At 47.9% G+C, this 60948-nt stretch overlaps 1 protein-coding gene and 3 pseudogenes across 1 annotated transcript; all 4 read right to left on the minus strand.

Annotated features, from left to right (window-relative positions):
• Positions 1-5082: 5082 nt before the first annotated feature.
• LOC140912571 (olfactory receptor 5G9-like) lies at positions 5083-5630 on the minus strand (annotated as a pseudogene).
• Positions 5631-14198: 8568 nt separating this feature from the next.
• Positions 14199-15131, minus strand: LOC140912563 (olfactory receptor 5AP2-like; annotated as a pseudogene).
• A 5899-nt stretch (positions 15132-21030) lies between these two features.
• LOC144930696 (olfactory receptor 5J3-like) lies at positions 21031-21969 on the minus strand. The gene has a single exon (XM_078853476.1). The coding sequence runs from the start codon at positions 21967-21969 to the stop codon at positions 21031-21033; it is 939 nt and encodes a 312-aa protein (XP_078709602.1).
• Positions 21970-44074: 22105 nt separating this feature from the next.
• LOC140912547 (olfactory receptor 5G9-like) lies at positions 44075-44622 on the minus strand (annotated as a pseudogene).
• Between the last annotated feature and the right edge of the window lie 16326 nt (positions 44623-60948).

Genomic DNA, 60948 nt, shown 5'->3' on the forward strand with positions numbered 1-60948 from the left:
ATTGGGACACCAATAGAACTAAGGCCTCTGCTCTTAGACCAACTGCAGCAGGGCAGAGGGACCCCGATGGAAAGAAGGCCCCTGTTTTGGGCCCCCCACTTACCGGCCAAGGGACCCTACAGAAAGAAGCCTCCTCCTCTGAGACTGACCCCAGCTTAGATGATGACTCACACTCATCTCCCTAATTCAGGGAGAGAGGAAGGGGGTGAACATGCCAAGGAAATTGGCTGCTTTACCTCAGAGCCTGGCTCTGTCCCTCAGTCCAGGGAAATCAGCCCCCCCAGGGGGCTGCCAGCTGGTGAGGGGACAGGAACAGAGCTGTTGAGACACATGGAGGGAAGGAGCCATCATGAGGGCAGGGGACGGACACAAAGCTTGTAGGATGTCACCAGTTCGGTAGCGAGGGTCAGATCCTGATGTCAGTGGGTGTGGGAGGTTCTCAATATTAGACGCTACCATTAACAGACACCCACTCCCAGAGCACAGTGACCGTAAGGGTCACATGATTACTGTGATGAATGAGACAAATCCCCCTTCAGGTACTAAACCACCTGGTGGGGACCCTGCGAGTCCACTGGGCCATGGATTCCACGAGGACCCCGGCCAGTGTTCACCCAGCAAAGGGAACAGAAGGAAACAGGCACTAAAGCCGGATGCCAAACCTCCCCAATGGGTCTGTCTTTCTCCCCCAGGGCTGAACATCAGAGAGGAGAGCGAACTGTGGTGTCGGGATGGGCTCCAAGACACCGAGTGCCTGGCCTACAGGAACATGGCCAGGGTCGGGGAGGTAAGGACTCTCTGCCGGTGCATTTCAGTATCTCAGGTGTGGAGCTGTCTCCCCCTGCAGTGAGTGTGTTCTCTAGGGGGAGGGATAGCTCAGTGGTTTGAGCATTGCTGGCTAAACCTAGGGTTCTAAGTTCAATCCTTGAGGGAGCCATTTAGGGACCTGGGGCAAAAATTCATTGGATGATTTAATCGGTGATTGGTCCTGCTTTGAGTAGGGGGTTGGACGAGATCAACTCCAGAGGTCCCTTCCAACCCTGATATTCTTGGATACTTATTTCCAGCAGAGAGTGTTCAGCTGCAAGAGGCTGAGGACCCTGGGTTGGGTTGGAGCCTTGCTAATGGTCCAAACTTGTGTGTGTTGCATGGATCCATGGTTACGTAGCATAAAAGGGATCCCCTTGGGGGGTTGAGTTAACAGAGGATTCTATCTACAGGGATCTGGCTCTGCTCACTGTCTCCCTGGTTGACACCCTGGTGTCTGAGAGGGGAGCCCCTGGGTCAGTGAGTTGGGAAGCTCACACCAGCAAGTGCTGGAGCAGGTCCTTGTTGGATTCCCTGCACCTCTGGAAGCACAGGCAGGGTGTGGAGTTTGCCAGGCACCATAGTGAGTCAGGGAGCAGAACCTGACCTGCACCTGCCCTGGGCGTCAGGTGAGGGACACTGATCTCCTTTTCTGGGCTGAATCACGGCACCTGTCAAGGTTCCTTCCCCACTCTGAACTCTCGGGTACAGATGTGGGGACCTGCATGAAAACCTCCTTAGCTTACTTTAACCAGCTTAGGTTAAAATTTCCCCAAGGTACAAAGTATTTTACCCTTTACCCCTGGACTTCCACTGCCACCACCAAACTTTATCTGGGTCCTGAAAAAACATAGTTTGGACACATCTTTCCCCCCAAAATCCTCCCAACAAATGCACCCCACTTCCTGGGGAAGGTTTGGTAAAAATCCTCACCAGTTTGCATAGGTGACCACAGACCCAAACCCTTGGATCTCAGAACAATGAAAAAGCATTCAGTTTTCGTACAAGAAGACTTTTAATAGAAGTAAAAAGGAATCACCTCTGTAAAATCAGGATGGTAGGTACCTTACAGGGTAATTAGGTTCAAAACATAGAGAATCCCTCTAGGCAAAACCTTAAGTTACAAAAAAGACACACAAACAAAAATAGGCATTCTATTCAGCACAGTTCTTTTCTCAGCCATTTAAAGAAATCATAATCTAACACATACCTAGCTAGATTACTTACTACATTCTAAGACTCCATTCCTGTTCTGTCCCCAGCAAACACATCACACAGACAGACACAGACCCTTTGCTTTTCTCCCTCCTCCCAGCTTTTGAAAGTATCTTGTCTCCTCATTGGTCCTTTTGGTCAGGTGCCAGCGAGGTTATCTTTAGCTTCTGAACCCTTTACAAGTGAGAGGATTTCTCCTCTGGCCAGGAGGGATTTTAAAGGGCTTTACCCTTCCCTTTATATTTATTACAGCACCGTATGTGATGCTCGTGGGATTGTTGGTGAGGAGCAGGAGTGGAAGCAGATCAAAAAGGCCCCTTACATCTAGCGGGTGAGCCACAGGAGATAGCGCTGCTGGGAGCAGTAGGGGACCTTTGTTGTCATTGTGAGCTGGGATCCAGAGCGCACAGACACGTTCCCAGCCTGCCATGGCACTTGTGGTGAATCCTGCTCCAGAAAGAGCTATTCCTCAGTGCCTGCAACCTCTTCCTGAAGGGGGGGTTCCATGGTCCATGGGACCCCAAAGGTTGGCTGCCCCAGGTCTCTTATCCACCCTGTGAGATACTAGAGGGATTTGGAGCCTGGTTCTGGGCAATTGACAGGGGCTCTGGTGCTGTTGGTTTTAGGTCTTTGGAGAGATCTTCATGGAAGGCCAGAAAAGATCTTTCCTCCAGGCGATGCTTCTGGCCATCCATGACCCCCAGCTCTGTGTTATCCAGACTGGGCTGGTGCTGACAGATTCCATTCAGGGGGAAGGTGGCCATCTGATAGAGAATGAGGTAACCAAAGAAGGATCAATTGGGGAGGGACCCCCAGGGCCTTTCACCTCCAGGCCCTAGTATCATGTTATCCCAGCCACCACCTGCTCTGAGAGAACTGGAGGAGTCAGTCAGCAGAGGCTGCTGAAGTGCCCCATTCCCCTCAGCTACTGTCCAAGGCATCATCTTAACAACAGGGGTGGGGCCCTTGGGAAAGGTGTCCTCTCACCCCACAGCACTACTGCCCAGAGCCTTCCAGCCCCTCAGCTGGATGGGGAGAGGGAGGCTGAGGGGATTCTGGGGAGCGGAGTTTAATCCCCGACTGGTTTGGAAGGTAGAACAGCTCTCCCGGTGGGGCTGAGAGGAAGGGGACAGGAGTTCATTCCACAACGGTGGGAGAGGGGTTGGAGGTCACCTAGGGAGGAGACAAGATTTCATCTTGGGCGTCGGGTTAGGGAATCTGTCCCTGAGAAGTGGGGAAGGTTGGGGTGGAAATTTTGCTGGTTCCCTTTGCCGTTAATGCCCTTTGTTGCCATGCATGTCAGAATCTCTGACTGATTCTTGTTCCCTTGCAGCAGGAGGAGGTTACAGCGATGATAATGGCCCACCTCTTCTATATCCAGTGCTTGCGTCAGGTTCCCAAATCACTGCAGGGGCTGTGCTGAGTGGGACAGCCTTGAAGGGCCCCCCCTTCCCACGTCCAGAAGCTCCCACTCCCTGCCGCAGGTACTGCTATTTTTCACTGGGCCTGGGGGAGAACAGCTGGGAGGAGTGGGCATAAACCCCACAGCACTGAGAGAAACCCAGGCCGAGCACCTCGCTCTTGTCACCATGTCCCATCCAGATCCCTGGAGCTGGGGCCAGGCCAGATACGGTCCCTCTCCCATGCCCAGAGGCCAGTTTCAGAAGCATCAAGCTATCAGGGCCGTGGGGCTGGCCCAGAAATGAGAGCATCCTCACGGCCAGGGGTTATCCTCAGTAACCATTGCAGTCTGGGAGGGGTGGCCTGATGTGGAGCCCCTCCCCTCTTATCACTGCTCAGACCTCCCCACGGCCCATATCACCCCGTTGCAGTGAATGTCTGACTATCCCCCACCTGAGGCCCAAGCCACTCACCTGGTATCTGAACCCTTCCCATCCACAAAGGAAACTGCCCCCTAACACCTTGGGGCAAGGTAGGATTCTCCCCATCTGGCAGGTGGGGTGTGAGACACAGAGGAAGGGCTGAGATCCTGGTCACACACTCCTGGGGGTAGATCTGGGAACTGGACTGGGTCCCAGGCTAGTCCCTTTCCCTGAGGGGCAACTTCAGGTTCTGCCCTTTATTCTCCCCTCCTGCTGGGGGAGTCTCTGAGTGTGAAATGAACAGGAAGGTTTATGGGGTCCTAGCACAATGCCTGGGTGGTAGCTCCCCTTGGCTTGGATCCTAGGGTGAGAGACATCTTTGTCATCTTGCTCTCCTTCTTCTATTCCTAGAAAGAGAGACCCCCCGCAATGAGGGGACTCTAGGGATCCAGCTGGGCAGGGCCTAGGAGAACCTGTAAGTCATCCTGGTTCCCGCCTGCATGCACCACCCTGTCGTGCTCTGCCCTCTGGTTCTTCACTGTTGACTCTGGCTTGACCTTTGGCTCTGGTCTCTGATTATAACTTTGGCGTGACCCTTCTTAGCTCCAGATGTTGGCTACCCATCCTGGTTCCATATACTCCTTGCCCTTCTCTAGCCCCGCTCCAGGCCCTCCACCAACCCACTCCAGCATTGCCTTCTCCTCCTGATCTTCCTCAAGCACTCGGACTTTGGCTACCCGGCTTTGACCCTCGGCCTGTATCTGGACTCTGGCTTGCATTGACTTGGCTGATCTTTGCTCTCTGACTATCCGGCTATGACCTTTGGCAGGGATTTAGACTCTGGCTCTCCTTCTGCTTTTTTGATGGACTCTGATCTTGGTTTGGACCTGGACCTTGATTCTAGCACCACTATCAGCCTAGGCGCAATCCTGCACCTCACTGCAACCTGTGCTCTAACCTCTGGGCCTAATTATCGGATGCAGCACATGACATTAGGTGGTGCAACTTTTTGGAGAAAAGCAGGCTCTCTGCAAGTAAGTGGCCCGAATGCAACAGGGACACACCACACCAGGTGTGAACAATGACCTCACTGCATGAGCCTAGCCTGATGATATCCCTGCTGGAGTTGTGCAATGGAAATGACTGAAAAAGTCAGGGGTTACTTGAACCAGCTTCCACCCCTGGACTTACTCCACCTTCTTGACTCGGACACCCAGCATCCTGATCAATACCCAGATTACATGGATACCTTTGAAAGAAATGGGGACTCGTTGCCTCTGCTCGAGGACAGACTGAATATAAATAGAGTTTGCACAATTGAATTCACAGAGCCACAGACATATGTGCCAACCACCAGCAGGACACAGTGTCTCTTGGACATAATGGTTCTGTAGAGCAGTGGATTACAGATAGCTTTGAAGCAGTCATACGCAATCACAGCCAGGAGGCAACTTTCACTGGTCACAAAGAAACAGACAAAGAATAGTTGTGCCGCACACTCAATGAAAGGAATGGTTCTCGTCTCTGCTACCAAGGTCATGAGCAGCCTGGGAGCTATGGCTGTGGAATATCCAATATCTACAATGGACATCTGGCTTAGGAAAATGTACATGGGGGTATGAGGTCGGGTTTCAACCATGATTAAGCTATCATCCCAAGATTCCCCATCAGGCTGACCACATATATCACTAGGAACAACATAAAGAGGGGGTCTGTAGATCTGGATGAACATCTGAATCCTACAAAAATCAACTCTGTCACCGTGGTGTGATTTCTCTCTGCCATTTCTTCCAGAAACTCTCTCCTCTGCTGGTGAAAAATAAAAATAAGGATTACAATTAATCAGGGGCCAATAAAGTACTGAGTACAGATCCCTCATAATCCCTGTGATTATACACCGTTTCATAAGAACAAACATAATACAACAAAGGACACTCCTAGGGAATGTTCTCTTTGTATTACCCACATGCTTTCCATTAGAGATAGGATATGTTCTAGCTACAGAAATATTGTATACTCTGTGTTAAGATGCATGAAACCATCCAGTGGGTCAAATCTTCTATAAAATAAGAGATATATAGATTGGGAGTGTGTAGTTTAGAAGGGAGGCAAATAATCTCCTATCAATGTATCATGACATGAATGACATAACATGAATGTCTCTACAGGTACATATTAGACCTGCAACATCTTTCTGCTGGGGATTCCCAACGTTAGACACAGATCCTTTGTAGGACTTTTGCTTTGAGTTTCAGTGGTGCCAAGTGCCATCAACTCCCACTGACATTGATGGGAGCCAGAAGAGAAAACCAGTGTAAATGAAAATGTTCTACACCATTTGTTATTGTCTATACATTTACAAGAGATGATTTACCTCCTTTCCAAACTAATCTGATTAAACAACAGAGAGGGTGGGCAGGAGAGACATGGATGGCAAAGCCCTGTGCCCTAAGGGACATTTCTGGCATGGGAACAATTCAGATTTGGACAGTCTCTCGTATTGTGGCGGAATCTCTGCACATATTTAATTGAATGCAAAACAATGCACAGTGTGCTGTGTTTCTGTAAGGAGACAGTGCACCAGCTCCAGGGGGAAGTGTGTGCATAACCCATAATACATTCCCCAAGACACACTATTTCACAGGAGCAGTCAGAGTTGTTACAAGGAATCTACACATGCTCCCTTTTTGGCTCCAGTTTATTTGCAAATTTAGATTTCCCACCTATGCCGCCTCATACCATGGTGACACAATTGATTTTTCTGGGATTCATGGACCACCCAGAGCTGCAGGTCCCACTCTTCATGTTATTCCTACTGAGCTATGTTATCACAGTGGTAGGGAATCTTGGGATGACTGTTTTAATCAGGATTGACTCCATCTTCACACCCCTATGTACTTCTCCCTCAGTAATCTGTCCATTGTAGATGTTGGTTATTCCTCTGTCATTGCACGTAAGGTGCTCATGACTTCTGTAGCAGAGAATAATAGAATCATTTCATTCCCTGAGTGAGCTGTGCAATTTTTCTTTGTCTGTGCCTTTGTGACCAATGAATGATGCCTCCTGGACACCATGGCCTCTCACCGATTCACAGTCATCTGTAACCCCTTGCTCTAGAGGGTCATCATGTCCAGGAAACTCTGTGTGCTGATAGTCGTTGTGTCTTTGTGAATTCAAGGGCCTGAACAATTTGTATATTCAGCTTGTCTTTCTCTCACCCCAGGGTCAGCAATCATTTCTTCTCTGACATCCCTCCCCATCCTTAAGCTGTCCTGCTCTGACATACACAATGCAATGATGTTATTCATTTCCCCTTGTCAACTATATTTGTCAAGATTACTATACTAGTTGTTCTAGATTGTCTCTTATATGTACAGCCTCGTCGCCATCTGGGGTACGATGTTGGCTGCGTGTGTGTTCATTCAGTGTGCTGTCCCAGCTCTGTGGAGATAGCAGACCTCAATGAAACAGCCCAAGAAATCCACAGACTCAATTTTCAGTGAAGGCACCTGGCCAGGTTTACTGTCAATAGAGCACAGTAATAGCATCTGGATGGATAGTCAGACCTGTATGCTTGTGTCAATGGACGCAACTCAGTCACTGGTGGGACTCTCCACTGCTCGCTAGGCTGGCCAAAGACACTCCCTCTGAGATACATCTTTTTACACAAATACAAACAAGTGACATATTGCCCCTGACGTATCAGAATGACACCCTCTGACGTATTAGGGTGCCACCCATTGATGGATCCAAGGGCTGCCCATTACCTTGTACATGTTGGTTTGATTAAAACATCTCTATCCATCATGCTGTCATCCTGACCTTATCCTTAGGATGGGACAGCGTGCTCCTGTTATCTCTGGGGCATGTGTTTGGTATTGAGGTGTTCTGGTACCGCCTTTCTGGAATGTGCTGGCGCATATATACTTGTGCCTAGCTCTACTTAAGCACGTGTGATTCTGCAATATCAGCCCTGTTCTTGCCAGATTCTGTGAACGGGGCCTGCCTCTTGCTCACAGCTTGGCTTTGCTTTAGATCTGCAAAGTTTTGGTTACTTTAGCTCAGGCTTTAGGCCTCACACCAGGACTCTGAAACATGGCCTTATGTTTCAGGCTGTCTTCTTAACATACCATCCTGAAGATCCACTGAAACCTTTCTGTACTTTTGCCTCTCACCTGACAGCTGTCACTACCTTCTACAGTACTCTGATTTTATGTATTTACGACCCAGTTCTGGCTACACCTTGGACCAAGACAACGTCATCTCTGTGTTCCCTATGCTGAACCCTCTGATCTACAGCCTAAGAAACATGGAGTGAAGGACGCCTTTAGAAGGATGATATACAGGAAGATATTTTCTCAATAAATGTAGTTACTGATTTTTTAAAAAAATCAATAAACAGCTGTGAGAGAGGTGGCAAGTTCTCTGCGTCACCATCCTGATTTTTCGGGTTGCACTATTTCTTTGAATTGCACAAAAATAATTGTGCATAATGCAGGCTCGTTAATATTGGCAATCCCAAGAGCAACATAGGACAGGAAGTGACCCCCCGAGGTCATTGAGTCCAGTCTACTGCTGTTGCAGGCAGCAATATGATATAATCACATTCATAAACTTATTCAGCTCCACTTTAAATTGTTGTATAACTCCACTAATTCTAGTGGGAGGCTGTTCCTGAACCTCCCTCCTCTGATGGTTAGAAACTTTCTTCCACTTTCCAGACTAACTTTAGTCATAGACATTTTATACCCATAAATAATAAACAGGCCAGGGCTAGCTGACCCTGGTTTCAATCCACTGACCACTGGGTTATTATGGGAGTAGCACACTTCCAGCATTCTACTTAGAGGGTGTCTGCAGTTTGTTGTACTCAGTAAGGCTAGACCTCAAGAGATTCTGTTTGTAAATCACAGGCCTCTTATTCTTGATTTAAAGGTGAATTGCAGTTACCATTAGTGCTTTGGGTTGGATGCCCTCTGTAGATTAAAACTCAGGTAAAAGGATGCTGAAATCATACAAATACCTGAGCTGTTCTGAAATTGCATCTCACTAGAGGATGCTGTTAAATATACAGGTCCATCCCTTTTATATTCTCTTTTGTTAGACTGTGCTCAACTCCTGGTGTGCTAAGATCACACAATCTCAATTCTAGCACTACTGTGACAGAATTGTAAGGAGGCCAGGACTGCAGAGAACAGTACATGTCAATCCTGTGGGATCAGAGAGAGAACTCAGGGCCTGGTACGTGGAAAATATTTCCATCAAACTCATAGATCATGTAAAGTTCACTCTGATCCCAGTGCAGACTCAGATATGGACCTATACAAAGTCAGGGAGGGTTAGAATCATAGAATCATAGAATATCAGGGTTGCAAGGGACCAAAGAAGGTCATCTAGTCCAACCCCCTGCTCAAAGCAGGACCAATTCCCAGTTAAATCATCCCAGCCAGGGCTTGGTCAAGCCTGACCTTAAAAACCTCTAAGGAAGGAGATTCTACCACCTCCCTAGGTAACGCATTCCAGAGTTTCACCACCCTCTTAATGAAAAAGTTTTTCCTAATATCCAATCTAAACCTCCCCCACTGCAACTTGAGACATTACTCCTCGTTCTGTCATCTGCTACCATTGAGAACAGTCTAGAGCCATCCTCTTTGGAACCCCCTTTTAGGTAGTTGAAAGCAGCTATCAAATCCCCCCTCATTCTTCTCTTCTGCAGGCTAAACAATCCCAGCTCCCTCAGCCTCTCCTCATAAGTCATGTGTTCCAGACCCCTAATCATTTTTGTTGCCCTTCGCTGGACTCTCTCCAATTTATCCACATTCTTCTTGTAGTGTGGGGCCCAAAACTGGACACAGTACTCCAAATGAGGTCTCACCAATGTCGATTAGAGTTTGTTGTTGCGTTACTTAGGGAGGTGGTAGAATCTCCTTCCTTAGAGGTTTTTAAGATCAGGCTTGACAAAGCCCTGGCTGGGATGATTTAACTGGGAATTGGTCCTGCTTTGAGCATGGGGTTGGACTAGATGACCTTCTGGGGTCCCTTCCAACCCTGATATTCTGTGATTCTATGATTCTATGATTAAACAACGTCAGAATAACCACTGCATGGGCCTCTGACAAAATGCCAAGATGGAAACAGACCATCACCTAATATACCACTATTTTCATTCTCCAATGACCTAATGTTCGGGGAAGATTATAACACATCTGCCTACTATGAGCTTCTTCCGCTTTCCTTAGAAGAATCTGGTATAAGCTACAGTCATAGACAGGCTATTGGACTAGATACACCTTGTGTCTGATCCTGTCTGGCAATCCCCATGTTTCTATGAGACCGAGGGGAACTGGTAGCTTCTACAGGTTAGCTCAGTCATGGAACAAGAGTCTATCCCAGAACTTCCCCAAACTCTGCAGGGGTATGGTTAGGATTAAGGTCAATGTCGGGAAGCTATGAACATCAGACAATTCACACTTGCCCCTGTGGGTGGATAATGTGATGTGAATCTGTAACACCGACAGGCCCCAGTCTTCGGCGGGCGGGATGGAATATGGGACCTCTGCAGCTTAGTACATGAGTCTCTACCACATGAGCTAAAAGCCACATGGCTCTTGACTAAGGATGTAGGGTAGACTCATTAAACTCTCTCTGAGTGGTCTCAGTGCCATCAGATGGGACAGAGCACCACACCCAGGTGGTGTGTGGGTTACATATCTACACCAGGTTACAAGTTAAGGAGATGATCTGCCAACTGGATAGAACAAGCCAGACTGCTGCCCCAATAAGGGACTTTTGCCCATAAGTCATTTATGTGCCTTGGAAAATCCTATGGTCATAAGGGCCAGATCTTCTTCTTGTATAAATGTGTGTAGCCCCACTGACGTCAATGGAATGACACCAATTTTGACTAGTTATGGTTCTGGCCCAATGCGTTCAGTAGCGCTCCACCTATTTACTTTGGGGTCTCACGCATTAGCACCAATGGAGCTAATGCTGATTTTCACCTGCTGGGGATCTGGCCCCATTGATTGCACTGTAGTGACGCTAGCTTACACCAACTGGAGCTGGAGCGCCATTGATTTCAGTCTGTATCTGTGAGTTTTTTGTTGAGGTTGGTGGATTTCCACCCAGTTTAGCCATATGGAATTGATTTCAATGGGGCAAAGATGATTTACACCCACTGGCGATATAGCCACATTAATTTAAGTGGCACTCCATCAAGTTACATTACATTAGTTGGGCTTTCTGCCTCTTTGGCATCAATGTGGTGATGCTGATTTACACTAGCTTAGAATCTGGCCAAGTGTATTTCACTTCACCATCAGTTTCAATACTGATTTGTATTAATGTTGCATTGACATAAAACACTCTGAGGATTGCACTGTTTCTTCCAGATTAAATAAGAGATTCTGCTTATTTCCCTAACATAGTTTCGTGGCTTTTTAATGGCAGATTTTTATGCCCTTACCCACACTTTTTCAGCAGGTGGAAGTCCATGAGACCACTCTCACAGTAAGGGGCTATTCAGTGTAAGGACAACAGAATCGAGCCTATAGTTTCGAGATGCCCTAACATGTTGTTATGAATGGGATAAAGCCCCTTCTTGTCTGTCTTGTGCACATTACAATTTTTAGTTTATTTGTAACCTAAGCTGATCTTGCTTTACTTGCACTGAGTATAACTTGATCTCATTGGGGCTCCTGCTATGAGTAAGTGCAAGTCAATGTGAGCAAGGATCATAAACTCACGCCCGCAGTGACCTGGTTTGATTTGTCATGGCTTTGGACACAATGGGCCAAATATAGCCCTGGCATAAAAGAATGATGCCAGAGATGAATTTGGCCCGACAGTGAAGATATTGAAAGGGGAAAAAAAGGGAAAGAGTAGATGCTATTGTCCAGCACTGGTTATGCCAGTAATGTTTATATTGACATAATTCTCCAAAGTTTGGAGAACTATGTAGATGGCTTCCATTATTATGGATTATAATAAGCTGATGTGGGCCTCATTAAAAGATTGTTTTTTGAGCAATTCTGTCATTATCTAATTAGGCATGAAAACCTATTGGGAATGGTTAGGAAAACAATATAAGACTCATGATACAGAAATAATGTCAATATTAACACTTGCGCTGCCAGAGTAATGAAGATGTAAACCTATTTGTAGTGTAACTGAAGTTAAGACAATTTGCCAAGACAATTTGTACAGTGGCACCTTCTCCCAGAGAAAAGCTGTGTATAAAAAAAATAGCTGCCCCTTCTCATTCAAATCAATCTGAAAAAACTATACCAGCCCCTTGTCATTCATTAAGGACCAGAGCCATTGACCATTGGGCTCAATGGAGTCTCTCCAGTGCACATTAGTTCAGCACCATAGGTCTCAGTCCTGGACATTGTTATGGGAGTGCTTCAATTTACTTCTTTATCTTCTCTCCAACCTATGAAAGAGTTTCTCTGGTGATCATGAAATTATGTCAAAGATCTGCTTTGTTTGGCTTTCTTTGGACTTTGTAAACCCTGAGACAGATTCATCCCAGAAGTAACTCCACTGACTTGCGAGTATGATGTGGGGACAGATAAAGGATACATGTAGTCCAATCAATTTATAAAGATGTACGATTGTGATGTACCAGTACCCGTTATGAAGTACTAGTGAGATGGGGCTATCAATATTCATAGCACTAGCAAGCTTGCTCACACACTGACATTTGTATATTCATCTGCTCTGGTTAGTCCAGGGAAGTTTTCTCTGAATCATCAATCACTTAAATCCACTTCTTGTGCTCCTAGGAATACTACTTATGATTTTTCCATATATGTGCAAAATGGAATGAAGCTATACTGCCATAACTAAAAAGACATCAGAGTTACTCTATTGATTAACGTCATGATGCTCTTAAACTGGCAATATGTGTGTGGGCCAAACTCATTTGGCTGCCAATGCTATTTTCCTTTCAACACTTTAATACCGGTCCAGGATTGGAAACCCCATAGTGCAATCAACAACTGCCCGTGAGCAAATGCACATTTTCAATGAGCAGTTAGACATCCAGTTCCCTGGACAACTCCCTGGAATGGGAGTTTGGTGCCTTTTGAATATCCCCACTTAAACTCCTGCAGACTGAGCCAAATATTGACTGAAGTCAATCGGAGTCTTTTCATTGGCTTCAATGAGCTTTGGATCTGTTCCTGGCTGGGGGTGGTTGAAAATTTTCCATCTAAACTTTCTGTTGATGAGGGCAGGAGGCAGGAGGGGGAAGCAGTGGTTGCCTGGTAGGGGTATCTGGCCATCCGCAGTGGCTGATCATGAGGTCACCTGACAGAGAGTAAGATGGTTATAAAAGGGCAAAAGCTGCTCAATTTGGGCTCTACCTGGCCATGTTTGACCAGCTCAAACTGAGAGGAGCTGCGTGTAGGAGCTCGATGAGGAGGGAGAGGAGCAGTCTTTCTGAACATAGATGTATACACAAGGGGACTCTCAAGAAAAGGATGAGCTAGTGAGGCCCATTGAAGTTAGGATGTGGGTCCTTTTCTAAATGAACTTGTGCTTTACTGGTGAAGTGTTCGCTCTGCCGTGTTAGATTCCTGTTCAGAGTGTCTCTCTCTGTGTGTTATATTCTTTACACATGCTGTGTGGCCCTATGGGAGAGTTCAGCTGTAATCTAGAAGGCTCACACTGTTTGGTGGCATTGTAGGACAAGGGTTGTTTAAGCTATGGCAGAGTCCGAAAAGTCATCCCTGAGCCCAGGGACTAGGCAGCTAGATAGCAGGTTCTAGCTCTCCAGAAAGGGCGCTAGGCAGAGGGCCTGCACCCTATTGTGTGCCTAGGAACCCCAAGACTGCAGCAGTGACTGGCTCCATTCAATCTCTGGCACCTTAAAACAACTGGGGATCCAAGATGGGATTCCCCTCAACACAAGTCGGTGCATATTCAGCAAAGGGAGTCAGAGGGGAACTGTGACAAATGCTCCCTTACAATAGTGCACAGACTCTCCCCGAGTTATGAAAATCCGAGATTACGGAAAAAGTTCCGTAAACTAGAAATAGGAGTTTCTTAGGGTTTTTTTTTTTTGCGCGTAATGGTCGGAGATACGTTTCCGACTTATGCAAAACTCGAGGTACACGAGGCATTCTGGAACGGAATGCTTGCATAAGTCGGGGAGCGTCTGTATTCTTTGCAGCCTCGCAGTCATTCCTGAACATGGGAAACTGAATTTCCAAGATTAACAGTCTTGGATTCCTTTTTTTTTTTCGAACAAGCCACAGAATACAGTTAAAACAAAGAAATCAGAGCTATGACACAGAGAATTCACTATTAATTCATCACTTGTTTATTGATAAGCACAAATCCCAATAATTATATTAACTGAGAACAAACCTTCCTGTTTATCATCCTTCTAAAGGGGTCCTTCATCTCCTTGTTCCTCAAGCTGTAGATCAGGGGATTCAGCATGATAATTATGAGTATATAAAACACAGAGATGATCTTGTCTGGGTCTGTGGTGTAGTCGGAACTGGGTTGTAAATACATGAAGATCACAGTCCCGTAGAAAATTGTTACGGCCATCAGGTGGGAGGCACAGGTGGAGAAGGTTTTGCGTCTGCCCTTGGCAGAGTGGATCTTCAAGATGGCAATGAGGATGTACATGTAGGAGAATAATACAATGAGAATCGTAGTCATGACCAGTATAGTGGACAAGGTGAAATACACTGTGTTAGCGTTGTGGGTGTCGGAGCAGGACAGCTTAAGGATTGGGGGGATGTCACAGAAGAAATGGTGGATGACATTGGAGTCATAGAAGGACAGGGTAAATTATAAATGGAGTCTGAAGAACCGCGTTCACAAAGCCACATATGTAGGAAACAACCGCTAGTAACACACACAGTCTCGTTGACATGATGAGGCTCTAGAGCAAGGGGCTACCGAGGGCTAGGAAGTGATCAGATGCCATTACTGCCACCAGGCAAAGCTTCCTTGGTCAGAAAGTTACAGACAAAGGAAACCTGTGCTGTGCATGCGGCGAGAGAAATGGGTTTGCCCTGAACCCCAAAAGTCATCAGCAACCGAGGCATTACCGACGTCGGCAAGAGACAAACTGCTGAGGAAATAGTACCTGGAGGTGTGGAGTCCAGAGTTGAACCTGATCAAGACTATCATCCCTAGATTCCCCACCAGGGTGATAACATAGATCATTGGGAACAACATAAAGAGGGGGACCTGAAGCTCCGGAAGATCCATGAACCCCTGGAAAAGGAAGTCTGTAACCACGGTGTGATTTCCCTCCGCCATTTCTTCCACCCATGATCTCCTCCTTTACAGGGGAAAAGTGAAACGTACAATTAAACAGGAGCCAAGAAAGGACCAAGAGCGGATCCTTCACACGCATTCTGACTCCCCTCGGCCTGAGCCGCTGCAATGTACTTGTCATTCCCTATGCTCCCTAGCTGCAAGTTGGACATGGGCCCAGGCTCCCTCCTACCTGGAGCAACTCAGGCTGCCTGGTCCAATTAACTCCTCCTTGTACTAGCTGGGCAAGGTGACAGGAAACAAAATGTGAAGTGCCTGGCTGCTCTATGGCATCCTGGAAGGGGAAACCCCACACACAGAGCTCTGATTAAGATGAATGGGACTGTTAATACTTCTCAGAGCTATTGTTTTAGGCAGCCTGCAGACACAAGCAGATGGCACTGCATTGGCTATGCATTGAAGGTCAATTCCACAAAGGGCTGGACACCGGAGGCCTATTTAATGAAAGTGGAGATTCTGGGCCACCATTCTGGAAGCAACAGGGTGAATTCCATGGCAAACTTTGTGACCACAGACTCACACTAGTGCAGAAGGACTTGTACTAGCTGAAGATTTATTTAAAGTTTTTTTTTCTGATGTTAAGGTGTCAAGAAGGTAGACATTTATCAGCTGAGAAAGATAAAATCACCTTTGTACGGTAGCATTGATCCAATATTGTGCTCTGATATTTTTCATTGAAACTGTATTAATACAAGATAAAAAAGAACGCCCATGAATGAGGTTGGGTAGCGGGTCAACTCTTGAACCCTGGAGGAAGCTGCATCTGAGTGTTCTTCTGTGGTTTCTGTCCTCTCACTATTACTCACCATGGGCTAAACCCTATTATCCCTTGGCTCAAGTCTACCTAGCAGAGCTTAAATGTAAGGCATTTCCACGGGGGTAGAAAGGATCCTAACGACAGCTGGGTAAAATTCTTTGGCTGAAACTTTTTTTCAGGGAAAAATGCAGATTCAGCTATACCAGAATGTTTGTAAAAATTGTATTGGGTTCTTCGGGATGGGAAAAACATCAAATAAATTCATTTCCCCACTGATAAACCTTGCTGTTCAGTGTCCCACCTCTGCATGGAGGGGCGAAAGGACAGCTCCAAATCAGTGTTGGTGAGAACAGGGGCTTGTCTGCACTGGGAAGTTATTCCTGAGCAAGGTAATAGGTGAATGTAAGGCACTAGAGCTATTCTGGAATAGCTCCTGGTATGGACCCTCTTAATCCACTGGATTAAACTAAACCGGAAAAAGAAAAGTTGCCACATAGGGAGTTACATTAGAGTCGGTTACTGCAGAGTCAGTTTCCCATGTTGACCAGCCCTAAAGCAGTAGAATTGTATCACTGGTGAGAATTTCAGAGTAACAGCCGTGTTAGTCTGTATTCGCAAAAAGAAAAGGAGTACTTGTGGCACCTTAGAGACTAACCAATTTATTTGAGCATGAGCTTTCGTGAGCTACAGCTCACTTCATCGGATGCATACTGTGGAAACTGCAGCAGATATTATATACACACAGAGATCATGAAACAATACCTCCTCCCACCCCACTGTCCTGCTGGTAATAGCTTATCTAAAGTGATCATCAAGTTGGGCCATTTCCAGCACAAAACCAGGTTTTCTCACCCTCCACCCCCCTACACACAAACTCACTCTCCTGCTGGTAATAGCCCATCCAAAGTGACAACTCTCTTCACAATGTGCATGATAATCAAGGTGGGCCATTTCCAGCACAAATCCAGGTTTTCTCAACCCCCCACCCCCATATACACACAAACTCACTCTCCTGCTGATAATATCTCATCCAAAGTGACCACTCTCCCTACAATGTGCATGATAATCAAGGTGGGCCATGTCCAGCACAAATCCAGGCTCTCTCACCCTCCCCCCGACCCGGGGGACACACACACACACACAAACTCACTCTCCTGCTGGCAATAGCTCATCCAAACTGACCACTCTCCAAGTTTAAATCCAAGTTTAACCAGAACGTCTGGGGGGGCGGGGTAGGAAAAAACAAGGGGAAATAGGCTATCTTGCATAATGACTTAGCCACTCCCAGTCTCTATTTCAGCCTAAATTAATAGTATCCAATTTGCAAATGAATTCCAATTCAGCAGTTTCTCGCTGGAGTCTGGATTTGAAGTTTTTTTGTTTTAAGATAGCGACCTTCATGTCTGTGACTGCATGACCAGAGAGATTGAAGTGTTCTCCGACTGGTTTATGAATGTTATAATTTTGACATCTGATTTGTGTCCATTTATTCTTTTACGTAGAGACTGTCCAGTTTGTCCAATGAACATGGCAGAGGGGCATTGCTGGCACATGATGGCATATATCACATTGGTGGATGTGCAGGTGAACGAGCCTCTGATAGTGTGGCTGATGTTATTAGGTCCTGTGATGGTGTCCCCTGAATAGATATATGGGCACAGTTGGCAACGGGCTTTGTTGCAAGGATAAGTTCCTGGGTTAGTGGTTCTGTTGTGTGGTATGTGGTTGTTGGTGAGTATTTGCTTCAGGTTGCGGGGCTGTCTGTAGGCAAGGACTGGCCTGTCTCCCAAGATTTGTGAGAGTGTTGGGTCATCCTTCAGGATAGGTTGTAGATACTTAATAATGTGTTGGAGGGGGTTTAGTTGGGGGCTGAAGGTGACATGGCCCACCTTGATTACCATGCACATTATAGGGAGAGTGGTCACTTTGGATGAGCTATTACCAGCAGGAGAGTGAGTTTGTGTGTATATGGGGGTGGGGGGTTGAGAAAACCTGGATTTGTGCTGGAAATGGCCCACCTTGATTATCATGCACATTGTAGGAAGAGTGGTCACTTTGGATGAGCTTTTACCAGCAGGAGAGTGAGTTTGTGTGTGTGGTTTTTGGAGGGGGGTGAGGGGGTGAGAGAACCTGGATTTGTGCAGGAAATGGCCCACCTTGATTATCATGCACATTGGAAGAGAGCTGTCACTTTGGATGGGCTATTACCAGCAGGAGAGTGAGTTTGTGTGTAGGGGGGTGGAGGGTGAGAAAACCTGGTTTTGTGCTGGAAATGGCCCAACTTGATGATCACTTTAGATAAGCTATTACCAGCAGGTCAGTGGGGTGGGAGGAGGTATTGTTTCATGATCTCTGTGTGTATATAATATCTGCTGCAGTTTCCACGGTATGCATCCGATGAAGTGAGCTGTAGCTCACGAAAGCTCATGCTCAAATAAATTGGTTAGTCTCTAAGGTGCCACAAGTACTCCTTTTCTTTTTACTGGTGAGAATAGGGCTAATCAGTAGATAGCAGTGATGAGAAACAAAATGTATGATCAAAAGAGCTGTGTGAATACCTGACTTCTTGGTTTGCTGGCTCTTCTGAAACATAAATGAAAAAATTAGTTTCTGATTGAACCTAATTGATTTTTTTTCCAAGTTTTTGGCTGACTGACAAGTTGAATGAAATGTTGTGTTTGATCAGTTGCTGTTTTTCCAATTGTTATATTTTTTCATAAAATGAAAGTAAATTTTGAAACAGTCTTTTAAATGGGAAACTTAAACTATTTAGACCTTTTTGATTTTTCTGAGGTTTCAGTTCAAAGCAAAATAATTCAGCTCGTTTGATACAAATTCATAAAATATTTCAGCAAACCCAAACCTGCGTGGCTCAGAAAAACAAGTATTTTAGCCCAATTTCCCCCTACCCCCAGTTCTACTGAACAATATGTCATGTTGCTCAGAGTAAAACTGTCCCAATTCAATTTAGTCATGAGGCTCACATTTCCAACAGTGAGGGTGGTTAACCGCTGGAATGAACTACCATGGGAAGTGGTGGATTCTCCAGCTAGAGATGCTGTGAAATCAAGACCCGATGGCTCTCTGGAAGACACACTTAATAAAACACAAGTTAATGGGCTTAATACAGAGGGTAACTGTATCAAAGTGAAGGAGGACTTGTGGCACCTTAGAAAGTGTGACCTGAGTTATACAGTTGGACTAAATGATCTCATTGTCCCGTCTAGTCCTTAAAATATACGATCAATTTATAGCATTGCTGTTAGTAAACCTATAAAATCACTATATGGCATTGATAACGAGGAGTCCTGTGGCACCTTAAGGACTAACCAATTTATTTGGGCAGAAGGTATCATGAGCTGGAACCCAGAAGTGTGTTATAGCCCACGACAGCTTCTGCCCAAATAAGTTTGTTAGTCTTTAAGGTGCCACAGGACTCCTCATTGTCTTTGCTGAAACAGGCTAACCAGCTACCCCTCTGAAATATACGGCATTGGTGGGAGTAACATTACATGAGCATTATTATTGATAGTACTTAATTAATTCATTAGAATTAGGCTTAATCCCAACCCCCTTCTGTTAGGTGCTGTACAAACATATAACAAAAAGACAATCTCTGGCCAAAGGAGCTCGTAATGTAAGCTTAAAATAAGAGACAAGAGGTACAGATGGAGAACAGAATAAGGTGACAGAAAGATGATTGAGAATAAAGCTGTATAAAAAGTACAGAGAGCCTTGTTCAAAATTTTATTTTTTAAAATAATTTTTATAATTTTAATTGATAATATCAATGTTTATTTTGAAGTCTTTTTGTTTTAAATGTTCAAACCTTTACAGTCGCAAGAAATTATGGGAGATCAGGCAATGGGAGGTCAGACATAATTTTTTTAATGACAGCCAACACTGAGATTCAAAAAGTTAAAGCTTTATAACTGTTAAAACACAAATTGTCAACATCACATGTCAAAATAAATATCCTTAAATCAAACTCTAGAACATTCTCAAGCTGCAATTTTTCTTACTCTTGCCTAGCTGTACATTTCAATTATTGAAAGCAATATTTTTTTCATTGGTTTGTGTGCTTGTGGTGAAATCAACATTTACCAACATTTTTTTGAGAAAAGTCTTTTCCTTCCAAGCCTAAGTATATATGATAGCACTGTTGAGAATAGATGTATATAGGACTAGTCTGAGTATAGATGTGATTAATATAAAGACAAGTGCAAAGTACTTCACTCTGGAAGGAAAAATCAAATGCACAAATACAATGTGGGGAATAACCGGCTAGGGAGAAGTGCAGCTGAGATGGATCTGAGAGTTCAAGTGGATTACAAGTTGAGTATCAGCCAACAATGAGATGCAGTTGTGAAAAAGGCTGTCTGGGGTGTATTACCACGAGTGTTGTATGTAAGACCAGGGCAGTAACTGTTTGCCTGTACTTGGCACTGGTGAGGCTGCAGTTGAAGTTCTGTGTCTAGGTTTGGGCGTCACGCTTTAGAAAAGATGTTGGCAAATAGGAGAGAGTCCAGAGGGGAAAAACAAAAATGACAAAAGGGGTTTGCAAAATCTGATTCATTAGGAAAGATTTAAAAAAAATTGGGCATGTCTTGTTTTGAGACAAGACGACTGAGAAGGGACCTAATAACAGTCTTCAACTATGTTAAGGGCTGTTATAAAGGGGATAGAGATTAATTGTGTCAGGCTCACAAAGCCCTTATGAGGCCCAGACACTAAAGAGAGCAAAAGTATTGAATTCTCATAGTGCAAGCTACATACTGAGTATTAATTAGAGCAACACATTAAGAAATTAAAGTTAGAAACAAGTTTTATTTTATTTTAAATCTCAGATAACCTTTCAGGGCAGCATTTCAAATAGATTAATGGTCAAGAAACAAGGAAGGGTGTCTGTTGGAACAACCACATAATGACAGGACATTAGGTAACATTGTTCCTCTCAAGCAATCGTAAAACGTAATTTCCACATGCTACATCAGTTCTTTGAGGTTCATTTAATTCCTGTACAACATTTGAGATACACAAATGAAGGCAGTGACACATAGCCAATACTCCTCTCCTTCTTCCAATTGTTCTTCTCAATTAACTGGAATTGTCATGGTGAACAAATTAGCTGAGAATGTTTTTCCAGTCTACCACCCTCTTAAGAGCATCCTTAATCTCCTTGTTCCTCAGGCTGTAAATAAGGGGGTTCAGCATGGGGACCACCAGGGTATAAAACACAGCAGAGATTTTCTCCTGTTCCAGCGAGTAGGTGGAACTGGGTTGTATGTGGCTTAAGCTCACAGGTACATAGAGCATGGTGACAGCTGTCAGATGAGAGGCACAGGTGGAGAAGGCTTTCCGCCTGCCCGCAGCGAAGCGGATCCTCAGGATAGAGAAGAAGATGTACAGATAAGAGATGATGATAATCAGGAGGGTGGACGTGGCAAGAGCCACAGAGAACATTATGAGCAAAATCTCATTGATGCGGTTATCAGAGCAGGCGAGCTTCAGCAATGGGTTAGTGTCACAAAAGTAATGATTGATGACGTTGGGCCCGCAGAATGACAACCTCAGCAAGCCACATGTGTGGGTCAGTGAGTTCACGAGCCCCCCTACATATGAGCCGGCCACTAGACGAAAACAGACTCTCTTAGACATAACAGCAGTGTAGAGCAGAGGGTTACAGATGGCTACATAGCGGTCGCATGCCATCACGGCCAGCAGAAACCCTTCTGTGGTCACAAAAACAGCGAAGGAGAAGTGTTGGGCAATACAGGCAGAGTAAGAAATGCTTTTACTCCCCACTAAGAAATTCACCAGCATCCTCGGAGTGAAGACTGAGGAATAGCAGAGGTCAATGACAGACAGGTTACTGAGGAAGAAGTACATGGGGGTATGGAGTCGGGGATCAACCCTGATCAACATGATCATCCCGAGATTCCCCACCAGCGTAAGAATATAGATCACCAGAAACACTGCAAAGAGGGGTATTTGCAGCTCCTCATTATCCGTCAACCCCAGGAGGATGAAGTGGGTCACCATGCTGTGATTGCCCTCAGCCATGTATACAGGGCTACATGAAACCATACCTGCCGGGATAACAAGAGTGAGCAGCATGGAAGAAGGAAATTTCATGGCATGAATTAAATCTGAATGACACCACTGGGCTTGAGAGTGGGTAGTGAATATCTTCTTGGAAACCAGCCACCGTGATGTCTGGGAAAAGTTGAGATGGACTTTTTGATTTACACTCCCTTTTCATGAGGACTGGGATTTTCAAAGCTGTCTAGGAGATTTTGACATCCCAGTCTCCATAAAATTGATTGGAATTAGACATCCAGTTCCCCTTGAGGAATTTCCAAATTCAAGCACATTCTTACAAATTTTCCCCAAGGAAATATACCTGCATGAGTTATGAGTTTACTTTATATTGTCTGCTCACTAAGGGTAAGTTAGAAAGCTCTCGTACTTGGGATCCTATTCTCTGGGTTCAGACTCCTCCCAGATAACCCTTTTAGATGACTACAGGATCTCAGTTGTGTCCCAGTCACTTGGTTACTGCTGCTTCATAACATATCCCCTGTTGCTAATCCCAAGCGTTTGAAAACCAGGAACCAGGCTTCCAAAAATCATGTGATTGGCTTAAAATCTTGAGATCTTTTTAAAATAATACAGAAAGGGTTTAGAATGGGTAGATCCATCTTTAGGAGATATGGGTTCCTAAGAAGTATTTTTAAACCCTGTGCCCAATGGCAGCCTGGGGGGGATGACGGTGATTTGTTTAGAGTTGTGATTTTATAATCTTCAGCAACATACTGATGAAATACTTTTAAAGCAGATTTTAAACATAGCTCCAGTAGACTAACATGTTCTGAGTAAATATTACATTGATGCACAACTGTTTTTGTCAGTAAATTCAGAAACTGACAGTACATACCCAGGAGCTGGCAAATGCCCATTAAATGGTTTCATTACTACTTTAATGGCTCTTTAAGAATTTCAAAGTTGTACTAATAGGTCTGGCAGGCTGGAGGCTTTTTCACCTTTAAGTTAACTAGATCCCTTCCAGAGGAAGGCTCACCAGGCTGCAGCAGCCACCAGCAACAGGGATAGGAAGAGGCGGGTAGGTGGATATTAAGACTCAGGGGTGGCCCAAATTTTCAGGTGCCCTACACAGCTGTGTTTGCTGCCTATGCCTAAGGGTGGTCCGGAGAGAGGGGCAGGGAAAGGTTTTGTTTGTGCAAGATTTTGTTATTTCAGAATTTATTAGGTTAGGACCAAACCCCCAGTATTTGAAAAGTCTCTGAAAAAGGGAATGGATCCCTGGAGCCATGAACCCTGGAAATTTTGGGTGTACCCAGCCCACAGGGCAATGGCATGTGTAGCAGCTCCAAGGCCGTGGACTCTGGTTGCTAGCAGATCACATGGCAAGTTGCCAAGGAGCTGGGCAGGTGAACTAGCAGAAACCAGGTAGGATTCTCATGTAGGCAGAGTTTCCCCAATTCCGTGGTGCTGCAGTGAAATTGGCCCATCTTCGAGAAATGTTTCAATTTCATTCAGTCAGCAAATTGCAATGGAACAATGTTTCTTGGCCCTGAAGGGGGTCACGTTTCCAAGCTTTTCTTAGCAACTCTGAGGGCTAGAAACATACTTAAAAAAATCTGAGATTCTTAAGTGATCATATGGCTGAAGGAGCTGGGGCTTTAAGAGAAGCACCAAATATCATGAGAATTGGCAACTGTGCCTTCGGTCTATGCTTTCCTTGCTCTAGGAGCTTTCTGGCCACTTGTCTCCAGTCCCAACTGCTTACACCTACTAGTGGTACACACTGCCAGGTCCTTCATCTCTCTGGGCCATTCGCCATGACACAGGAGTATGAGGTAGGCAGGAAACGGTGAAGGAATAATGTTGGCACGGAAGCGACGATGGGAAGCTGTGTGCAAGGCAAGGCTCTGAAGGAGGGAGGGAGGATGCTTGGAAAAGGTAGCATACAGGGAATGCCGGAAGCCACAGGTGAGAGAATAAGATAAACAGAGAAGTTGCTGTGTAGACAAGGAGTGTGAGAAGAATGGGGAGGAAGAGAGAAAGAAGGAAGAAAGAAGGCTGAAGAGACATGAAGCCAAAACTATGTAACACCTCAAAAGTGAGGCTTTCTCCATTTGCTTCCTTCTTCTGGCTCCCCCTTCCCCATTTCATCACACACAAACAGCTTGTTTTCAATCCAAGGCCCTTCGCAGGCTCTCAACACCTTGAGGATCCTCTGCTATTGCAATGTCATCTACCGCCTTTCCAATGCTACCCACTGGTCACATTTTTCAAACAAACACAAAGATGTCTGGAGCTGCCGCAGTGCAAATAATTATTGTTATTTCCCCCTTATGGTGAGAGATCGGCCACACCACAACCCATTGGATCCAAGTGTCTGTCCTCCCCCTCCCCCACCCCTACTCACATCCATACACAACACTGGATAATGGTCAGACTGGCGCTAGGGGCATTAGACTGAGATCGGCCTTTAGGTCCTAGCTCTGCTACAGAATACCTGTGTGATTTCGGACAAAGATTTCCTCTTTGCCTCAATTCCCTCTTTGTTAAATTTGGATAATAAACCTTCCTTTCACCCACTCTCTTCTGTCTTGTTTGTTAGCCTATAAGCTCTTGAGGGCAGGAACTGTCTCTTACTATGTGTTTTCGGTGAACCCAGTGCAGTGGGGGCACTGATCTCTAACTGATAACACAACGACAATAAATACAAGTTTTACAACCCTGACTTATCTCTATAATTGGCTGTAACCAAAGCCCAGAATCTGAAAATCATCAAAGGTTACAGAAGTTGGATCTGAATCTGATTCCAGATCTCTGAAGTGTGTAACTCAGATGCATCTCTATGTACAACACTGGATTCTTACCTAGTATCCATCTGGAACTTTCAGGCTCTTTTTCACGAACCATGTCCGTTTTCACTGTAATTTATCCTGAGACAGAAAAAATGAACAAACAAACAATGTCTGTCTCAAGTTGCCAAAATGTTGACTACACTAACATCACACGTCTAAGTAAATGGAGAAAATGAAAAATTATGTCCAGGAATCAGAAGAGAAGAAAAATAGTTAACCCACCTTCACTGAAGGAAAGAGGTATTGAATCATAGCTGCTGGTGGATGAAAGTGTTCACTCACTCTTCATCCCTAAGGAACATGTTAAGGCACCACAAACCTTATATATTCATTTCTGTGGCATTTAGGGATCAAGTCTCTGAAGTAAGTTACACCTTCAATTATAGTCTCAAGCCAGGCATAGAGGGGCTCATTACAATGCCCTCCGCGGTGGCCTATCTTACCTCCAAACGATGCACGTGCTAAGTAGGTTTCTTTTTTAGTCTTTGCTTAATTTTACGGAAAGCTCTCGCTGTTTTCCTAAGCCACAAAAGAGGTCTCAGGGCAGTGTAACTGAAAATGAATGGCTAAGTCTGTCTTTCCGTATGGAGGAGTCAGTGAATTCAGTGTCAAAGTTACACTTAAAAGAAATCCAGACATGTTAAACTATGTTAAACTATGGAAAGAGCACAGTTACAGCAATCAAACAACTTTAACTTTGTAACGCACTAATTGTAAGGCTTGGCATCTACACAGAGCAGAGTTTACCACTCCTCTTTGGGTAAAATTGATTTTTCATACATTTTAAGGCCAGAAGAGGACAATATGATCATCTAACCTGACCTCCCGCATAACAAAACCTTGTCCCATAATTTCTGTATCAAGCTCAAATTATTATTATTAGTATTATTATTATAATTATTTTATTTTAGCTCTAACACATCATTTAGCTAGATATCCAGTTGGGAAGACTTCAAGTGACAGACAATCCACCATTAGCAGGAGTGTTGTAAGCAAGCCACAAGAAGTAATGCTTCCACTCTACAAAGCTCTGATAAGACCTCAAGTGGAGTATCATGTCCAGTTCTGGGCACCACATTTCAGGAAACATGGGGACAAATTGGAGAGAGTCCAGAGAAGAGCAACAAAAATGATGAAAGGTCAAGAAAACATGACCTATGAGGGAAGATAGAAAGAATTAGGTTTGTTTAGTCTGGAAAAGAGAAGACTGAGAGGGGACATGTTAACAGTTTTCAAATACTTTAAAAGGTTGTTACAAGGAGGAAGGAGAAAAAATATTCTCCTTAACCTCTGATAGGACAAGAAACAATGGGCTTAAATTTCAGCAAGGGAGGTTTAGGTTGGATGTTAGAAAAAATTTCCTAACTGTCAGGGTGGTTAGGCACTGGAATAAATTGCCTAGGGGGAATCTCCATCACTGGAGATTTTTCAGAGCAGGTTAGACAAACACCTGTCAGGGATGTTCTTGGTGGTGCTTGCTCCTGCTATGAGCTCAGGGAGCTGGACTTGATGACATCTCAAGGTCCCTTCCAATTCTGTGATTCTAACATGGGCTGGGTGGTGCTTTTTCCTTAAGATGGCTGGTGCTGGTAGCTGGGGGTGGCTCTATTTTTTGCCCTCTTCCTCTGCCTGCACAGTTCTCAGCTCTAGGATACCGCTGCTTCTGTAGGCCACACAGCTGGCTCCCCTGCCCTGGGTCTGAGCTATATTACGGGCAAGCGAGCAAGATAAAATCTCCACTGTGTTTAGGTAAGGGCAGAAAGGGGGTGGCAGCAGCTGGAGGGAGAAGGGAGCAAATTGCATGAAAAAGAGGGGAAATGTTTGAGTTAACCGACCATGGATTTAGGAAAACCTAATTTAGGCTCCTCCCTGTGAAAGGGAAAGGAAAAGTGAAGTGCTTCAGGAAGATCAACCTTATCAGAATGAAATGGTTCAATTTTTTTTTTTCAAAAGGACATTTGGCTTCAGAATTTTATTTCATGTTTTACAGGACTGTGTCTTTTATGTTATGTGGCACACAAGCAGAGAAGTTAGAGAAAACATAAAATACTCTTGCTGGAAGTTCACAATGTCTTGCTAATTTGTTTCTTAGGAGCCAGAACAATAACATGTAAGAACCCAAAAATCATAGAGAGAGAATGTAGGCTACTGACTATAACAGAGAGGCACAACTCACTGGGTACCTGCTGACTGACTGCTACTACGCCCTGATTGCGTGCTGCCCTACTGAGCTCCCTAGCATGCAAGCAGGTACAGGAACCATGCCCAAAATTTAAACTCACAATTTCAACACAACCACAAATACACCAGAGCATTAACATTTTCTGTTTTACAAGGACTCTCCTTGTTTTGGAACACTGGTTTCGAAACATGCCACGAGGAATTTGAATCAAATTGCAGCTACTAATTATCATGTGTGTGGAATCACCATTAATGTGTATTCTGTGTTGTTGGTTTCTTTAGCAAATAGGCGAAACCAGGAGCACTGGGAAAGCCTGTTTCCCCCCCACACACACACACACTGCACATTTGCTGCCCACTGGTGCTGCCTGAGCAGTAGCATTGTGACATCAGAGATAATCCACCACTCAGCGCTCCCTGCCTCCAGCTCCTTGTCACACCTGGGGAGAATGACTAGCCCCTGGCTGCCATGGCAACAGCTACCTGTGACAACTGCTTGCCCCCTTCTTACCAGAACATCATCACAGAAAGGAAGTTTGTAATGAAACAGGACCAGATTTGGATAAGCAGGACAGCCTCCTGCTGTGCTCATTTGGGTTTGTACTGTGGTACGGTACAGTGTTTCTTCTCAAAGGACAATTGTTTGCTACTTTCCTTAGTAAGAGCTCGGTGAAAATAAGATGCAAAATTCCAGCTCTTTTTCTTGGATATTGTTTATCTGCTTCTTACAAATTGAGAATTATAGCTTAGAATTTTCACTGAAACTGAAGTTGCATAAAATGAGGGTTTTTTAATACAGTTTAATTTACTTACATTCTATACTGTGATCAACACAACATTGAGTGGTGAAACAGGGATTTTCACAAAAATAAGAATGGCAATAAAATATATACTGAAAACAACACTTGAGTAAGTGCTTCATTGTTTAAATAGCACATATATAAAATATTTTCTTTCTATTAAAAAAAAAGAAATTAACAAACAAAAACCCCTTCATTTAACGTTACTTAAGTTGGCTTTCTTCAATAACTGAAACCATACATAATTAAGAAATACAAAGTCAAGTTTTTAAAAAGGATTAAAAGTTTACAAAGTTCAGCATACTCAGGTTAGCAAATTTCCCAATAAATGTTGCCCTGGCACCCTTAACTTAGTCCTCTTGTTCCTTTGCATGATGATGCAGACTTTAATTACATGATCCCATATTATTTTTTTTCCCTCTGGACCCCTTCCTTATTCAGTACGCAGGATTTTTGACTCTGAGGCTGTGTATTGAAGGAGTCTGTTGTCTGTAGGATCCCTGCCTCATTTATTGCAGAGTTAATGTTGCATGGGCAATGCTCATTCTGGTATTTCCCAACTTGAGAGTGCCTGACTATGCAGCTTTTTGGTTCTTTGTGCATTTCCTAATTTTTGTGGCTTACTTTACTGACGAGACCAACCTTTATGACAAAGGGTTTTTTTGGTGTGTGCGTGATGTATCCATGATTTATCTGTCCAGTATCAATAGTGTGTTGATTGATTGAGGCAGAAAAAGTAAGGACACTCCCTAATTCAAAGACCCTATGGTCGAAGGAAGACTGAAAAATACAAAGAAAGCAGGGTATATAAGAACTAGCAATTTCTTTTTCTTTTGATGAATAATCATTATTACTATTAAAGAAAGGGTGGTGCATTGGGGAACTTGCGTGGTGAGGATGTTCCATGCAGAGGAAGCAATTTGAAAACACACAGGGAATGGAATGGGAGAAAGAAACACATGGTATTGGTGCTAGCTGGTAAAGCAGAAAGTGAGGGAGATAATGTAGAAAAGACCTAGATTTTTAATTATGTCCTGTCTCTGTAAACAGCCCTGTACTGGGGTGGTTTGGCATTTTAAGGAGTGGAGGCCTGAGCTCAGCCAACCCTAGCGGCTAAGAAGGCCCACCTGAACACGGATCAGTGGATTCTTTACTGATCAGCAGGAAGCACAAGAGAAAGTGTCTGAGAGAGCTGCAGGAGCTGCAGAGAAAGGAAGGAGCAGCAAGGAAGGCTAGAGACAGAGAGTTTGGCAATAACCTTGGAGGAAAGACCCCAAGAGCAGAGACTAAGGCCAGCAGTAAAATTGTCTTATATTGTTATGCTCCTTTTTGTTTGTTGTCTCTTGGAAATAGGGTGAGCAGACAGCACGTGTGAAAAATCGGGACGGGGGTGAGGAGTAATAGTGACAGAGAGTTTGGCAATAAACTTGGAGGAAAGACCCCGAGAGCAGAGACTAACGCCAGCAGTAAAATTATCTTATACTGTTATGCTCCTTTTTGTTTACCTTAGAGACTAACCGATTTATTTGAGCATAAGCTTTCGTGAGCTACAGCTCACTTCATCGGATGCATACCGTGGAAAGTGTAGAAGATATTTTTATATACACACAAAGCATGAAAAAATACCTCCTCCCACCCCACTCTCCTGCTGGTAATAGCTGCCACTGAGGAGATATGGGCTCTGTGGCTGATGTAGAACCCATCCCCTGGCTCCCTGACCCAGCGCCTGTCATACGAGGCAGGTTGGAGCAATCCAGGGGAAGGTCAAGGTATGGCCAACCTTGCATTATTATGTGGTTATACTGTGCTGGTCCTGAGTAGGTTTAACATCATTCTCAACATTGATTGCCAAGAGTCTGTAACAGTGTGGTGGAGAGCATGACTTGTTCCCCGGTATGCAGTAAGCCTACTACAGCAATGGATTAAGAGGTTTCAAAGTCAAGCACTTTCAAGTTAGGAAATACCAGAATGAGCGTTGCCCACGCAACATTAACTTTGCAATAAATGAGGCAGGGATCCTACAGACAACAGACTCCTGCAATACAGAGCCCCAGAGCAGAAAATCTTGTGCACTGAATAAGGCAGGGGTCCTGACGGGAAAAAAATAACATGGGATCACATAATTAAAATCTGCATCATCACGCAAAGGCACGAGACGACTGAATTAAGGGTGCCAGAGCAACACTTATTTGGACATTTGCTAACCTGACACTGCTTACAGTTGTAACCTTTTAATCCTTTTTAAAATCTTGATTTTGTATTTCCTAATTATTTGACGGATTAATTTATTGATGAGAGCTAACCTAGAAACATTAAATGAAGGGCTTTTGGTTTGTTAATTTCCTTAGTTTTTTTAATAGAAAGAAAAACTATTATATAAGTGCTGTTTAAACAATGAACCTCTTAATCATCTATTCTTTTCAGTATATATTTTATTGCCATTCTTATCTTTGTGAAGGTCCCTTTTCACCACTCAGTGCTGTGTTGAACACAGTATTGAAAGTCATTAAATTAAACTGTATTAAAACAAAACTCATTTTATGCAACTTGAGTTTCAGTGAAAGTTCTAAGCTCCAATCCTCAATTTGTAAGAAGCAGATAAACAATACCCAAGAAAAAGAGTTGGATTTTTCATATCACTTTCACCTAGCTCTTACTAAGGAAAGTAACAAACACTGGCCCTTTGAGAAGAAACACTGTACCGTACCACAGGACAAACCCAAATGAGCCCAGCAGGCAGCTGCCCTGCTTATCCAAATCTGGTCCTGTTTATTACGAACTTCCTTTCTGTGATGATGTTCTGGTAAGAAGGGGACAATCAGTTGTCAAAGGTAGCTGTTGCCATGGCAGCCAGGGGCTAGTCATTCTCCCCAGGTGTGACAAGGAGCGGGAGGCAGGGAGCGCTGAGTGGTGGATTATCTCTGATGTCACAATGCTACTGCTCAGGCAGCACCAGTGGGCAGCAAATGTGCAGTGTGTGTGGGGAGGGAAATAGGCTTTCCCAGTGCTCCTGTTTCCCCAAATTTCCTAAAGAAACCTACAACATAACACCGAATGCACCTTAGTGATTGTTCCAAACACATACTAATCAGTAGCTGAAATTTGATTCAAATTCCCGATGGCATGTTTAGAACTCAGTGTTCCAAAACAAGGAGAGACCTTGTAAAACAGAAAATTGGATGCTCTGGTGTATTTGTGGTTATGTTAAAATTGAATACTGCGACTTCAAATTTTGGGCATGGTTCCTGGACCTACTTGCATACTAGACAGCTCAGTGGAGGCTTAGCAGCAGTCAGTCAGCAGGTACCCAGTAAATTGTGCCTCTCTGTTATAGGCAGTAGCTTATATTCTCTCCCTCCGATTTTGGAGTTCGTATGTGCTATTGTTATTGCTGGAAGTTTGCAATGTCTTGCAAACTTCTCTGTTTGTGTGCCACAAAACCTAAAAGACACAATCTCATTAAAAAATGAAATAAAATTCTGCAGCTAAAAGTCCTAACTTCCCCCATACTAATTTCCCCCTACTCTTACTCACACCTTCTTATCAACTGTTTGAAATGGGCCACCCTCATTACCGCAACAAAAGTGATTTTTCCTCCCTTGTTATCCTACTTTTAATTCAATTACCTCGTAAGACTGACCTCCCACTTGGTAAGGCAACGCCCATCCTTTCATGTGCTGTGTATTTATACCTGCAACTGTATTTTCCACTCCACGCATCTGATGAAGTGGGTTCTGGCCCATGAAGCTTATGCCAAATCAATGTGTTCATCTCTAAGGTGCCCCAAGGACTCCTCATTGTTTTTGCTGACACAGAGTAACATGGCCACCACTCTGAAAAAAAACTGAAAGTTTTCCAGGAGAGCATTTGTTTTCAACTGGGAAATGTTGATTCCTTGAAATTGACACATTCCTTGGGAACACGTCCATCTCAATGACATTTCGTTTGGTGGGGGTCCTGACCAAAATGGGATCGTGGGGGAGTTCAGAGGTTGTTGTAGGGTAGTCACAGCATTGCCAAGCTCACTTCCATGCTGCCTTCAGACCTGCGCTCTGAGGGCAGCAGCCAAGAATCTTTCTGAAGTTAGAGGAGGTTCTAAGATGTGCGAGTGGGTCCCTGCTTCTGAGAGCAGCTCAGCTGGGGGCTCCTACCTACTAGTCCCCTGGCAAATTAAGACAAAGGCCAATTTGGGGGCATCCTTAAAAATGGACCCCTGAGCCCCAGAAGAAAGTGCAAGGGAAGCCCTGAGCCCCAGCTGCAGATGCCAGGCAGAAGCCCCGAGCCCAGGCACCCAGAGTGCCGGCAGGAGTGGGTAGGTGCATGAAAGTCCTGAGTTCAGCACCCCAGCCCTGGCTGCAAGCACGGGGGTCAGAAGCACTGAGCCCGGCACCCAGAGATGTGGCTGGAGCAGAAGTTGCCAAGGCCAAACCCCTGAGCCCAACGCAGGGCTGATGCAGTGCACTCTCTTCTGCATGCCTCTGGTGCGTCTGATATCCCCAGCCCAGCAGACAAACAGCTAGGAGGACCCTACTGGCTGGGGGGATTCCAGCAGGACGGGGAGATCAGATTTCACGGGGCAGGGCTACTTGGATCTAGCCAAGAAAGGCACAACAGGAACCAACGGCTGTCAGTTGAAGCCAGAGAAATTCAAATGAGACGTAAGGCACACATTTTTGACAGTGAGGGAGACGAACTCCTGGAACAAATTACCCAGGGAAGAGGTAGATTCTCTGTTTCCTGATATCCTCACATCACAACTGGTTATCTTTCTGGAAGGTGCCATGGCAACTTTCTATGAACTACAAGGAATTGGGCTTAATATGGTGATAAGCGTGTGAAATTTCATCGCCAGTGAAATAGAGGCCGGATTCGGAGATCAAAGAGTTTCACAATCTATATCTGTATGGAAAACCCAGTGTGGGGTGAGGCATAGACTCTGCTTTTTCACTGGGTGGCCTGCTTGCTCCCCAGAATCAATAATGAGCAAGTGGGGAGATCCAGGGTGCAGCTCAAACATCCAGCCGGGCTGGCCAGGGGCAGATATCAGGCCTGCAAGGGAAAGGTGAGTGTGGCAGTGACTTCACAAAGGCCTTTGGCAGGAACTCAGCCTATTGGGCAAAGATGATGAGGCGGGTGTGACCTCACAGAGCTCCCTTGACAACAGCCCGGCAGGACAGGGGTGCGGGTCTGGGGGAACCTCGGCGACCCCTGTAGCCTTGCTGCAGCAAGCCTCCATCTCGCGGTCTCTCGGTGAGGACCAAGAGACGGTTGGTGTGGAGGAGATTCTCCGGGATTGTTTTCATTACTGTGTTGATTGTGTGGAAAGAAATCAACATCTGTCATCTGCCAGCTCTACGAATTTCATGAGAATCAAACTTTCATTAGCAAAATAATTGAAAAATACAAATACAAAAAAACTTGGAGTGAAATCAGTCCATCCTGATCTTTAGTATCTCAGGGTGTGGGCCTCGGAGGCCAGACTGAGACCCTCATTGGCTAGGGACACCCAGGAAGCCAGTAAAAAAATTCAAGTCCTCTTAGCAACCAAGCCTCCATAATCCAAGGAACACCTGAGGGCTGCGGGAGACAGAGGGGTGCTGAGAATGTCTAACTCATGACTGCAGATACAGAGATGTGTTATTGGCTTTGGATGGGGGACAAGTATCAAATCCACCTAGCTTCTTGCCCCAAACAACCATCACTCATTGTCCTTTCAAGTACAAGGGCTCTAACACATCTAACATGCTCAAATCTCTTGCTTGCTAGGACTTAGAGAATTTTCTCCATCCCCATGATACAGAGGGAGAGTGAAAAGAAGTGACCTCTCTTTGGTCACGCACCAAGGTCATGCTGCAGCTAAAAAAGGAAGCATAAGAAAAAAGTTGAATCAAAATGTTTTGCATTTAAAACGGATTTTTTAAACAAAGGAAATTTGAAGTGTGGTTAGTGAACTGAAATGATAAGTTCTGATCTCCACATGTTTGTAGATTTATGAACCAGTAGATCCATCCCCTCATTCGTAGTTTTTATCCATAGATTGAGGGAGGAAAACAAGTTTGCCTGTATTGTGAACTCCCATTCTTGAATTTCAAGGAACTAGTCATTCAACTGAACTCTTTGAATAAACTGAAATAAACTGCACCTTCCAAGGAAGCTACTGCTGTCTAAACCTGGGTGAGCGTTTCAGCTAACTTTGCTTCCAGGGCCTTAGCTATCACGTCAGTTGTGTGACTTTCTCAAAAACTTGGCAGTGAACGTGTTCCAATGAAATAATTTAAAAAGAAGAGGAAAAAAATAACATTAAGAGATTGTCATAAATTTCTCCCTTAATTTAAAAGTGAGGATTTTTTTTTTGTCAAGCTGGGCCTTACAAATCTCTAAGGATGAAGATTCCACCTCCTCCATAGGTCACACTCAGAGCCAGGGAGACTGGGAATCGAGTCCCGCTGGCACGTCCTAGCGCTGGAAGGGACTCCTCTCGTGGTTAGTGCGGGAGCCTGGACAAAGGACTCCTGGGATCCATCCCTGGCTCTATCCCTGACTCCCAGTGCAACCCTGAGGCAGTGGCTTCTCCTGACAAGGCCTCTGTTTCCATCAGTGTGGCTGGGGACACTCCGCTACAGCCCATGGGTCATCACGCTTCAGGAATCTGCTTGAGGTATGAGGAGACCTGGAGATGGGAGGTGTGTGGCTGGTTGTAGGTCAGTATTGTGAACCTCCGCTTGCTAGCCTGGGTGTATCCATCCCCTGGCAATAAAACATCATCTTGTTTTCACAGCCACTTTTGATCTCCAGTCTTCTACCCCCTGCTCTGCTGGCAGGGCATTGGGCAGCACCCTTTCCAGCCCACCTGTGTGCCAGAGATCGAGGAGGAGGGCAAGAGACTAAGCATCGGTGATATCTGCCACCCAGAGCTTTTCCATCTAGAGCAAGGGAGTGGAGTTCTCCAGAGCCATCCCCAGTATGGTGGGAATGGCCCAGCAAGAGGGCTCCCAGCCCTTCCCTTGCAGGAGATTGTTCTCCACGTCGAGAGTCTTTGGGGAGAGCAGAACCTGCCGGGTGCTGAACACCCACAACTTCAATCAGTGAAATCAGTGGGAACTGAGGGCGACTCCTGCCTCATAGGATGGGCATCTTGAGAACTTTCACTGGAGACTATCTGGGTGCTGCTCTTTCTCTGGCCTGGGAGGGAGCGGGGACTGCTGGGGTGGAGGGAGCTGCTTCTCCAAACTAACGGAGAGCCCCAATGCTCTGAAAGAACGAGACTCTCCCAATGTCACAGGGCCCCAGTGGTGAGGTGGAACATCGGGAGCAGCCTGTGCTGTGAGCTGCTGCCAGTGGGTGTGGACGGCAGCCCCCATGCCCTGCGGTGGGATGTGTGGTGAGGAGAAATTGCCTCAGCAATCGGAGGTTGGCAGGGTGCAGGCAGGCACGTTAATGAGCGTCTGCCTTGAGCCCAGACTCATGGCTGCTCCTCACTCATTCCCAGGATGCAGTGGCTGAAGAGGATGCTGAGGAGAAAGGCCGAGCTGGTGGGTCCGAAGCCGGTAGGGAGCAGCCGCCGGCTTTCCCAGGAGGAGAGCGGCCCCTCTGTCCCCACAGGTGGGAAGAGGACAGTGGCCAGGCGAGGAGGAGGAGCTCCCTGGCTTTCTGGAGGAGGAGGAAGACACCAGCTCCCTTACCATACCCTGAGGCACCTTCTGGTCCCAAATGGAGGTGGCCCAGGGTGATGCTCTGCGGGAAGGACACAGGAGCGGGCGGGGTCTGGGCAAGGCAGCTCTGCAGCTTCCTTTACAGGAAGCAGAGGAGCCAGGGCCACACCCCAGTGCCCAGCCAGAGCCATCTACCAGCCTGGCCACTGAGGAGCCCCCAGCCAACCCAGAGCAGGAGCTGGGCGACTCTGGCATGGGGACCAGCAGCTCCGCCTAATCCCGAAGGGCCAGCAGCCCCTCCATGGGGTCTGACAGCCCTGAGGCTCAAGGCTCCCTCTTTGCAGGTGAGGGAACACCCAAGGGAACAGGGGAGGACAGTGGTGGTGGGGGACTAGTTATACCCTGCGCCCAATGGCTCCCCAAGGTGCCAGGACTGAGCCACAGGAGCCCCACTGACACCAGTGGGAGTGGCCCAGCCACATCCGGTGGCAGGGGATGCTGGGCAGTGTCAGGGGAGCTCCAGCCTCCCCTGATGATGTTGGGATGGGGGGCTGATGGCCACGGGGCCCTGAGGCTGATGGGGCTGAGGGCGTCTCTGGGAGGGACAGGGTGGGGCCCTCGATGCCGTGGGATTCCTTGAAGAGGAGTGGGGACATTGAGCCATTTCTCTACCCTACATTCCCACAGCATCAGCACAAATGACCCTTTCTCCTTCTCTCCCTGGTGCAGAGACCCTCAGTGCCCAGCTGGAGGAGGTGGAGATGAGGCGGAGGAGGATGTGTCCCCTGAACAAGATACCTTCAGGGTCATCCAGCAGCACCTCCAGGATCAGAGCTGAGGTAGAAAAATCTTCAATCTGCGCTGCCCCCGAGTCTGTCCTGCCCCTTGTTCCATCCCCACCCACACTGGGGGGTCTTGTCCCAGAGAATCCATGACCCTCAACGGAGAGAAATTCTCTGCTGTTATCTGGTACCCCAAAGTGGGGATGTTTGTCTCTCGCAGGCCAAGGTGTCCGCTCCCCGCAGACACTGACCCAGTTACAACCCCGTCTGTGCAGGGCGACACTGGTTTGGGGAAGCAGGGCGGCTTTGCCTGTCCAACTCCATGGGGTTCCTGAGCCCGGGAGCTGGTGTAGGTGGGGTGGGGAGGTCCCTACCTAACCATCTCTCTCTCTGTCTCTACCAATCCCACTCTTAGTGGGTGGAGGACAGGGACAAACAGCTCCACTTCCTCCAGGCTGTCCCACGTCTGTGCTTCTCGGCACAGCAGCAGGGGCAGGACACTCTGGAGCCAAAGTTCTCCAAAGCTGCCCTTGTGGAGAGCATTGCGGTGAGTGGGACCCTGTGCCTGGCCCCTGGGGTGAGGAAGCCAGACATGGGAGGAAGAGTTAGTGGGGCTGGAGTGGGGAGCAGAGCACAGGGGTTCCTGGGACTGAGGGCTGGGGAGCAGGGAAGGGGGAAATTCTGACTCTGACACTGATGGGGAGGTGGCAGTGGGGGAACTGTAAGGCCGGGGGGGCAGCTGAGGCTGAGGGGAGGGAGGAATTGGATGGGAGAGGGGGAAGGAAGGGGTAAGTTTGATGGATGGGAGGAATGAGGGGCCCAGCTGGTTGCGGATGGGGGTGACACTGACTGTTTCTGCAGAGCACTGTGGCCTCCTCCCGGGGAAGCACCTGAGGGTCTGCACTGAGTCTCACATGGGATTTTATCTTTTTGGCGTCTGTCAGGAGCTGATTGAAAATCTGCCCATGGAGTCTGAGCTGAGCTCCATCGTCTCCAGCTTCATGACTAGTTTGCAGCCTCAGATACCAGGACCCTCCCATCCAGCTTCCCTGACCCTGGTGCTGATCAGGTCCAGAGCCGGTAGCCCCAGATCCTCTCCAGCCTAGATTACCCCCAGCCGTGGCTGTTGTCATCCCCCAGCAGAGGAGGTGGGAACATCCCCTCTTCCCTGGCTGGGGGGTGATTTCATTCCCGTAACGTGACAGTGGCCATAGGGAGGGGATCATTGCAGGGGAGGAGGGTCATGTGCCAAGCATAACATAACACGGGCTCCTCTCTCCCTCCAGCAAACTGAAGCCACCACTTGCCCTGGAGCTGGAGTCACGCCTCCTGCGGGCTCTACTCTACACCATCTTCACCATGGGCATTGGGCCGGACACCACCCACTTTCGGGTAGGTCATGATCCTACTTCTCTGTCCCAGGAGCAGGAGTGGCCTCTGGTACCTGCTCCCTCGGTTTGATGGAGCTTCTGAGCGTAGGGGAGGGGTGAGCAGAGCTGGGAACAGGCCCGGTCAGGGTGGGGTTGGGGGGGAACACCACAAACTCTTAGGGAGGACTCCTTTCCCTCCAGAGGGGATTGTGTTACCCCTCTGTGGCTGATCCCAGCCTTCCCTCTTCTCCTCATGCTCTGCTTTGCTGCCTGGACTCTCCCGGGTATCCTACCTCCAACCCATTGCAGTTCGGCTGTTCCAGACTCTGCTGGGTACCAGGCCCTGCACAGAGAACTGCTAAGGGCAAGGATTGAAGAGCCAGCAGGCATCCGGCCATGAAATCCATCCATCCTACCAAGGTCTCTGGAGCTGTGGTCTGGGGACACAGGGCATGTGCCTTGATCCTGATGGGCTAGTCATGGATCAGGGGTTCAGAGCAAATACACCAGCCCCAAGGCTGAGCTTTGTCCCAGGTTGGAGGGACACTGACAGCTTGTGTTCAGCAAGACGTGGGCAGTGTCATGAACCCCCACATGAGGAGTCAGATGTTCCACCCTGAGCACAAGGTCTCAGCCGCGTGTGGAGTGGGAGAGGCTCGTCTGTAGAGCACGTACGCCTGCCCGCTGACCCTCCCCACCTTCTTCTCCCGCAGCATGTCCATATCTCGCTCATCTCCGGGAATACCAAGGAGAGAGCCAGGGCCATAAGGAGCAACGCTGCCCTACTCCGATTCGCCACCTCCCTCTCCGGATTTGACGTAAGTGACCTTTGACCCCAGCATCCTGCAGAGTCAGGGCTTGAGTCAAATTCCTCGTCCCCTGGTTAAGTGGTCCCTCCTGGCTCCGTAAGGGACTGCGATGTTCCATAGGCCACTGGCTGGCAGAGTTGTGCCTGGCCTCAGTGCCCTTGTTACTCTGGAAAATCCTGGCAGCGAGTGCTCAGAGAGGTCCCATGCTCAGAGAGGTCCCTTGTCCCTTTACTCCAAGCTCCCTTGGGGGCAGAGAAAAAGAGGGCTCTAGTTCCTCTCCCCCAGCACCATGTACAGATGGATGGGAGCAGAGCTCTGGCCCAGAGGAGCTGGGGAGCTGAAGGCAGAATGTTGATGGATTCCCCTCTTCTCCTCCTTCGGCCAGACCTCCTCCGATTTCACCAAGGCAGACAATTTTGTGCTGCAGCTAGGTCTCTACATGTCTGACCCAGCCAACGACATCAGTGGGCAAGCCAGGGATGGGATCTATTGGCTGCAGAGGCTCCTGCTGCAGAGGAGGGGTCAGAAACCCAGCTGGGCAATGGGACCCCGTAGAAGTGAGTCCCTTGGAGACTAGCTCCAGCTGGCCATTGGGACACCAATAGAACTAAGGTCTCTTCTCTTAGACCAACTGCAGCAGGGCAGAGGGACCCCAGTGGAAAGAAGGCTCCTGTTTTGGGCCCTCCACTTACCGGCCAAGGGACCCTACAGAAAGAAGCCTCCTCCTCTGAGACTGACCCCAGCTTAGATGATGACTCACACTCATCTCCCAAGTTCAGGGAGAAAGGAAGGGGGTGAACATGCCAAGGAAATTGGCTGCTTTACCTCAGAGCCTGGCTCTGTCCCTCAGTCCAGGGAAATCAGCCCACCCAGGGGGCTGCCGGCTGGTGAGGGGACAGGAACAGAGCTGTTGAGACACATGGAGGGAAGGAGCCATCATGAGGGCAGGGGACGGACACAAAGCTTGTAGGATGTCACCAGTTCGGCAGCGAGGGTCAGATCCTGATGTCAGTGGGTGTGGGAGGTTCTCAATATTAGACGCTACCATTAACAGACACCCACTCCCAGAGCACAGTGACCGTAAGGGTCACATGATTACTGTGATGAATGAGACAAATCGCCCTTCAGGTACTAAACCACCTGGTGGGGACCCTGCGAGTCCACTGGGCCGTGGATTCCACGAGGACCCCGGCCAGTGTTCACCCAGCAAAGGGAACAGAAGGAAACAGGCACTAAAGCCGGATGCCAAACCTCCCCAATGGGTGTGTCTTTCTCCCCCAGGGCTGAACATCAGAGAGGAGAGCGAACTGTGGTGTCGGGATGGGCTCCAAGACACCGAGTGCCTGGCATACAGAAACATGGCCAGGGTGGGGGAGGTAAGGTCTCTCTGCCGGTGCATTTCAGTAGATCAGGTGTGGAGCTGTCTCCCCCTGCAGTGAGTGTGTTCTCTAGGGGGAGGGATAGCTCAGTGGTTTGAGCATTGCCGGCTAAACCTAGGGTTCTAAGTTCAATCCTTGAGGGAGCCATTTAGGGACCTGGGGCAAAAATTCATTCGATGATTTAATCGGTGGTTGGTCCTGCTTTGAGTAGGGGGTTGGACGAGATCAACTCCAGAGGTCCCTTCCAACCCTGATATTCTTGGATACTTATTTCCAGCAGAGAGTGTTCAGCTGCAAGAGTCTGAGGACCCTGGGTTGGGTTGGAGCCTTGCTAATGGTCCAAACTTGTGTGTGTTGCATGGATCCATGGTTACGTAGCATAAAAGGGATCCCCTTGGGGGGTTGAGTTAACAGAGGATTCTATCTACAGGGATCTGGCTCTGCTCACTGTCTCCCTGGTTGACACCCTGGTGTCTGAGAGGGGAGCCCCTGGGTCAGTGAGTTGGGAAGCTCACACCAGCAAGTGCTGGAGCAGGTCCTTGTTGGATTCCCTGCACCTCTGGAAGCACAGGCAGGGTGTGGAGTTTGCCAGGCACCATAGTGAGTCAGGGAGCAGAACCTGACCTGCACCTGCCCTGGGCGTCAGGTGAGGGACACTGATCTCCTTTTCTGGGCTGAATCACGGCACCTGTCAAGGTTCCTTCCCCACTCTGAACTCTCGGGTACAGATGTGGGGACCTGCATGAAAACCTCCTTAGCTTACTTTAACCAGCTTAGGTTAAAATTTCCCCAAGGTACAAAGTATTTTACCCTTTGCCCCTGGACTTCCACTGCCACCACCAAACTTTATCTGGGTCCTGAAAAAACATAGTTTGGACACATCTTTCCCCCCAAAATCCTCCCAACAATTGCACCCCACTTCCTGGGGAAGGTTTGGTAAAAATCCTCACCAATTTGCATAGGTGACCACAGACCCAAACCCTTGGATCTGAGAACAATGAAAAAGCATTCAGTTTTCGTACAAGAAGACTTTTAATAGAAGTAAAAAGGAATCACCTCTGTAAAATCAGGATGGTAGGTACCTTACAGGGTAATTAGGTTCAAAACATAGAGAATCCCTCTAGGCAAAACCTTAAGTTACAAAAAAGACACACAAACAAAAATAGGCATTCTATTCAGCACAGTTCTTTTCTCAGCCATTTAAAGAAATCATAATCTAACACATACCTAGCTAGATTATTTACTACATTCTAAGACTCCATTCCTGTTCTGTCCCCAGCAAACACATCTCACAGACAGACACAGACCCTTTGCTTTTCTCCCTCCTCCCAGCTTTTGAAAGTATCTTGTCTCCTCATTGGTCCTTTTGGTCAGGTGCCAGCGAGGTTACCTTTAGCTTCTGAACCCTTTACAAGTGAGAGGATTTCTCCTCTGGCCAGGAGGGATTTTAAAGGGGTTTACCCTTCCCTTTATATTTATTACAGCACCGTATGTAATGCTCGTGGGATTGTTGGTGAGGAGCAGGAGTGGAAGCAGATCAAAAAGGCCCCTTACATCTAGCGGGTGAGCCACAGGAGATAGCGCTGCTGGGAGCAGTAGGGGGCCTTTGTTGTCATTGTGAGCTGGGATCCAGAGCGCACAGACACGTTCCCAGCCTGCCATGGCACTTGTGGTGAATCCTGCTCCAGAAAGAGCTATTCCTCAGTGCCTGCAACCTCTTCCTGAAGGGGGGGTTCCATGGTCCATGGGACCCCAAAGGTTGGCTGCCCCAGGTCTCTTATCCACCTTGTGAGATACTAGAGGGATTTGGAGCCTGGTTCTGGGCAATTGACAGGGGCTCTGGTGCTGTTGGTTTTAGGTCTTTGGAGAGATCTTCATGGAAGGCCAGAAAAGATCTTTCCTCCAGGCGATGCTTCTGGCCATCCATGACCCCCAGCTCTGTGTTATCCAGGCTGGGCTGGTGCTGACAGATTCCATTCAGGGGGAAGGTGGCCAGCTGATAGAGAATGAGGTAACCAAAGAAGGATCAATTGGGGAGGGACCCCCAGGGCCTTTCACCTCCAGGCCCTAGTATCATGTTATCCCAGCCACCACCTGCTCTGAGAGAACTGGAGGAGTCAGTCAGCAGAGGCTGCTGAAGTGCCCCATTCCCCTCAGCTACTGTCCAAGGCATCATCTTAACAACAGGGGTGGGGCCCTTGGGAAAGGTGTCCTCTCACCCCACAGCACTACTGCCCAGAGCCTTCCAGCCCCTCAGCTGGATGGGGAGAGGGAGGCTGAGGGGATTCTGGGGAGCGGAGTTTAATCCCCGACTGGTTTGGAAGGTAGAACAGCTCTCCCGGTGGGGCTGAGAGGAAGGGGACAGGAGTTCATTCCACAACGGTGGGAGAGGGGTTGGAGGTCACCTAGGGAGGAGACAAGATTTCATCTTGGGCGTCGGGTTAGGGAATCTGTCCCTGAGAAGTGGGGAAGGTTGGGGTGGAAATTTTGCTGGTTCCCTTTGCCGTTAATGCCCTTTGTTGCCATGCATGTCAGAATCTCTGACTGATTCTTGTTCCCTTGCAGCAGGAGGAGGTTACAGCGATGATAATGGCCCACCTCTTCTATATCCAGTGCTTGCGTCAGGTTCCCAAATCACTGCAGGGGCTGTGCTGAGTGGGACAGCCTTGAAGGGCTCCCGCTTCCCACGTCCAGAAGCTCCCACTCCCTGCCGCAGGTACTGCTATTTCTCACTGGGCCTGGGGGACAACACCTGGGAGGAGTGGGCATAAACCCCACAGCACTGAGAGAAACCCAGGCCGAGCACCTCGCTCTTGTCACCATGTCCCATCCAGATCCCTGGAGCTGGAGCCAGGCCAGATACGGTCCCTCCCCCATGCCCAGAGGCCAGTTTCAGAAGCATCAAGCTATCAGGGCCGTGGGGCTGGCCCAGAAATGAGAGCATCCTCACGGCCAGGGGTTATCCTCAGTAACCATTGCAGTCTGGGAGGGGTGGCCTGATGTGGAGCCCCTCCCCTCTTATCACTGCTCAGACCTCCCCATGGCCCATATCACCCCGTTGCAGTGAATGTCTGACTATCCCCCACCTGAGGCCCAAGCCACTCACCTGGTATCTGAACCCTTCCCATCCACAAAGGAAACTGCCCCCTAACACCTTGGGGCAAGATAGGATTCTCCCCATCTGGCAGGTGGGGTCTGAGACACAGAGGAAGGGCTGAGATCCTGGTCACACACTCCTGGGGGTAGATCTGGGAACTGGACTGGGTCCCAGGCTAGTCCCTTTCCCTGAGAGGCAACTTCAGGTTCTGCCCTTTATTCTCCCCTCCTGCTGGGGGAGTCTCTGAGTGTGAAATGAACAGGGAGGTTTATGGGGTCCTAGCACAATGCCTGGGTGGTAGCTCCCCTTGGCTTGGATCCTAGGGTCAGAGACATCTTTGTCATCTTGCTCTCCTTCTTCTATTCCTAGAAAGAGAGACCCCCCGCAATGAGGGGACTCTAGGGATCCAGCTGGGCAGGGCCTAGGAGAACCTGTAAGTCATCCTGGTTCCCGCCTGCATGCACCACCCTGTCCTGCTCTGCCCTCCGGTTCTTCACTGTTGACTCTGGCTTGACCTTTGGCTCCGGTCTCTGATTATGACTTTGGCGTGACCCTTCTTAGCTCCAGATGTTGGCTACCCATCCTGGTTCCATATACTCCTTGCCCTTCTCTAGCCCCGCTCCAGGCCCTCCACCAACCCACTCCAGCATTGACTTCTCCTCCTGATCTTCCTCAAGCACTCGGACTTTGGCTACCCGGCTTTGACCCTCGGCCTGTATCTGGACTCTGGCTTGCATTGACTTGGCTGATCTTTGCTCTCTGACTATCCGGCTATGACCTTTGGCAGGGATTTAGACTCTGGCTCTGGTTCTCCTTCTGCTTTTTTGATGGACTCTGATCTTGGTTTGGACCTGGACCTTGATTCTAGCACCACTATCAGCCTAGGCGCAATCCTGCACCTCACTGCAACCTACGCTCTAACCTCTGGGCCTAATTATTGGATGCAGCACGTGACATTAGGTGGTGCAACTTTTTGGAGAAAAGCAGGCTCTCTGCAAGTAAGTGGCCTGTATGCAACAGGGACACACCACACCAGGTGTGAACAATGACCTCACTACATAAGTCTAGCCCGATGATATCCCTGCTGGAGTTGTGCAATGGAAATGACTGAAAAAGTCAGGGGTTATTTGAACCAGCTTCCGCCCCTGGACTTACTCCACCTTCTTGACTCGGACACCCAGCATCCTGATCAATACCCAGATTACATGGATACCTTTGAAAGAAATGGGGACTCGTTGCCTCTGCTCGAGGACAGACTGAATATAAATAGAGTTTGCACAATTGAATTCACAGAGCCACAGACATATGTGCCAGCCACCAACAGGACACAGTGTCTCTTGGACATAATGGTTCTGTAGAGCAGTGGATTACAGATAGCTTTGAAGCGGTCATAAGCAATCACAGCCAGTAGGCAACTTTCACTGGTCACAAAGAAACAGACGAAGAATAGTTGTGCCACACACTCAATGAAAGGAATGGTTCTCGTCTCTGCTACCAAGGTCATGAGCAGCCTGGGAGCTATAGCTGTGGAATATCCAATATCTACAATGGACATCTGGCTTAGGAAAATGTACATGGGGGTATGAAGTTGGGTTTCAACCATGATTAAGCTATCATCCCAAGATTCCCCATCAGGCTGACCACATACATCACTAGGAACAAAATAAAGAGGGGGTCTGTAGATCTGGATGAACATCTGAATCCTACAAAAATCAACTCTGTCACCGTGGTGTGATTTCTCTCTGCCATTTCTTCCAGAAACTCTCTCCTCTGCTGGTGAAAAATAAAAATAAGGATTACAATTAATCAGGGGCCAATAAAGTACTGAGTACAGATCCCTCATAATCCCTGTGATTATACACCATTTCATAAGAACAAAAATAATACATCAAAGGACAATCCTAGGGAATGTTCTCTTTGTATTACCCACATGCTTTCCATTAGAGATAGGATATGTTCTAGCTACAGAAATATTTTATACTCTGTGTTAATATGCATGAAACCATCCAGTGGGTCAAATCTTCTATAAAATAAGAGATATATAGATTGGGAGTGTTTAGTTTAGAAGGGAGGCAAATAATCTCCTATCAATGTATCATGACATGAATGACATGACATGAATGTCTCTACAGGTACATATTAGACCTGCAACATCTTTCTGCTGGGGATTCCCAACGTTAGACACAGATCCTTTGTAGGACTTTTGCTTTGAGTTTCAGTGGTGCCAAGTGCCATCAACTCCCACTGACACTGATGGGAGCCAGAAGACAAAACCAGTGTAAATGAAAATGTTCTACACCATTTGTTATTGTCTATACATTTACAAGAGATGATTTACCTCCTTTCCAAACTAATCTGATTTAACAACAGAGAGGGTGAGCAAAAGAGACATGGATGGCAAAGCCCTGTGCCCTAAGGGACATTTCTGGCATGGGAACAATTCAGATTTGGACAGTCTCTCGTATTGTGGCGGAATCTCTGCACATATTTAATTGAATGCAAAACAATGCACAGTGTGCTGTGTTTCTGTAAGGAGACAGTGCACCAGCTCCAGGGGGAAGGGTGTGCATAACCCATAATACATTCCCCAAGACACACTATTTCACAGGAGCAGTCAGAGTTGTTACAGGGAATCTACACATGCTCCCTTTTTGGCTCCAGTTTATTTGCAAATTTAGATTTCCCACCTATGCCGCCTCATACCATGGTGACACAATTGATTTTTCTGGGATTCATGGACCACCCAGAGCTGCAGGTCCCACTCTTCATGTTATTCCTACTGAGCTATGTTATCACACTGGTAGGGAATCTTGGGATGACTGTTTTAATCAGGATTGACGCCATCTTCACACCCCTATGTACTTCTTCCTCAGTAATCTGTCCATTGTAGATGTTGGTTATTCCTCTGTCATTGCACCTAAGGTGCTCATGACTTCTGTAGCAGAGAATAATAGAATCATTTCATTCCCTGAGTGAGCTGTGCAATTTTTCTTTGTCTGTGCCTTTGTGACCAATGAATGATGCCTCCTGGACACCATGGCCTCTCACCACTTCACAGTCATCTGTAACCCCTTGCTCTAGAGGGTCATCATGTCCAGGAAACTCTGAGTGCTGATAGTCGTTGTGTCTTTGTGAATTCAACGGCCCGAACAATTTGTATATTCAGCTTGTCTTTCTCTCACCCCAGGGTCAGCAATCATTTCTTCTCTGACATCCCTCCCCATCCTTAAGCTGTCCTGCTCTGACATACACAACGCAATGATGTTATTCATTTCCCTTTGTCAACTATATTTGTCAAGATTACTATGCTAGTTGTTCTAGATAGTCTCTTATATGTACAGCCTCGTCGCCATCTGGGGTACGATGTTGGCTGCGTGTGTGTTCGTTCAGTGTGCTGTCCCAGCTCTGTGGAGATAGCAGACCACAATGAAACAGCCCAAGAAATCCACAGACTCAATTTTCAGTGAAGGCACCTGGCCAGGTTTACTGTCAATAGAGCACAGTAATAGCATCTGGATGGATAGTCAGACCTGTATGCTTGTGTCAATGGACGCAACTCAGTCACTGGTGGGACTCTCCACTGCTCGCTAGGCTGGCCAAAGACACTCCCTCTGAGATACATCTTTAAACACAAATACAAACAAGTGACATATTGCCCCTGACGTATCAGAATGACAACCTGTGACGTATTAGGGTGCCACCCATTGACGGATCCAAGGGCTGCCCATTACCTTGTACATGTTGGTTTGATTAAAACATCTCTATCCATCATGCTGTCATCCTGACCTTATCCTTAGGATGGGACAGCGTGCTCCTGTTATCTCTGGGGCATGTGTTTGGTATCGAGGTGTTCTGGTACCGCCTTTCTGGAATGTGCTGGCGCATATATACTTGTGCCTAGCACTACTTAAGCACGTGTGATTCTGCAATATCAACCCTGTTCTTGCCAGATTCTGTGAACGGGGCCTGCCTCTTGCTCACAGCTTGGCTTTGCTTTAGATCTGCAAAGTTTTGGTTACTTTAGCTCAGGCTTTAGGCCTCACACCAGGACTCTGAAACATGGCCTTATGTTTCAGGCTGTCTTCTTAACACACCATCCTGAAGATCCACTGAAACCTTTCTGTACTTTTGCCTCTCACCTGACAGCTGTCACTACCTTCTACAGTACTCTGATTTTATGTATTTACGACCCAGTTCTGGCTACACCTTGGACCAAGACAACGTCATCTCTGTGTTCCCTATGCTGAACCCTCTGATCTACAGCCTTAGAAACATGGAGTGAAGGACGCCTTTAGAAGGATGATATACAGGAAGATATTTTCTCAATAAATGTAGTTACTGATTTTTTAAAAAAATCAATAAACAGCTGTGAGAGAGGTGGCAAGTTCTCTGGGTCACCATCCGATTTTTCGGGTAGCACTATTTCTTTGAATTGCACAAAAATAATTGTGCATAATGCAGGCTCGTTAATATTGGCAATCCCAAGAGCAACATAGGACAGGAAGTGACCCCCCGAGGTCATGGAGTCCAGTCTACTGCTGTTGCAGGCAGCAATATGATATAATCCCATTCATAAACTTATTCAGCTCCACTTTAAATTGTTGTATAACTCCACTAATTCTAGTGGGAGGCTGTTCCTGAACCTCCCTCCTCTGATGGTTAGAAACTTTCTTCCACTTTCCAGACTAACTTTAGTCATAGACATTTTATACCCATAAATAATAAACAGGCCAGGGCTAGCTGACCCTGGTTTCAATCCACTGACCACTAGGTTATTATGGGAGTAGCACACTTCCAGCATTCTACTTAGAGGGTGTCTGCAGTTTGTTGTACTCAGTAAGGCTAGACCTCAAGAGATTCTGTTTATAAATCACAGGCCTCTTATTCTTGATTTAAAGGTGAATTGCAGTTACCATTAGTGCTTTGGGTTGGATGCCCTCTGTAGATTAAAACTCAGGTAAAAGGATGCTGAAATCATACAAATACCTGAGCTGTTCTGAAATTGCATCTCACGAGAGGACGCTGTTAAATATACAGGTCCATCTCTTTTATATTCTCTTTTGTTAGACTGTGCTCAACTCCTGGTGTGCTAAGATCACACAATCTCAATTCTAGCACTACTGTGACAGAATTGTAAGGAGGCCAGGACTGCAGAGAACAGTACATGTCAATCCTGTGGGATCAGAGAGAGAACTCAGGGCCTGGTATGTGGAAAATATTTCCATCAAACTCATAGATCATGTGAAGTTCACTCTGATCCCAGTGCAGACTCAGATATGGACCTATACAAAATCAGGGAGGGTTAGAATCATGCTAAACAATCCCAGCTCCCTCAGCCTCTCCTCATAAGTCATGTGTTCCAGACCCCTAATCATTTTTGTTGCCCTTCGCTGGACTCTCTCCAATTTATCCACATCCTTCTTGTAGTGTGGGGCCCAAAACTGGACACAGTACTCCAGATGAGGTCTCACCAATGTCGAATAGAGGGGAACGATCACGTCCCTCGATCTGCTCGCTATGCCCCTACTTATACATCCCAAAATGCCATTGGCCTTCTTGGCAACAAGGGCACACTGCTGACTCATATCCAGCTTCTCGTCCACTGTCACCCCTAGGTCCTTTTCCGCCGAACTGCTGCCTAGCCATTCGGTCCCTAGTCTGTAGCTGTGCATTGGGTTCTTTCGTCCTAAGTGCAGGACCCTGCACTTATCCTTATTGAACCTCATCAGATTTCTTTTGGCCCAATCTTCCAATTTGTCTAGGTCCTTCTGTATCCTATCCCTCCCCTCCAGCGTATCTACCACTCCTCCCAGTTTAGTATCATCCGCAAGTTTACTGAGAGTGCAATCCACACTATCCTCCAGATCATTTATGAAGATATTGAACAAAACCGGCCCCAGGACCAACCCTTGGGGCACTCCACTTGATACCGGCTGCCAACTAGACATGGAGCCATTGATCACTACCCGTTGAGCCCGACAATCTAGCCAGCTTTCTACCCACCTTGTAGTGCATTCATCCAGCCCATACTTCCTTAACTTACTGACAAGAATACTGTGTGAGACCGTGTCAAAAGCTTTGCTAAAGTGAAGAAACAATATATCCACTGTTTTCCCTTCATCCACAGAACCAGTAATCTCATCATAAAAGGCGATTAGATTAGTCAGGCATGACCTTCCCTTGGTGAATCCATGCTGGCTGTTCCTGATCACTTTCCTCTCATGCAAGTGCTTCAGGATTGATTCTTTGAGGACCTGCTCCATGATTTTTCCAGGGACTGAGGTGAGGCTGACTGGCCTGTAGTTCCCAGGATCCTCCTTCTTCCCTTTTTTAAAGATTGGCACTACATTAGCCTTAATCTGTTCTCCCTAAGAATCGTCTGCTTTGTCAGCTTTGTCCACAACCCGGCAACAAAAATGATTAGGGGACTGGAACACATGAGTTATGAGGAGAGGCTGAGGGAGCTGGGATTGTTTAGCCTGCAGAAGAGAAGAATGGGGGGGGGATTTGATAGCTGCTTTCAACTACCTGAAAGGGGGTTCCAAAGAGGATGGCTCTAGACTGTTCTCAATGGTAGCAGATGACAGAACGAGGAGTAATGGTCTTAAGTTGCAGTGGGGGAGGTTTAGATTGGATATTAGGAAAAACTTTTTCACTAAGAGGGTGGTGAAACACTGGAATGCGTTACCTAGGGAGGTGGTAGAATCTCCTTCCTTAGAGGTTTTTAAGGTCAGGCTTGACAAAGCCCTGGCTGGGATGATTTAACTGGGAATTGGTCCTGCTTTGAGCATGGGGTTGGACTAGATGACCTTCTGGGGTCCCTTCCAACCCTGATATTCTGTGATTCTATGATTCTATGACTAAACAACGTCAGAATAACCACTGCATGGGCCTCTGACAAAATGCCAAGATGGAAACAGACCATCACCTAATATACCACTATTTTCATTCTCCAGTGACCTAATGTTGGGGGAAGATTATCCCACATCTGCCTACTATCAGCTTCTTCCGCTTTCCTTAGAAGAATCTGGTATAAGCTACAGTCATAGACAGGCTATTGGACTAGATAGACCTTGTGTCTGATCCTGTCTGGCAATCCCCATGTTTCTATGAGACCGAGGGGAACTGGTAGCTTCTACAGGTTAGTTCAGTCATGGAACAAGAGTCTGTCCCAGAACTTCCCCAAACTCTGCAGGGGTATGGTTAGGATTAAGGTTAATGTTGGGAAGCTATGAACATCAGACAATTCACACTTGCCCCTGTGGGTGGATAATTTGATGTGCATCTGTAACACCGACAGGCCCCAGTCTTCGGCGGGCGGGATGGAACATGGGACCTCTGCAGCTTAGTACTTGAGCCTCTACCACATGAGCTAAAAGCCACATGGCTCTTGACTAAGGATGTAGGGTAGACTCATTAAACTCTCTCTGAGTGGTCTCAGTGCCAGCAGATGGGACAGAGCACCACACCCAGGCGGTGTGTGGGTTACATATCTACACCAGGTTACAAGTTAAGGACATGATCTGCCAACTGGATAGAACAAGCCAGACTGCTGCCCCAATAAGGGGCGTTTGCCCGTAACTCATTTATGTGCCTTGGGAAAGCCTATGGTCAGAAGGGCCAGATCCTCTTCTTGTGTAAAGGTGTGTAGCCCCACTGACTTCAATGGAATGACACCAATTTTGACTAGTTATGGTTCTGGCCCAATGCGTTCAGTAGCGCTCCACCTATTTACTTTGGGGTCTCACGCATTAGCACCAATGGAGCTAATGCTGATTTTCACCTGCTGGGGATCTGGCCCCATTGATTGCAATGTAGTGACGCTAGCTTACACCAACTGGAGCTGGAGCGCCATTGATTTCAGTCTGTATCTGTGAGTTTTTTGTTGAGGTTGATGGATTTCCACTCAATTTAGCCGTATGGAATTGATTTCAATGGGGCAAAGATGATTTACACCCACTGGAGATATAACCACATTGATTTAAGTGGCACTCCATAAGTTACATTAGCTGGGGTTTCTGCCCCTTTGGCATCAATGGGGTGATGCTGATTTACACTAGCTTAGAATCTGGCCAATTGTATTTCACTTCACCATCAGGTTCAATACTGATTTATATTAATGTTGTATTGACATAAAACATTCTGAGGATTGCATTGTTTCTTCCAGATTAAATAAGAGATTCTGCTTATTTCCTGAACATAGTTTTGTGGCTTTTTAATGACAGATTTTTATCCCCTTACCCACACTTTTTCAGCAGGTGGGAGTCCATGAGACCACTCTCACAGTAAGGGGCTATTCAGTGTAAGGAAATCAGAATCGATCCTCTAGTTTTGAGATGCTCTAACATGTTGTTATGTATGGGATAAAGCCCCTTCTTGTCTGTCTTGTTCCATTAACACTTTTAGTTTATTTAGAACCTAAGCCGATCTTGCTTTACTTGCAGTGAGTAGAACTTGATCTTATTGGGGCCACTGCTATGAGTAAGTGCTAGTCAATGTGAGCAAGGCTCATAGACTCACGCCTGCAGTGACCTGGTTTGATTTGTCATGGCTTTGGACACAATGGGCCGAATATAGCCCTGGCATAAAAGAATGTTGCTAGAGATGAGGGGGAGGGATAGCTCAGTGGTTTGAGCATTGGCCTGCTAAACCCAGGGTTGTGAGTTCAATCTTTGAGGGGGCCATTTAGGGATCGGGGGCAAAAAATTGGGGATTGGTCCTGCTTTGAGCAAGGGGGTTGGACTAGATGACCTCCTGAGATCTTAATTTCCTTAGGTTTTTTAATAGAAAGAAAAACTATTATATAAGTGCTGTTTAAACAATGAACCTCTTAATCATCTGTTGTTTTCAGTATATATTTTATTGTCATCCTTATCTTTGTGAAGCTCCCTTTTCACCACTCAGTGCTGTGCTGAACACAGTATTGAAAGTAATTAAATTAAACTGTATTAAAACAAAACTCATTTTATGCAACTTGAGTTTCCGTGAAAGTGCTAAGCTATAACCCTGAATGTGTAAGAAGCAGATAAACAATATCCAAGAAAAAGAGCATGAATTTCGCATCTTATTTTCACCTAGCACTTACTAAGAAAAGTAGCAAACAATTGTCCTTTGAGAAGAAACACTGTACCGTACCACAGTACAAACCCAAATGAGCACAGCAGGCAGCTGTCCTGCTTATCCAAATCTGGTCCTGTTTCATTACAAACTTCCTTTCTGTGATGATGTTCTGGTCATAAGGGGACAAGCAGTTGTCACAGGTAGCTGTTGCCATGGCAGCCAGGGGGCTAGTCATTCTCCCCAGGTGTGACAAGGAGCTGGAGGCAGGGAGCGCTGAGTGGTGGATTATCTCTGATGTCACAATGCTACTGCTCAGGCAGCACCAGTGGGCAGCAAATATGCAGTGTGAGAGTGTGTGTGTGTGGGGAGGGAAATAGGCTTTCCCAGTGCTCCTGTTTCCCCAAATTTCCTAAAGAAACCAACAACATAACACCGAATGCACATTAGTGATTGTTCCACACACATGCTAATTAGTAGCTGAAATTTGATTCAAATTCCCCATGGCATGTTTAGAAACCAGTGTTCCAAAACAAGGATCGACCTTGTAAAACAGAAAATTTGGATGCTCTGGTGTATTTGTGGTTGTGTTAAAATTGAATACTGCGACTTTACGTTTTGGGCATGGTTCCTGGACCTACTTGCATGCTAGACAGCTCAGTGGGGGCTTAGCAGCAGTCAGTCAGCAGGTACCCAGAGACTTGTGCCTCTCTGTTATAGGCGGTAGCTTACATTCTCTCCCTCTGATTTTGGGGCTCTTGTGTGTTATTGTTCTTGCTGGAAGTTTGCAATGTCTTGCAAACTTCTCTGCTTGTGTGCCACACAACCTAAAAGACGCAATCTCATTAAAAAATGAAATAAAATTCTGCAGCCAAGAGTCCTAACTTCCCCCATACTAATTTTCCCCTACTCTTACTCACACCTTCTTATCAACTGTTTGAAATGGGCCTCCCACATTACCACGACAAAAGTGTTTTTTCCTTCCTTGGTATCCTACTCTTAATTCAATTGTCTCATTAGACTGACCTCCCACTTGGTAAGGCAATGCCCATCCTTTCATGTGATGTGTATTTATACCTGCTACTGTATTTTCCACTCCATGCATGTGATGAAGTGGGTTCTAGTCCATGAAAGCTTATGCCCAAATAAATTTGTTAGTCTCTAAGGTGCCCCAAGGACTCCTCATTGTTTTTGCTGATACAGACTAAGATGGCCACGACACTGAAAAAAAATTGAAAGTTTTCCAGGAGAGCATTTGTTTTCAACTGGGAAATGTTGATTCCTTGAAATTGACACATTCCTTGGGAACACATCCATCTCAATGACATTTCGTTTGGTGGGGGTCCCGACCAAAATGGGATCGTGGGGGAGTTCAGAGGTTGTTCTGGGGGGGTCAAAACATTGCCACACTCACTTCCATGCTTCCTTCAGACCTGGGCTCTGAGGGCAGCAGCCAAGAATCTTTCTGAAGTTAGAGGAGGTTCTAAGATGTGTGAGAGGGTCCCTGCTTCTGAGAGCACCTCAGCTGGGGGCTCCTACCTACTAGTCCCTGGCAAATTAAGACAAGGGCCAATTTGGTGGCATCCTTAAAAATGGAGCCCTGAGCCCCAGAAGGAAGTGCAAGGGAAGCCCTGAGCCCCAGCTGCACATGCCGGGCAGAAGCCCCAAGCCCAGGCACCCAGAGATGTGGATGGAGCAGAAGTTGCCAAGGACAAACGCCTGAGCCCAACACAGGGCTGATGCAGTGCACTCTCTTCTGCATGCCTCTGGTGTGTCTGATATCCCCAGCCCAGCAGACAAACAGCTAGGAGGACCCTACTGGGTTCTCCTGGCTGGGGGGATTCCAGCAGGACGGGGAGATTGGATTTCATGGGACAGGGCTACGTCAATCTAGCCAAGAAAGGCAAAACAGGAACCAACGGCTGTCAGTTGAAGTCAGAGAAATTCAAATGAGACATAAGGCACACATTTTTGACAGTGAGGGAGACTAACCCCTGGAACAAATTACCCAGGGAAGAGGTGGATTCTCTTTTTCCTGGTATCATCACATCAACTGGTTATCATTCTGGAAGGTGACATGCCACCTTTTCATAAATTACAAGCAATTTGGGCTTAATATGGTGGTAAACGTGTGAAATTTCATAGCCGATGAAACAGAGGATGGATTAGGAGATGAAATAGTTTTACAATCTATATCTGTATGAAAAACTCAGTGTGGGGTGAGGCATAGACTCTGCTGTTTTACTGGGTGGCCTGCTTGCTCCCCAGAATCAATAATGAGCAAGTGGTGTGATCCAGGGTGCAGCTCAAACATCCAGCCAGGCTGGCCAGGGGCAGACATCAGGCCTGCAAGGGAAAGGTGAGTGTGGCAGTGACTTCACAAAGGCCTTTGGCAGGAACTCAGCCTATTGGGCAAAGATGATGAGGCGGGTGTGACCCCACAGAACTCCCTTGACAACAGCCCGGCAGGACAGGGATGCGGGTCAGGGGGAACCTCGGAGACCCCTGTAGCCTTGCTGCAGCAAGCCTCCATCTCGCGGTCTCTCGGTGAGGACCAAGAGACGGCTGGTGTGCAGGAGATTCTCTGGGATTGTTTTCATTACTGTATTGATTGTGTGGAAAGAAATCATCATCTGTGTAGAAGGTAAGAAAAAATATAGGCTCTAAGTAAAAGATGGGGGACTCTATCCTAGCAGATTCAAAGGCATCCCCACCCTCCCAGGGAAAAAGGTTTTCCTAATATCCAAGCCTTCCACACTGCAACTTGAGATCATTGCTCCTTGTTCTGTCGTCTGCCAGCTCTACGAATTTCATGAGAATCAATCTTTCATTAGGAAAATAATTCAAAAATACATATACAAAAGGCTTGGAGTGAAATCAGTCCATCCTGATCTTTAGTATCTCAGGGTGTGGGCCTCGGAGGCCAGACTGAGACCCTCATTGGCTAGGGACCCCCAGGAAGCCAGTAAAAAAAATCCAGTCCTCTTAGCAATCAAGCCTCCATAATCCAAGGAACACCTGAGGGCTGCGGGAGACAGAGGGGTGCTGAGAATGTCTAACTCATGATTGCAGATGCAGAGATGTGTTATTGGCTTTGGATGGGGGACAACTATCAACTCCATCGGGATTCTTGCCCCAAACAACCGTCACTCATTGTCCTTTCGAGCACAAGGGCTCTAACACATCTGACGTGCTCTAATCTCTTGCCTGCTAGGACTTAGAGAATTTTCTCCATCCCCATGATACAGAGGGAGAGTGAAAAGAAGTGACCTCTCTTTGGTCACTCACCAAGGTCATGCTGGAGCTAAAAAAGGAAGCATCAGAAAAAAAGTTGAATCTAAATATTTTGCATTTCAAACGGATTTCTTAAACAAAGGAAATTTGAAGTGTGGTTAGTGAACTGAAATGATACGTTCTGGTCTCCACATGTTTCTAGATTTATGAACCAGTAGATCCATCCCCTCACACGTAGTTTTTTCTCCTGTGCTCCATCCCCGGCTCTATCCATGACTCCCAGTGTGACCCTGAGGCAGTGGCTTCTCCTGACAAGGCCTCTGTTTCCATCAGTGGGGCTGGGGACACTCCCCTACAGCCCATGGGTCGTCACGCTTCAGGAACTTGCGTGAGGTATGAGGAGACATGGAGATGGGAGGTGTCCTGCTGGCCGTCAGTCAGTGTTGTGAACACCCGGCTGCTAGGCTGAGTTTATCCATCCCCTGAGAATAAAACATTGTCTTGTTTACACAGCCACTTTCGATCTCCAGGCTTCTACCCCATGCCCTGCTGGCAGGGCATTGGGCAGCACCCTTTCCAGCCCACCTGGGTGTGGGAGATCGAGGAGGAGGGCAAATTACCAACAATCTGTGAGCATTTGCCACCCATCTCCATCCCATCTAGAGCAAGGGAGTGGAGTGCTCCAGAGCCATCCTCAGTGTGGGGGGAATGGCCCAGCAAGAGGGCTCCCAGCCCTTCCCTTGCAGGAGATTTTTCCCCATGTTGAGAGTCTTTGGGGAGAGCAGAACCTGCCAGGCGCTGAACACCCACCCTTCAATCAGTGAAATCAGTGGGAACTGAGGGCCACTCCTGCCTCCTAGGATTGGCACCTTGCGAACTTTCGCTGAAGACTATCTGGGTGCTGCTCTTTCTCTGGCCTGGGAGGGAGCGGGGCCTGGAGGGGTGGAGGGAGCTACTTCTCCAAACTAACGGAGAGCCCCACTGATCTGAAAGGACGAGACTCTCCCAGTGTCACAGGGCCACAGTGGTGAGAGGGAACGTTGGGAGCAGCCTGTGCTGTGAGCTGCTGCCAGTGGGTGTGAACTGCAGCCCCCATTCCCTGGGGTGGGGTGTGTGGTGAGGAGAAAGTGCCTCAGCAATCGGAGGTTGGCAGGGTGCAGGCAGGCACGTTAATGAGCGGCTGTCTTGAGCCCAGACTCATGGCTGCTCCCCACTCATTCCCAGGATGCAGCGGCTGAGGCGGATGCTGAGGAGGAAGGCCGGGCTGGTGGCTCCGGAGCTGGTAGGGAGCAGCGGCCGGCTTGCCCAGGAGGAGAGCGGCCCCTCTGTCCCCGCGGGCGGGGAAGAGGCCAGTGGCCAGGCGAGGAGGAGGAGCTCCCTGGCTTTCTGGAGGAGGAGGAAGACACCAGCTCCCTTATCATACCCTGAGGCACCTTCTGGTCCCAAATGGAGGTGGCCCAGGGTGATGCTCTGCGGGAAGGACACAGGAGCAGGCGGGGTCTGGGCAAGGCGGCTCTGCGGCTTCCTTTACAGGAAGCAGAGGAGCCAGGAGCTGCACCCCAGTGCCCAGCCAGAGCCATCCACCAGCCTGGCCACTGAGGAGCCCCCAGCCAGCCCAGAGCAGGAGCTGGGCGACTCTGGCATGGGGACCAGCAGCTCCGCCTAATCCCGAGGGGCCAGCAGCTGCTCCGTGGGGTCTGAGAGCCCTGAGGCTCAAGGCTCCCTCTTTGCGGTGAGGGGACACCCAGGGGAACAGGGGAGGACAGTGGTGGTGGGGGACTAGTAATACCCTGCGCCCATTGGCTCCCCAAGGTGCCAGGACTGAGCCACAGGAGCCCCACTGACACCAGTGGGAGTGGCCCAGCCACATCCGGTGGCAGGGGATGCTGGGCAGTGTCAGGGGAGCTCCAGCCTCCCCTGATGATGTTGGGATGGGGGCTGATGGCCACGGGGCCCTGAGGCTGATGGGGCTGCGGGCGTCTCTGGGAGGGACAGGGTGGGGCCCTCGATGCCGTGGGGTTCCTTGAAGAGGAGGGGGGACATTGAGCCATTTCTCTACCCTGCATTCCCACAGCATCAGCACAAATGACCCTTTCTCCTTCTCTCCCTGGTGCAGAGACCCTCAGTGCCCTGCTGGAGGAGGTGGAGATGAGGCGGAGGAGGATGTGTCCCCTGAACAAGATACCATCAGGGTCATCCAGCAGCACCTCCAGGATCAGAGCTGAGGTAGAAAAATCTTCTATCTGCACTGCCCCCGAGTCTGTCCTGCCCCTTGTTCCATCCCCACCCACACAGGGGGGTCTTGTCCCAGAGAATCCGTGACCCTCAATGGGGGGAACTTCTCTCCTGTTATCTGGTACCCCAAAGTGGGGATGTTTGTCTCTCGCAGGCCAAGGTGTCCGCTCCCCGCAGACATTGTCCCAGTTACAACCCCGTCTGTGCAGGGCGACACTGGTTTGGGGAAGCAGGGCGGCTTTCCCTGTCCAACTCCATGGGGCTCCTGAGCCCTGGAGCTGGTGTAGGTGGGGTGGGGAGGTCCCTACCTAACCATCTCTCTCTCTGTCTCTACCAATCCCACTCTTAGTGGGTGGAGGACAGGGACAAACAGCTCCACTTCCTCCATGCTGTCCCACGTCTGTGCTTCTCGGCACAGCAGCAGGGGCGGGACACTCTGGAGCCACAGTTCTCCAAAGCTGCCCTCGTGGAGAGCATTGCGGTGAGTGGGACCCTGTGCCTGGCCCCTGGGGTGAGGAAGCCAGACATGGGAGGAAGAGTTAGTGGGGCTGGAGTGGGGAGCAGAGCACAGGGGTTCCTGGGACTGAGGGCTGGGGAGCAGGGAAGGGGGAAATTCTGACTCTGACACTGATGGGGAGGTGGCAGTGGGGGAATTGTAAGGCCGGGGGGGCAGCTGAGGCTGAGGGGAGGGAGGAATTGGGTGGGAGAGGGGGAAGGAAGGGGTAAGTTTGATGGATGGGAGGAAGGAGGGGCCCAGCTGGTTGCGGATGGGGGTGACACTGACTGTTTCTGCAGTGCACTGTGGCCTCCTCCCGGGGAAGCACCTGAGGGTCTGCGCTGAGTCTCACATGGGGTTTTATCTTCTTGGGGTCTGTCAGGAGCTGATTGAAAATCTGCCCATGGTGTCTGAGCTGAGCTCCATCGTCTCCAGCTCTGTGGCTGCGGTTTGCAGCCTGAGGTACCAGGACCCTCCCATCCAGCTTCCCTAACCCTGGTGCTGATCAGGTCCAGAGACGGTAACCCAGATCCTCTCCAGCCTACATTACCCCCAGCCGTGGCTGTTTGCATCCCCCAGCAGAGTAGGTGGAAACATCCCCTCTTTCCTGGCTGGGGGGTGATTTCACTCCCGTAACGTGACAGTGGCCATAGGGAGGGATCATTGCAGTGGAGGAGGGTCATGTGCATAGCATGTCCTCTCTCCTGCCAGCAAACTGAAGCCGCCACTTGCCCTGGAGCTGGAGTCACGCCTCCTGCGGGCTCTACTCTACACCATCTTCACCATGGGCATTGGGCCGGACACCACCCACTTTCGGGTAGGTCATGATCCTACTTCTCTGTCCCAGGAGCAGGAGTGGCCTCTGGTACCTGCTCCCTCGGTTTGATGGAGCTTCTGAGCGTAGGGGAGGGGTGAGCAGAGCTGGGAACAGGCCCGGTCAGGGTGGGGTTGGGGGGGAACACCACAAACTCTTAGGGAGGACTCCTTTCCCTCCAGAGGGGATTGTGTTACCCCTCTGTGGCTGATCCCAGCCTTCCCTCTTCTCCTCATGCTCTGCTTTGCTGCCTGGACTCTCCCGGGTATCCTACCTCCAACCCATTGCAGTTCGGCTGTTCCAAACTCTGCTGGGTACCAGGCCCTGCACAGAGAACTGCTAAGGGCAAGGATTGAAGAGCCAGCAGGCATCCGGCCATGAAATCCATCCATCCTACCAAGGTCTCTGGAGCTGTGGTCTGGGGACCCAGGGCATGTGCCTTGATCCTGATGGGCTAGTCATGGATCAGGGGTTCAGAGCAAATACACCAGCCCCAAGGCTGAGCTTTGTCCCAGGTTGGAGGGACACTGACAGCTTGTGTTCAGCAAGACGTGGGCAGTGTCATGAACCCCCACATGAGGAGTCAGATGTTCCACCCTGAGCACAAGGTCTCAGCCGCGTGTGGAGTGGGAGAGGCTCGTCTGTAGAGCACGTACGCCTGCCCGCTGACCCTCCCCACCTTCTTCTCCCGCAGCATGTCCATATCTCGCTCATCTCCGGGAATACCAAGGAGAGAGCCAGGGCCATAAGGAGCAACGCTGCCCTACTCCGATTCGCCACCTCCCTCTCCGGATTTGACGTAAGTGACCTTTGACCCCAGCATCCTGCAGAGTCAGGGCTTGAGTCAAATTCCTCGTCCCCTGGTTAAGTGGTCCCTCCTGGCTCCGTAAGGGACTGCGATGTTCCATAGGCCACTGGCTGGCAGAGTTGTGCCTGGCCTCAGTGCCCTTGTTACTCTGGAAAATCCTGGCAGCGAGTGCTCAGAGAGGTCCCATGCTCAGAGAGGTCCCTTGTCCCTTTACTCCAAGCTCCCTTGGGGGCAGAGAAAAAGAGGGCTCTAGTTCCTCTCCCCCAGCACCATGTACAGATGGATGGGAGCAGAGCTCTGGCCCAGGGGAGCTGGGGAGCTGAAGGCAGAATGTTGATGGATTCCCCTCTTCTCCTCCTTCGGCCAGACCTCCTCCGATTTCACCAAGGCAGACAATTTTGTGCTGCAGCTAGGTCTCTACATGTCTGACCCAGCCAACGACATCAGTGGGCAAGCCTGGGATGGGATCTATTGGCCTCAGAGGCTCCTGCTGCAGAGGAGGGGTCAGAAGCCCAGCTGGGCAATGGGACCCCGTAGAAGTGAGTCCCTTGGAGACTAGCTCCAGCTGGCCATTGGGACACCAATAGAACTAAGGCCTCTGCTCTTAGACCAACTGCAGCAGGGCAGAGGGACCCCGATGGAAAGAAGGCCCCTGTTTTGGGCCCCCCACTTACCGGCCAAGGGACCCTACAGAAAGAAGCCTCCTCCTCTGAGACTGACCCCAGCTTAGATGATGACTCACACTCATCTCCCAAGTTCAGGGAGAAAGGAAGGGGGTGAACATGCCAAGGAAATTGGCTGCTTTACCTCAGAGCCTGGCTCTGTCCCTCAGTCCAGGGAAATCAGCCCACCCAGGGGGCTGCCGGCTGGTGAGGGGACAGGAACAGAGCTGTTGAGACACATGGAGGGAAGGAGCCATCATGAGGGCAGGGGACGGACACAAAGCTTGTAGGATGTCACCAGTTCGGCAGCGAGGGTCAGATCCTGATGTCAGTGGGTGTGGGAGGTTCTCAATATTAGACGCTACCATTAACAGGCACCCACTCCCAGAGCACAGTGACCATAAGGGTCACATGATTACTGTGATGAATGAGACAAATCGCCCTTCAGGTACTAAACCACCTGGTGGAGACCCTGCGAGTCCACTGGGCCGTGGATTCCACGAGGACCCCGGCCAGTGTTCACCCAGCAAAGGGAACAGAAGGAAACAGGCACTAAAGCCGGATGCCAAACCTCCCCAATGGGTGTGTCTTTCTCCCCCAGGGCTGAACATCAGAGAGGAGAGCGAACTGTGGTGTCGGGATGGGCTCCAAGACACCGAGTGCCTGGCATACAGAAACATGGCCAGGGTGGGGGAGGTAAGGTCTCTCTGCCGGTGCATTTCAGTAGATCAGGTGTGGAGCTGTCTCCCCCTGCAGTGAGTGTGTTCTC

The sequence above is a fragment of the Lepidochelys kempii genome, chromosome 6, assembly GCF_965140285.1.
Source record: "Lepidochelys kempii isolate rLepKem1 chromosome 6, rLepKem1.hap1, whole genome shotgun sequence".
NCBI classification, from domain to species: Eukaryota; Metazoa; Chordata; order Testudines; family Cheloniidae; genus Lepidochelys; species Lepidochelys kempii.

Bases quoted from the DNA above. Each gene is read 5' to 3' on its own strand.
- LOC144930696 (XM_078853476.1), bottom strand. From the start codon at position 21,969: ATGGCTGAGGGCAATCACAGCATGGTGACCCACTTCATCCTCCTGGGG.